Source organism: Dermacentor silvarum, unplaced genomic scaffold (genome assembly GCF_013339745.2).
Source record: "Dermacentor silvarum isolate Dsil-2018 unplaced genomic scaffold, BIME_Dsil_1.4 Seq303, whole genome shotgun sequence".
NCBI lineage: Eukaryota > Metazoa > Arthropoda > Arachnida > Ixodida > Ixodidae > Dermacentor > Dermacentor silvarum.
The window spans coordinates 1-60001 of NW_023606018.1; the positions used below are offsets into that span (position 1 = coordinate 1).

The following is a 60001-nucleotide window of genomic DNA, read 5'->3' on the forward strand; positions in this document are numbered from 1 at the left end:
TCCGGGATTGCAAGAGACGCCACTGTGCAGGGTCACGTGGCTCAAGTTTGGAGCGGCCGCCGCAGCTAGCGCTCGCAGCCGACCCCGGTGGAGGAGAGGAAAGAGGAGAGGGGCAGGAACCAGCTTCTCGGCTCACGTGGCAGGCATCTTCTAAAGGAGGCATTGAACAAAGGCTTGGTGCCATGCCAGCTAATGAGAGAGGGCAAAAATTATATAAAATGAGAATAATCGCTACATAATACAGCCCCTGAATTAATACAGCCCCTGTATTATGTATTAGCATCCGACACAGGGTTGAAGGGCATAACTATTCGCTGCACGTGCACAGACGAGTTTTTTTTCTCAACTGGTCAAGTGTTTATGTGCACACATAGGCTATTATTTAATGAGTGTTAGTTGTTTACCTCACACTTTTTTAATACCCAGAATATGAGAAGCTATCCTTGCTTCATGTAGTGTCATCCTGTCTGCTTTCCATCTGTGCCTCAGTGACCTTCCCATTGCATTATTTGCTGAAGGCAGAAAAGTGCAGTACAGCCTTTGCAACACTTCTTCACCAGAGAATCTAAAATCGTATATGTGGCCTCAACTAGAGCCGCATCAATCAAAGAGGCCAAAGAAGTGGCCTTCGCCGCTTCACAGTCCTTAGTGACTCTAAGAGCGCTATTCTCAGCTTTATGAGGGGCAGTGCGGGACTAAATACAGCCAAGATCCTGAGAAAGTTCAATAGAGAAGACAGAACCAAAATCAATGTTGTCTGGGTCCCTGCTCATTCGGGAAATCCCGGCAACGAGGAAGCGCATAAAGTGGCCCAAGGGTTAACCGGACCCCCGATAGGAGAGGTATTGACTTCCTACAACGAACTTACTAACCTATATAAAGAGGACAGGAGAATGTACCCTATACCACACAGCAACTTAACGAGAGCGCAGGCCACTATCCTCCGCCAAATTCAAACTAACACCCTTACCACTCCTCATCGTTTAGCGATCTTCACTGATGGGGAGGTTGACCCAATATGCAAAAACTGCGATAAAAATGCCATAGCAAACAAAAGCCACATCCTCTGGGAATGCGAGGGCCTTCCCCCACCCAGAGAGCTTCTGCCAGCTCCCTCAGAAACGACATGGGAGACCCTAGTGCAGTCCCCTGAAGAAAAACTACAAAAAGCAATCATTGCCTGGGCAGAAGCGGTCGCCGCAGACAAGCGGCCACCTACAAAGTCCTGAAATTTCTCTTTAATAAAGTTGTTTCCTCCTCCTTCACTTCACCACTGTGCACAAGGCAATTGTAAACCAGCAGCAAGGTGAAAGGTGCTTGATAGTGGCAGCTGGCTGCTGTCTGTAACTCAGCTGCTGAAAGTTGCACAGATATCCCTGGATATTTATGGCAGCTCCCGTGTGCTGAAAAGGCAAGATGGGAGTGAAACTAAATTGTGACATTTCTCTTTTGTTGTCACTTAAAAATAAATGCGGTAGTGCTTCAATACTGGCTGCTGAACACGCTTTAGCAAGAAAATTCAGTGTCTGATTGACAAACACGCTAGCGTGAAAACACGGACATGCATTTTAATTACCTACCACCCATTTGTACTTCACCATGGTGTAGTAGTTACCTCTACATAATTGCTATTGCATATTTCAAGCACCAGCTCATATTGTTTAAAAAATCAACAGACTTGTGCAACCTAGGAGAATCACAACACAATATCCAGCAAAGCTGTTATGGTGCCATCTTGAATGGAAATCCTATGTTATGAAATTCTTTAAATACCTGGTCCTTGCACCATTAAACCGCTTACATCATTATCATGAAATTCCTAAACTCTCTCTGACTTTCAGGTTTTACTGGATACTAGGAGTCTCCAGAAGGAAATTAACCAACTGACTGGGAAGCTGGACAGAACCTTTACAGTCACAGATGAGCTAATATTTAAGGTTGGTCCTATCATGAAGCCCTGCGTCAATGTATTTGTGTGTGCATACCTGCATTGCTCCGATTATACACATGCATTGTCTTACAGGATGCCAAGAAGGACGAGGCTGTGCGAAGGGCCTATAAATACCTTGCTTCAGTGCATGAGGTATGTAATCAGCTTTGTTTTCTCCTGTTCTTGTTCTGCTTTTTTAAGCTATGGGGCAGAATTTACACAAAGTAACGGCCAATCACAGATTATCTTTCGGACAAATATGGGCTCTGTTGACAGAGTTTCATCGTGCCCTTGCGTAGTAGTGTATACTGAAGTACTACTCTCTTTTTGAAATTGACGCGAGATTGTATCTGCTGCTGCTGTCAGAACAGGCGACTACAGATTTATCAAGCTGTCTAAGCAGCTATTTTCTGTGACTCCCTCGTTTGTAGAAATTGATGGAAATAAAATGATTTTATTGGGAAAGGTTGCATTATCATTAAGCTATAAATGAAGCTAACAATAATTGTGAAGCCCCCACCACACTAAAGGAAAAGCAAGCACGGCATGCTGCCGCCGGCAAAACACACCTCGCAGAAGCTGCCGCACAGCAGCTTTTTCTTGCCGCAGGAGGGATCGGTCCTGGAGGAATTTGTAGCGGCTTGCCACGAGCCGTGGACAGAGAAGACCAATGAGAGCGTGCCCGCCCGACCGCTCGATTCGCACTCACATCTGGTGTCACTCGGACGCTTATTTCGCACACGTGCCTGTTTTGGTAGGCTTGGTTTGTGATTGTTTTTACAATGATGAGGCAAACCAAGATGTCCTGATGGAAAGGCTTTCGGAGACGGTGCGCCAATATCCAATTCAGTACAACAAAACGAAGCCTGAATACAAGGACACGGAGGCTACACCTAGTACCTTTTTCTTTTTGAACACGGCAACGCCGCAACAGAAGGGAGCACACCAGCATGATTATGCTCGCAGTGGCAAAAATGTCATCATCATCACCTGTCATAACTTGCGTTAAGAATGAGTGCTGAAGAACGTAAGCACAGCACCAAGCTGTCGGCACACAAAGGAAAAAGGGTGCAACATCTTGCACCTACATGCAGAGTAAAAGAGAGGAAGTGAGATTTTCATGCTATCATGTGACTACCGCAGCGGCGCACCGCCTGCAGCAGCAGCATTTTACCACTGGGGGCATGCCGCATGCGTTTTTTCCTCCAATGTGGATTTGCCTTTATAAGCTTCCCCAAAGCAAGGTACACTGATTGTGCAATGCTCAAAGCATTTGCACATATTTTTGTTTCTAGAGTAATAGTATCAGTAAAGGTCCAGTATCATAGGATGCGACGATGAAACTATGACATACATCTAGTTATACTAAGTACCACAGTGGCAGTGACCTTTGCACAAGCACCAAAAAGCTAATGAACATGGTTTTGCCACTTGTGTGGAGGGCCTTTGCTCTTGTGTCTGATGAAAAAGAAGGTAGCTAACAAAATACTAGGTATATGTTGCTTTTAAGGTCAAGGCAACTTGGGCTGCACATGCCACCGGTGGCAAAATTACTGATAAAGGACATATGCATTAGAGTACAGCATGCCCAGATACCATGAATACACCACACTTGTCAGTGAACAGCTTTAAAAAAATGCAGCAAACTCTTCATAAAATGACATATCCACAATTTTGCCACAAGCATTTCAGAAGGCAATGACGCTATGGGGGTTTGACAATGTAAATGCATCGCACTGGTTTCACAAGACAATTTCGTGCTTCACGCTATGGAACAGACATTTCGACACATGCATGTCTCCTTAGATGTGTGAAATTTGCATAATTACTTCATTAAAGTCAGTAACAAAGTAGCTTTTATGTGAACCACAATGCACACTAACCCTAAGTTCTTCAATGTGTCTTTCCTTTACAGAATTCAAACCAGCTTTTGCAAGCAGTGGAAGAAACAGGGTCGATCACGCGGGAAATGCGTGACCTGGAAGATCAAATAGAACAGGAGAGTCAGAAGAAAGTCACAGCTAACTTGGAGAGGATTACGGCCGACTACAAGCAGATGAAGCAAGAAAATGCATCGCTATTAGCGCAGCTTAAAGGTCAATAACTGTCGCAGAAGTATAAAATATGTGCAGACATTATTTTTGTAGTTAATTTATATATTTCCGCAAAATAAAGAGTACTATAATACATGCATCAAGGAACTTTGTACAATATTTCACCGTCGTCGTCATAGTAGCACTTTCCAACCCTATGCACAGCTGAGCCTTGATTCTTCAAGTGAGATGGTATTGTGATGCGCCTTTGCAGCACTTCTTCATTGTCTGCTGAATACTTGTAGTCCTTTGCAATCTCATTGCTTGCTCGCTGTGACCTTGTGTCATCTCTTTTATACTTAAAAGCTTCAAGAATATCAAAAGTTTCATCATGTTTAGTAGCGCCCTCTACTGTCAAGCTGCTGTCTTTGCCCTGGAGCGATGCTGATACTGTGTCTGAGGCGTGTTCACTTGCGCTTACATGCTTTGCAGTGCTGAAATCCATGCAGTGCCTTGCATCTTGCTCGGGCTTCTTAATGGTTGCAGCCTTGTATTCATCTATTCGAACATGCATTCCTTGGCTGCCCTTTCTCTTGAGTGTCGTTGCAGCTGCTACATCGTCTGTGTAAATATCCTCATACTGTTGTTCAAAGCTTGCCTGTTCATATTTTTTGTCAGGCACTCTCTTCTCGGGGTTCTTCAGCTTTAAGTAGGGGGCAATAAGCTTGCTGTATTCGCCAGGCTTTGTAGAGTGACGTGAAAGCTCCAGTGCCTTTATGTCGCTTTGTTGGTCCGGCATGGGAAGTGTCTTGTTCCCATATGCCTGGTCTTCCTGAAGCTTTCCCTCCAAATACAACTTCTTCGTGGTTGGCGAAATTTTTTCATCTGCCTTGCCTGTTTTCAATGCCTTCCACTTGAGCTGTACGTGTTTGTCATGTTCCGCTATCCTTTCAGCAGTCGCTGTTGTAAATCGGGATTTCAGCAGCTTCTGCAAGTAAATTGCAAAGAATTGGTGCTCAGTAACACTACAAAATGTGAAGGCAACAGAAAGTGTCAGCAACAGAGTTGTGGAATTGCATGATAATAAAAAAAAAAGTTACAAGTAGTGTTCGTCTTAAGACTGCGTGTGCACGCATGTACGTGTGTGTGAGAAGGTCACAAGAGCTGTGCCCCTGTACCATTTATCAAAGCTTGCAAAACTGCCGCCGGCCAACTGTAAACATGCATGTATGCCAAGATTCTCTGTCCACTTCAGGCAACAAACTGGCAAAACTTTTGCATGCCTAATTTGCAATTTTATTGCCTGTGACTATCCAGGCTTGTTTGGATTTTTTATCACTGCCCCAGTGCACTACAGTACGTAATGATATGGACTCCCTAGTAAGGATCATCACCAGTGTGTGCTACTTTCCACACTTTTGAGTTGTGGCTTCTCGCCTTTGTTGCCAACAAGATTGAACATCAGCCTCATGGCAGGTGAGTATTGGCAAGCACAGTGCCAGCCCAGAGGCTGTGCTTGCATTTTACAAATTATTGTACATCTAGCTGTAACTATTAAGTGCAAGTTCAATTCACCAGATCTGAACTATATTCATTTTGACTCATTAACGTATCCCAGGGCTAAATACTGTTACATGGAAGAGTCAAGATCATCTTCGAATGGCACATAGCAGAATTTTTAATACTATTTCACAGTAGTTCAGGTCGACCGTTCAGCTTCTCTCTCATAAATCTATCTAGTCAGAAATCATGCTTCTGTGGGTATACGATGCAACATGCCTCACATACTATGCAAGACAGTTGCAACACACGCATAGCAGTGTTGCCAACCACAGGGCATTTTCGCTGCTTGGTGGGGCTGTAGGGCCATCAGACAATTTTTCTATGAAACGTGGAGTATTTTGCCCTGCCCTGGCATTTTTAAGTGCTCTCAAAAGTAAACCCTTGGAAACTTGGGAAAACTCACAAAAACTGGCAAATTGTACCCACTGAAAGTAAGAATGTGACGTTCAACCAATATGTTTTTGGTTGACCTACTCGGGAATTTTCAGGATGATAGGGGAAGATGACTGTCATGTATAACTTTGTCCAACGACGAGTGACATCTATCCTACAGACACAATCTTTGTGGTTACTGGAAGATGTTTACTTATGAGTGAGGACTGCAAGTGCTGCAGACACGCTGCGTTATTGGGAAATTTTTGCTCGAGGCCAACTCAAATTTCACTATTCAAATACATGTAAAACGCAGGTCTCTCATTAGCCAATTGCTGGACCAATTTGAACAGACCTTGTTGCATTTGAAAGAAAAAGCTAAATTTACCGACTGTAGGAAGCAGAATCTTGATATATCCATGGTCTCATAGCTTTAAAAAAAAATGCCGGAGATAGGCAAGTTAAAACAACTGAAGCAGAAAGTTTACAAATTTACAACACTGCACTGAGAATGGATATCGTACTTCTATAAACTGCATCCATTAGAGCATCTTAGGCAGTCAAATGTGATGTGGTAATTTTAAGCATATGTAAGATTATTAAAATGTTCACGGAGGTTTTGCAACAGTCCCTCTGACAAAGTAGTGGTGTACTTTTTTTTTTGCATATTTTCAACAATTTTTGCCAAAAACATTTATGGTCAATAAAAAATGTGCCTACAGTCGGTAGATTTCAACATTATCTTTTACATACAACAGACCTGTTTATCCGAGAAGCTGTTAGCCAATGGTATCGGATGGAAGATAACGCAGTGCCAAGAACGTCTTCCACAATGTTCATCGCGCGCATAAACTGCTCGATAGCTATACTCAGTCTATGTTACTTTGCGCTTTGTTATCTGCGTCGCTTCGAAAGTATGATCTTGCACACAGCTAAAAGCCTTGTGGAACTTCAGTACGTATAAATAATAATAACTAAAAAAAAAACTAATCAAAGGTATCGACGCGCTTACCTTTGCTCCCCGAACGCTCACTGGGAAACATTCGGCGATCCTTTCGGCCGTCCACTCCGACGGATCAAGGATGTGCAGGTAATGGATTTGCTGTTTTGCAGCCCATGTCAATAGGTTCGTTTCCGGTGGAAATATTTCCTTGAAGTATTTCCGCCTTACGACCGCTCTTCTTACTTTCTTTCGTTCAAAGCGGAGTTCACTGGAAAATAAAAAGAATGTCGTCAGCATGCGCTACTACGTGCCTGTGCAGAGCTGCGAACACGCGCATTAATAAGCAAGCACTTACTCCATATGGCGGTCGTAGTAATGTTCAACGTGTTCCAGGACAGTTTCTGGATCTTCCTCTATATCATCAAACTCGTAACTGCCTGAGAAGTCGCTTCCCAATGGCCCGCTTCGTTCCGGTTCCTCCAACTTAACCGCGAGCGGCTCAACTTTCTTGAACGGGTTTCGCGTTTTAGCGTGCCGATGCCGCACAGATTGTGACATAAAGTTGGCTATGCCACCTCGCACAGCGCAAGAACATATCCGTATCATCGTCGATAACTAATAATTTCGGCTAGTTTTACGATTTAACTGAACGAAAGCAACAACAAACGCGCACAAGCGCGCACACACGTTCTGCTGCACTCGCCTAGCTAGTTATGAGGATGATGATGCTAAGCGATTGCCGCAGCCACAATATACAGTTTCGGTTTCGGTATTGCGTCCAAAGGGTGCACAGGTTGGCTTTCCTCTAAGGAGCTAATAGTGCTTGCTCGGCTATAAATCAAATGGCTACACTTTCGAGTGAAAAAAGAAAATCGGCCAGTGAAGCTTTTATTTTGCAACAGAGCCTGCTGTGCTGCGCACGCCGTATTTATTTTGAAACTTGCAATAATTTCGGCTCAAGTTGTGCATTAAGATCGCATTTTGTGTAACAATTGTCAGATTTGGCACCTTCACATTCGCCATTACTTCGGTACAAATAAAGATGGTGTTATCGTCTGCAAAAAAAAAAAAAAAAAAGCAAAAAAGAAGCGATAAGAAACTTCTCCCCAGAATTATATGAACGTGACAGGCGAAGGCCTCAGTTGTAAGCAGATGTAAGCATACAAAAATGACTGCATTCCGCCCTCATGACTGAGGCCGCGGCCAACGTTACTAGCCGCGGCAGCCGTAAATAGAACCTGCGACCTCGTATTCAGCAGCAGAACGCCATAGCAATGCCGGCGGTTGCCTACAAGGATTTACGCACCACTCTGCTGACGCGAAAGTAAATGTATTCTTTGTCCGAGCAGTTTAATTGTTGCATTTTCACGGCGTTATGCATGTCGTTATATAACTTTCCGTTCACTTTAATGCAACGCACATGCACACGCGCGCTCGGCACACCGCAATCCTAGGTCTTCACCTTATATTTGCCAAATCGTGGTGTGCTCGATATGTGTACTTGTTGCCATTTGTGAAGCAGCCTGGCGTTTACTTTCTCGCGATAGGCCTAACTGAGTCTAGAACGTCAAAGAAACGCCGGAAGAAGGAATAAAGTACAAACTACAACGCCGTGGATCTTATACCCCCTTCCCTTTCCTAAGGTGCTGATTCATGCTCCCTAAAAGCCTGCAGAAAATAGTTACCCTTCCCCTCCAGTCCACATTCACTATTTCCATCTCTCTCTGCTTTCTTTCTATACAAGTACGATTGTATGACTGTCGACCAGTTTGCTCTTATTCCCACCTTTGAATAATTTGTTCCACTGAGAGATGGAGGCGTTCAGGGGGTAAAGATCGTGCATTGTGAACGTTGCGCTGAGAAAAAGAAAAGAAAAAAAAAGAAAAAGGAAGGAAAGAAAGAAATTGCAGGAAAAGAAGAGATGCGAGGCAGACAGGACAGGTTGTGCCGAACGCATCAGATCATTTACCTTCGACTCCGAGCCAGATAGATAGGGCCCGTGCATGGGCCCGGAGAGAGAGACATAATTCCAGGGAGTTTATATGGGTATGGTTTGCTACCAGGCATGGGAATAAAGAAATGGAGATGTGTAGAAAACGTATAAATCATGTATTTAAAGAAATTCGTGTCCCGTTTACATGTACGAATTAAGGGGCGTTAATTGTGATAATGATGTCTGAATTTGGCGCCGATAAATCGTGTTTCACATTTCGCCGCCTAGAAATTTGTTGTCGAGTGACACGGTGTGAATTTTTTTTTTCTTTTTATGCATTTGTCACTCGAAAATGTTGTGTGACAATCTACTGTCGCTTGTGCAAAGTTTTTTTAATAGTGTGCATACGCTTACTTGTGGGCAATATGCATTATTCAAGCCGCTCCTTATGTAATAGTGTCATATTAGTTAGACCTGCTTATCAATGTGAATGCAGCTTTAACGCTCTTACCCCTTGAAGCACTGCCTGAGCGCTCCGAATCCTTAAACCAGTCGAGTATGGCGTTTAATTTATCGGAAAAGTTTATGCATACACGATGATACAGGTAGCACGATGACTGTCTTCGATGATCGCTATACTAAGCGCAAGACCAACGAAGTTCTTTGGTTAGGTTTTCAGGAACTGATACAACCACCTGATCATGTGACGTATGTCGTTCCCTACCGTTACAATTGCATATATATGCTAAGGCTCTCGCGCGCATGGCAGCTAGGCTGTCACTAACGTTCTTGCTGTCACCTGCAACGTTGCGCACATATCCTGCGGTCAGAATATCACCTGCAGCAATCGGAGGCGCTACTCCCGTCTTGAGTATTATGGTATTTCTCAGAGCAACCCAAAGGCTATGAGATTGAGGCCTAGTGGAGGGCTCCGAATTAGCTTGGACCACCTGGGGTTATAGCATGCAACCAAAGCACATATACGGACACGAGCGCCTTTGCACTTCGCAGCCGGTGATCGAGCCTGCGTCTTCAGTACTTCCAGTGACCATATCTATACAAAGATATTCAAAAGAAATTATTCAATTCATAAATGGCCCAATCAGACAGATTACTCAGTCGGAATCTTTAGTTTCTGTAGCCTTAACACACGTGCAGTACGGAAATGCAGTATACTACTGTATCATTCGTTTGTGACTTGTAGCAAGAATACCACCGTATGCAGCATTATATAACTCGATGGCAAAACGCTGGCACGAGGTTCTGTACTGCAGGTATATTTCGTAGTACGTCAATCGATTTTTTAAGGACCGCGTTGGAGCGTTAACCTAGCACGCAAATTTTGACCACACATGCCTCCTGGCGGTACATATATGCAGCAGGCGGCCGCCGAAGCCGTCGGAACCTGCAGTGATCGCGCACTGTTACATTGAAGGCTGGTAAGTAAAACCACCGTTACTAGATGAATAAAACTGCGCATAGCAAGCAAAAAAAAAAAAAGAAAAAAAAAAACCTCAAACCGAGACTGCACGAATCTTTCTTTTCTTTCTCCCTGTCTGATACGAGAGGAATGCCCGCGTGAATGAAGACGACAAAGAAAGGAATCGCATCAGGCGCGAGAGCTGAACAAGCGGCCACGCGCGCCGGTGTCGCCCACCCCGCAGAACCAACGGCGTCGTGATGCCCTGCCGGCCGACGACGACGCCTACATCCCAGCTCGGTCGTTGAGGCGGGCATCGAGGCAGGCCAGCGAGGAGAAGGTGGTTCGGGGTGCTGCGCTGCTGTCACCGGATCGCCACCCTAGCGCCTTTTCTCGTTGAGCAGCAGCCATGAACCGGGTCGGGACATTCACCAGCTCCGCGCACCATCGCAGCGGGAGCAGCGCCTACTTGCAGCAGCAGTCCCACGTCTTCGGCACCAGTGGCCGACCCCCGGTAGTGCAGGCAAGCGGCTCGACGCACATCCTCGTGGGACTGCTAGTCCTCATGAGCTGGGTGGCCCTGGTGAGGGTGCGCCGGCGGCTGCTGAGGTTCGTGTACCGCTACCTTGGCCTGTACCTGCCGCCCACCGCCGGAGACGACAGCACATCCCAGGAATCCCACCCAGTCGCGAAGAAGGCGCCCAAGAAGGCGCCCAAGAAGTCGCTGCCCAGGGCGCTTAGGAAGAAGGCGTCCGCGTCGAAAAGACACCTCGAGATGCAGCCGGACGCGGCGTCTGAAACGCAGACGCAGCTCGACGCTGAAGGCAGGGCAGCAGCAGCTCCTGCGGCCACTGGTTGCATTTTGGGAGGTCCAGACGACGACGACGATCTGCAAGACTACGAGATCATCCACACAGGTGACGCCTTCGGGGATGACAAGGAGCATTCGAACTGACGCCTGCCCCGCGTGACAAATTTGGCGCCGCGCTCATCGCTGAAGCGAAACAAGAACGTGAAATCTCTTGGAGATGCTTGCGGGTGGAAGACGACCCGACTGAAATTAATAAAATGTTTACTGCACAAAGATGTCGCTGAATAGGCTTTGACGACACTTTTGTGCTTTCTTCTAAAATTCGTGTGTGTGTGTGTTTTAAAGATTAAAGGCAAGCCAATCGGATTCCTGTAACGGTCACTTTCTTTACTTTCGTTTTAGAGCATACGACTGCATGACAGCGCCATCGCATCGAACTCCCGGCATTTTTCTTTTTATTTTCTCTTCCGACCGCGTGTGCGGAAAAAAGGCGAATCTGCAGAGACGCGTTGTCATCGCCATTAGCTGATAACGTTTTTCGGTAGCTGCAACTTGCTTCCCTCGCCCACTTGGTTCATTACCGCTGTCGACTCGCTGTCGGACGGTTTGCGCGCCGCCGATTTTCCAGATAAGTATCATTCTCGGCTCGCCATTTGTGCGTTTCCATCTTCGGCGTCTCCGCTGTCTCGCTGATGCCATCTCGCAGGCAGGCCACGGCGCACGACGTTAAAGCGTTCGAACAGTGCGCTGGGGCGCCGCGGCGAACGACGACGGACTTTCGTCATGAACAGATGCGACCGCAGGAGTGCGTCTTCTGCCGACTGCACGATGGCGACTGAGAAAGGTGCGCAGGAAAAGATGGCGTCTAGTGGAGGCGGAGCGCGACCGAGAGCTAGACAGCAACCGGCGCCGAAGACTGTCAACGGAAAAACTTGGACGAGCAGTGCTAAACGCAGCGGCGAAGGCAAGTTCGCAAAATGCTCCGTCGCGTCTGCTGCTGCTGCTCCGAGCCCGGCAAAGAACGACAAGTCTGGTGCGTTCGACTCTCTGCTTAAGCGCGCCCAGCGAAGGCGGAGCAGTAACTCGAGCGAAAAAGCGGCCAGCAAGCAGGGCACGCGTAGCGACGTCGGCGACGACACCAGCCGCCAGGAAGACTTGAACGATGTCAGCGACAAGTCTAGGAAGCCGAAAGAGCCCGTCGAAAAGCAGGCGGCTCACGAGGACGACGTCCAGCCGGATTCACCGTATTACGACAGTGGGGAAAGCAAGAACCCAGCTGCTGACCCTGTCGAGTATACGATACTTGCCAGGCCCGAAAGACAGCGCGCTGCTGCTGAAGTCCAAGTTCCTCCCCCACCACAAGGGACTAGCTGTGAGGAGGAAAACGTCTCGCTGCCCCCACGGGACGTGCAGACGCCTTCGAGAGACTTGCGCTTCAAGGAGAGGATTCGGCGCTTCCCAATGGGTTCTTACGCGGACACCGCCGGCGCATACGCTCCCCACTGGTTGGGGCCGTCTCAGGAAAGAGGTTTTTACGTGCCCGACTGTCGCCGCCCCACGTTCGCGCCGGTTTCCCGAAGTGCGCCCGGCTGCATCGCCGACGAGCTGAACTGCCTGAAGCTTGCCGAAGTAGCGGTACACCCAGGACTGCACTATCCGGAAGCGTACCCTGTGCCACCGCCGCCTTCGCCTTTGGTTCCGCCCCCCGTCGCGCCGCCGTTCCCAGGTCTCGGATACTTCGCCGACAGGTTCGGTGTCGGCAGACGGCGAACCCGAAGCTTCCCTCGCAGACTGCCCGAGAGAAGGCTGTACGACGCACACGGCAGGTGGGTGGGCCAGGAACGGCGGTCGCAGCAAGACTTCGACGAAGAGGGCTGGTCGCTAAGCCTGCAGCATCAACCGTGCAGGGACGGCTTCTGCTCCTACGTCGGCACCAGGGAACCGAGATCTCGTTTCGACTTGCCCAGAGGCTACGGTCGCCGCCACTCTTGGTCCCACACGGCCGTTCCCGACGACGACATCGAGGACCTCCTTCCGCTGATAGACAAGCTTGCGGTGGACTACGCCAACTCGGACTCATCGATTGAGGGCACACCCGAAGCCGTACACATTCCCGACGAAGGGTCGTGGTTTTCGGTGCTTCCTGAAACGACCAGGCCGGAAGACCGCTTCATATGGTCGCCGCGACGTGACTTGCATCGACCCCGGTCGGTCTGGTCTCCGATAAAGCCGAGACTCGGCGGGTCTCCTCAGGATGGCCTCCGAGAATCATTGACGAGAGCGAAGTACCGCTTCAGAACCTACACCGAGAACGCGTTCCATGGGAGCGTGGATGCCATTGTCGAAGGAAGACGTTCAGTGTCCTGCGAGTTCCCGTACTTCGACGACGACGCCTCGACCTCCTCGGTTGCGAGTAGTGGTGAGGCACACTGCACTGGCTGGTCACCCTGGAGTTCCCAGCTGCCCACAGCCGACCTGCTGAACGTGTCGTAGGCTCTGAAACGCCGTGCCTAATATGCGAGTACCGACTGACACCGAGCCAGTTCTCAGAACGTGTCGATGAGCTCGGGCTATTTCTAAACCCTTCTGGTACCATGATGCAGTACATGCCTTTTTTGGCGTCGACGCTTCCTTTTCCTTTTTTCACTCTTATACTGCGGCAGAACGCATATTCCAGCACGAATTTAGTGCCATAATGTAATTTTTGAAATAAACGTTGCTGAAAAAAATGTGCGCGTGTTCGTAACTGTCGTACTATACACAGCTATAGTTTAGCTGCGTCATCTTGAACAAAACCTACGCCATCACACGTGGGCAGCTAAATATGAAGAGTGCCTAGGTTTGGCATATTTGAAATCGCCGTTTCATATATGAAGTTAGAAAAATCTCGCGAATAATTTTACTGGTGACAATGCGCTTGCAAAATATATACGAGGGACTCGGCTAACGGACGTATCAAATGGGACGAAAGGACATTTATCAGGACTTTTGCGCTTGGGTGCCAAGCGCATGCGTTGCCGGTCTCCCGAGTGCTTTTGAGCAGGTGCCGTATCGTAAGGATTGTTTCCGGCGAGTGGCCGATACCGGCGATAAAGGGGGCACACTTTTGCTTTGATCGGTGGTCTTGATCGGTGGTCTTGATCGGCGGCCTTGATCGGCGGCATTCATTTGCGTGGAAGACTACAGTCACCTCGGAGAGCCTTGGTAAACTAGACACGCTGGACGGTGCTGCCACGCCGTGAAAACAGAAGGAAACTAGGCACACAAGCGCTTGGAACTATAACAAAGAGAGCGGTGCGAACGTACACATGGCCGACGCGGGTCGCACAGCGGCAAATCTTTGAGAAACACTTATCTACCTGAGAGTCTACTGATCTTGAAAATGGTGCCTATTGATATATAATCTACTGAAAATGCATATCCAAGTGATGAGATGTATAAGCTTTTGCATAGAATGAAGCGATTTTGCATCAAATTCGGGAGCTGAGTTTTTGCACACGCATATCTGTTGACGGACACGAAATATGCATATTACCCTAGCGACAGCTTCGCTGTAAAAACATCGTCACCAGATGCACGTATGAGTGTTCAGTTATTCGTTCAAGGAGCGAAGTCTGATACTATGTACAGTAGCGCGCATTGTTTTAAAAGAATGGATACAGGGGTGAATGGCCAAATAATAAATTGCTTTGCCTAAATCGAGACGACAAGTGCGCACATAGGCTGCCTAAAAATTTACTATTATGAATTATTGACTGAAAAGTGTTCAGTGGAAGTTATCTTCCCCGTGCGTATGCCCATGAACTGGTGTCACCTGCACATGAAACGCAGCCCCTTCGCAGTAGAGTCATTCGGAACACACCTCACTCCCATCGTTCTCTCTCTTTTGAGACAACACTCTCCTTTGAGTGCTGTTGTCCACTACATATTCGAAAGAAACGAATATTTGACAATGTCTACTACCGAATTCTCCAATCAAATACAACTCTAGTAGCAAATCTCGAATACTCGCACACCTGCAAATAATCGCAAACAGCAGCCGCGCGAAGCGAAAGGTGTGCGCGTTGCGAAAACCGCGCTAATTTTCGAGCCGCGCCCATGGAATGATAGGCCCGTCGATCTCGTTTGTGCGACTCGTGACGTTCAAATTCCCCTGCGTGGTCGTCCACGGTCGATACAATCAAACGGCCAAGGCCTGTCAGCCAACCAAACAGCCTTGTCAGCCGGCGAGTGCTTGTTTGGTATGCGTTTGCCCCTAGGCGTGCCGGTATGGCGGAGTGAGGTCGCGCGTTGGTCATGCCGTCTCGTAGCCGAATCGGGCTGAGTCACTTGCGCTTCACGAGATAGCGATAACGCGGCCTAGAACGTGCGCTCATCACCGCAGGTTGGTGGCATGTGCTGACTCAAGGTAGAAAACAAGCGCGTTTGCGCCAATATACGATGACTCATTCCATTTCTCCGGACTACGTATCCCGGCTAATGAAGCAGACGATGGAAGCTAGAAGCGTTCTCGACCGAATAATCGTACACTTTGAGCTAGCTGCTTTATTTCTACTGGGGTGGAAAACTGTTTTGCTTGAAAAACGTGAAAAACGTTTTTCTACGTGAAAAAAAAGTTAGGTTCAGTGCCTCTATTTCATGGTGAATTCCATTGGCAGATTCGGAGCACTTCCGGTAGCAGTTTTTCTGCTCCACGCGGAGCAAGTCTGTTCCATTGGCAGATTGAGAGTGCTCCCTCTATGTTTCATTGGCAGATCTGGAGCAGCTCCGCCGCGAAATCCGCTCCACGGAGCAGCTCTCTTTACTCCGCGAAACGCGGCGGATTCGACCGGAAGTCGCAAGCGCCCGGCGCGTGCGCAGAACGTGGCGCACCGCGTGACCGACGCTACGCGCTGCGCGGGCAAGCCCGGGCGTAAAACCCCTATATAAAAAAGTAGCGACACTCTCCTCCTCCACCTTCCCTCCTCCTCGATTCTCCTCTCTTTCGCGCTCGCTCCTCGACCGTGGCGCCGCCTACACCGCTCGAGCGTAGCAGACGACCTTTCGCAGAGTGAATGCGCGCTTAGCAAGGCGGTGCGTTTGAGCGTTTGCGTTGGCTTTCTAGCTTCGAGTAACTTCGTGTACAGCATAGAATTTCTGTAAGGAGGGTTATATAAATTCAGTGACGGCAGGTTTTCGTTTATTCCTGTTTTGAAAACTTCTTTTAAGTACCTAAACGAGCGCCAACGCCGTACCATGACGACTCTGAATGTATCGCGTGCGCTACAATTAGGTACGTAACATTTGTCAAGCGCGTGTCGCAAGATCTTGTTGCGAATTGGTGTAAATAATAAGTTTGTGATCGAATGTCAACATCTTGGCCTCCAGCAAGCCCTCGGTAACCTAAATAATCCGCACCGTCCATACCATGTGAATTCGCGACGCGTATCAGATGACGTAAAAAGGCTGATAGAGGACACAAACAATCGCTGCTCTGAAGGTTCGATGGGGCATTACAAGCTACAAAGCTGCCTACATGCGTGCTTGCCAATCTTATAAGCACGCGCCAAGGCTCGGGGTGGGCGCTGGTCCTATTATGTTTCTAGTGCCTCATACTCGACAGAATTTTGCGCGGCCGGTCATCCAGTTGGGACTCTGCGTACATAGAAAATGAAATCACTTTTTCAGCATTCACTCGCGAAGCGGGAAGGCGGTAACAGCGCTTCACTCAGTCTCAAACTAGAGCATAGTGAGCTTACATTCAGTAAATTATTTTTGTGACTTGTCACGTTAGCTCGTCCGTTCACGAAGTGACGTACTTGTCGCGAACAGAGTTGCATTAAGGTGCATGCTTTGGGAACGGTTGCGAGCGGGTGACCGCTCGTTTTCTTTGCGAGTGCTTCACCGCCGCTTCTTAAAATTCACACACTTTAAAGCTCACGCGAATTAGCATGTATGTACGTCTCAAAGACCTTTGATGCTGTCATTTGGCGACTAACGCACCCTGTAACTCGATTTTGGTAGAGTACGCACGTTTTTCATCGGTGCCTTTGTATCGCTTATCAACCGCGCTACCGCCAACGACAAACAGGAATGAAAGAGGCAAACAAAGCTGTTCGCTGTAAAGAGGGCTATTAAGTAACCACAAACGATAAAGAGTTGCTTTCCTAAGATGACTTTTTACACTCGACCCTTTAATTTTATCAAAAAGACTGCGCAGAATCTTTTTAAAAAAAGTTCCGGAATCACGTTTCGGAATGACGTTCTCGCACGCAGCCTCGCGTGCCCGCGAATGCAAGTCTGTAGGCGTACAAAATGATTAAGCGCGCCGAATACACGTCCAAATACACCAAAGTACACGTACTCGCAACTTGCCTCGCATAGTCGTGTGGAGGGTGTTGGTCTGAAGTTCTTCCTGCCAATTCGATGAATCCACGTCTTTCTTCTTAACCCGTCGCGCTTACCGGACGGTATCGAGAAGAGTCGCTTGCCTTTGCTAGAAGTATTTTGGCATCCAAAGGCGCAGCAAGCCATGGTTATGGAAAATGCCTTGAAGCGACGTCGCACTTGCCACAAAACTTAGTTTAACGCATTCTCAAACTTAAACAACAAGGAAGAGCAACGGCACCAACGTGCGCTCCTCGCCAGTCGGTAGACGCTTATCAAGCGAAAATGGCGACGGAGCGTGATCGTAAACAAACGCAGCCAGCGTCCGGTGGCTCGGCGGTCCACGTGATGCCATTAGGCCAATACCAACGCGGCGTCGGCCTCGGACAGGGTGTGCGAGGAGGCGGCGGCATTCTTCAAAGCGTGACGCTACTTTTTTATATAGGGACTTTAATGGCGCGCCGCCGTGAGCGCCATCTCGTTTCTCTAAAAGAAACTGCTCCGCGAAAAGGGTCAATCGGGTGGCACCTTCTGTATTTACAATGCGGGTCTTAAATGCTATGTTATTGCTGGTTGAACGCAGCGGAAGCAATATTAGAAGCCGAAAACACGTCACAGAGGTCGTAGTTTACGTACCACCTATTTGTTCCGGCCCAGTTTCAAAGGAGATGCCAATACACATATATAATCTCTTAAAGTAACAGAAGTATAGCTCGGAGGCCATGCTTTTGTGTTCTGCAAGTCATAAAGTTTTGCGTACATTACTCAGAATAAACTTTCTGCTGTAAGCGCTCAAAGCAAATAATAATAATAATAATAATAATAATAATAATAATAATAATAATAATAATAATAATAATAATAATAATAATAACCAGCCAAACCCACGGCATGACAACCGTGTTATAATACGTGGTGTCCAAATTCACGTCCCATGGAGTGACGCCCTCTGAATTTAAAATGCAGACCTTAAAGGCTGTGCTTTTTTTATTGTTGAATGCGGGATGCTTTAAAATTTGATGGCTTCTGTGTGACTTCTAAAATCTGGAGCATGGGATTAGCTTTTGAGATTAGCTTCCAATTTCTGAGGTCAATGTGGCATAAGTGACGCAATGAAGTCAACACTTAGCCCGTATCGTACTGGCCATCAATGGATCCCATAAATTTATTTATTCACCAGCCTCACAGGCTCCAGCAGGAGTATATGAGGGGGGGGGGGGGGGGGGTACACAGCATATTAGATGCGAAGCAGCTTATGGTCGGGGCTATGTCACTCCCTCCCTCCCTCTCTCCGCCGTGCGGCGTCCACACCCGCACTGCGCATCCTCCTCCCCCTCCTCTCCTTGTCTCATCTCCTCTCGGCATTCCTCCTCTCCTCTACGATGCTCCTCTCCTCTCCGGATTGCGCAACGAATGGCAACACCTGCGGCTCCACGCGCGATAATGCGAAGCAGCTTAGGTTAGAGCAACGCCTCCTTTATTAGTAAAGGAGGCATTGGTTAGAGGCGCGACGGTAGGCGCTGCATACTCCGCTGGGGGGCGCCACGTAGAACTGTTGTCGACGCCGTCGGCGCTTTATCCGCGTTCGCACCGAACGCGCGTGGCGTTGGTGACTGTTGCCGGTGCCTCTGGGGGCGGCTCGGAGGTTTTCGACGAGATCAGCCATTACTCGTCGAGCAGCGTCGGAAATCTTACCTACGCAACGCCGCGATGAGTGCCACGGACAGCGTCAACGCCAGTGTCAGCGCCGTGGTCGACCCCATGGCTGCTTCGCATACTACTCAGGGTTCCCATACGGGAATATGGTGTAATTTTATTTACAAGTGGAAGCGTTGTAGAGTTAGAAGTAACAAGACCGCGTGGATATAAGCAGGATGTTAAAAGGTGACGTTACATAATAGTTAGCGAGTCAAAAAACAACTAATGGAACGGATGGAGACACGCATTAAAAGGGCACATCTCGTGACACCATGAAGTTATACAATAGTTATCGAGAAGCTATAATAGAAAATAACGATTAAAACAAAAGTTAATGAAAAATGCCGGTCACTTCATGTCGAAACTTTACTGGGTCATCAATGTTCACGATGTCACCAGGAACACCATTCCATAATCCAAGGGCTAATAGTAAGGCTGATGAGTTGAAAGCATTGGTCCATCCCAAAATGCGTTTGAAACTGCAGTTATTGTGCAAATGACGAGATATTCATGGCGGTTGGGAGAGGGTTAGGGTGGTCTGGTGCAGTAAACGAAAAAAAAAGCAATTGAGCCATAGCAATTTCATCAGATTACACAGAAGTTTGCGAACAATTTCATAACTGGATACAAAAAATGAATATGTAAGTAACCATCCGACTAAAGGTAAATAATGCATAAAACACAATAATCAAAATCATAAAAAATACATCAGTATCATTCAAGTACACAGGAAAATTAGGAAAGTGTTCAAAATTTTAACACAGTCATGAGAATAAATACATGAGCTAAAAAGAAAAGTGCAGATACGTTGCTTGATAACAGCGTACAGCGAATGTAGTGGGCATACATTTTGCTTCTTTTCACGTGACTTTAAATGTCCAAATGCATCACGAACAATCTTATGAATTTCACAAATCGCTTAACTGAATTGGTAAAAAAACTAGTTTGCGAATTATTGAAGCAAAATTGAATATAGGAAGCACGCGTTCTCCTTGCATATTTTGTGAACTCCTGCAGGAATTTGTGATTTTCTATACGTCTGAGTTACCTTCTGTTTAATATTTTCTATTTTGAAGGTAGTACAGTAGCAGTATTTAGTTACAGCATCGAATGCAAATCGTCTATGCACATCAAGCAGGCCGAAGTAGTGCCTAATGTAATTCATCTTCTCCACAACGTGTTCCATATGCCAGGAGAACCGATAGTTTACGTAGAATATAATTTAATGAGTTGAACTTGTAAGAAGATGCAGAGCCGTAAACTGTTAAGCAGTATACGTGCTCCAGTTGAAGTTTATTAGTATGCGTTTATCTGCCTTTTTGGAATTTATTGACAACCGCTATTCAAATGATGGATGTAAATTAACTATATCGATTTCGCTAATACTGTCGAGCCAATAAAATAATAGTCCGCGACCTTCTTTTTAATAATGCATCATAGAATGTGTCGTTTGGACATTGATGTAATAATATGGCCAATTGATGATTGTACTAATTTGGCGCCAAGAAAGTATTCCTTAGTTGTACCTTATGTCATCATCATCATCATCATCATCAGCAGCAGCAGCAGCATATATTTATGTCCACTGCAGGAAGAATGCCTCGCCCTGCGATCTCCAATTACCCCTGTCTTCCGTTAGCTGATTCCAACATGCGCCTGCGAATTTCCTAACTTCATCACCCCACCTAATTTTCTGCCATCCTCGACTGCGCTTCCCTTCTCTTGGTATTCATTCTGTAACTCTAATGGTCCACGAGTTATCTACCCTACACATTAGATGGCCTGCCCAGCTCCATTTTTTCCCTCTTAATGTCAACTAGAATATCGGCTAGCCCCGTTTGCTCTCTGATCCGCACCGCTCTCTTCCGGCCTCTTAACGTTCCTGTCTCTCTAACATTTTTCGTTCCATCGCTCTTTGTGCGGTCCTTAACTTGTTCTCGAGCTTCTTTGTTAACCTCCAAGTTTCTGCCCCATATGTTAGCACCGGTAGAATTCAATGATTGCACACTTTCTTTGTCAACGATAGTGGTAAGCTCCCAGTCAGGATTTGGTAATGCCTGCCGTATGCACTCCAACGCAATTTTATTCTTCTATGAATTTCTTTCTCGTGATCAGGGTCCCCTGTGAATAATTTACCTAGATAAACATACTCCTTTACAGACTCTAGAGGCTGACTGGCGATCCTGAATTCCTGTTCCCTTGCCGGGCAACAACATTATCTTTGTCTTCTGCATATTAATCTTCCACCCCACTCTTACACTTTCTCGGTTAAGGTCCTCAATCATTTGTTGTAATTCGTCCCCATTGTTGCTGAATAGGACAACGTCATCTGCAAACCGGAATTTGCTGAGATATTCACCGTTGATCCTCACTCCTAAGCCTTCCCAGTCTAAGAGCTTGAATATACTTCTAAGCGTCCAGTGAATAGCATTGGATAGATTCTGTCTCCTTGCCTTACCGCTTTCTTGATAGGTAACTTTCTACTTTTCTTGCGGAGAACCAAATCCTTGTAGATATTTGCCAAGATATTCGCGCATTCCTCCTGTGCACCTTGATTACGCAATGTCTGTATGACTGCTGGTATTTCTACTGTATGGATCTGCGACCCATGACTTGCCAGCAGGGTTAAATAGTTTGTCGTTACTGATGCGTCGTTACCAGCAATGCCAATAGTTATATCTCCGGCTAAAATTATTTGTTTACAAGTACCGTGCTTTATAAGGAAGCTGGACGTTTCACAAAAAAAAAAAAAAAAAAAAACTGACCGCTTTCACTTGGTGGCCTGTAAATTGCACAGACTAAACACTCTTCATCAGCCTTGTTAACGGACAGGGCTTGTACTCCCGCTTTATTTAATGTCAATTGAACTCGGTCACATAAACAGACACTTCTTTACAAATACAGAGCTACCGCCATCCTTCTTAACTGTCCCACAATGCGAAAATGCATTAAAACCGATAATTTGGAATAGCGAACACTCGCCCTCGTTCACGTTGATCTCCGTTAAGACAAGAACATCCAAGTGCGATAACACCGACTTAAGGTACATCTGCAATGTGTGTGTCCCGATGTTATTCAGACTTCTAATGATGACATCCAGCACTTCAAATGCAACATTAACCGAATGTTCAAATGCTCACGCTTGTTTCCTTTCTATCCAATCCGCAAGAGTATCAAAAATTTCAAACATGGTCAGCTAGTTTGTGGAAGGCTTCTTCGTTGACGTATTGCTGGGTCACCTTCGAATTTACTTACTAGTATGTGCACATTTCGCATCCATACGAAGTGATAGTGCATGTCTCTAGCTCGTTTCTAAGTTCTTTGCCAACCAGAGCAGTGGCTTCATGTTTCTTCTTAAATTATTATTAATGCATATATTCCGATCCTTTAAGGACTTCCCTTTTTGTAGCCATTCGTCTCGAAGTTCCCGGCTAATAAAACGCCAGTATAGGGGGAGTTGCGGATTGCTTGCCTTTAATCCTGTGAATAGCCTCAATTAGTTAATGACCGTTTGTGGAAAGTTCAAGTTTCGCGCCAAGTGACCCAACAACTGCCTTTAGAGCTTCACCCTCTCTCACTTCAATGCCGTGAATCTATGTTATTTCTCCGCCAATATATTTCCAATTTTCAACTTCGAGCTACAATTGAAAGATTCCAGAGTCTCCAGCCTGAACCTGGGGCTCTAGTTGATTAGATTTCTTTTTCAGGTGTTTGACCTCTTCTTTGTGTGCTTCAAATGACTTCAAAAGCTCGTCGTAGCTCTCGGACAGTACACTGAAACTAATTTCTATAGCCTGAATTCGTCACAGTTTGTTCTTTGATTTTGAAATCTGTAGCATCGGGCTTTGCTAGTTGCACGTTATGACGTTTCTCTAGTATACCCAAACGACTGCGTACTGTATCAAGCTTAGCCATGACCTGTATCAAGGTTGGCTCTGTCAGGGGTCCACTACAGCCAATTCCCCACGTGCTCCCGCGTCAGTCGTGATCTACTCGTACTACATGTCTGACATGACCATGAGTTTATATCATATTTGACATGCTTTTAAGACTATTATTCGTGACACCGGAGCATTTCCCAAAATGGTAACGATTGAAACAGCCCGAGCAGACAAGTTACTCACCGTCAGGCACGATGGCCTTCATGGAAGCAAGACAATCTCGAGAACTTGGCATCTTTGCGCAAATTAAAAAAAAAAAAGAAAGAAAAACTTCAGCGCAACAGTGAATAAATACTGAAGAGAATTTAGGAAAACTTGAGGAAAAGATAAACCAAAACTAAGGGCCGTCAGTCCTGGGGAGGAGCGTTAAAACCACCGCAATTCAAAGGCAAATGTTCTTTCTTGACATGAAGTACACGGCGACTATGTCAGGCTTACGCGCTCCGCCGGACTGCGCCCGATTCTTGTGGAACGCTCCTTTTATGCAAGCACTTTGCATAATATGCAATTTCCTTTCTTTAGCCAGAGGAATCCAACACCAAATAATATGTACAATAATTATAATAATATAATGACACCAAGGATGATGACGACGTGTATTTCTTCAGCGTTTTGCTCAAAGTAATTTACAAGACAGTGATAGAGTGTTTTTGTTAATGCGGAAGATTCGAACTCAAGCCACCTCCTGAATTGTAATGGCAATGTGAACAGAGTATTGAAGCTACACGTTGGACTAGTGGGGCTGGACGCGTGGAGGGATGGGGGAGATGGGGGGGGGGGGGGGGGGGGGGGGGGAGCGTAGTAACTGATGAGGGACAAGTTGTTGTCGAACCACAAACGCTTGCGTTCGAAGTCTCGAGTTCGCTCAGCGGCGTGGTTAGCAGCATCCGCCCGCCCCCCATTGCCACTTGCGATTCTTCAAAATTAAATTGCTTCAAAATTAAATCTGTCCGTCACGTAAGACAATGGTTTATACCCCCTTAAGCAATGGCTAATTCCCCCGTAAACACGGCCTCTCCATTACGACGACAGGAGAGAAGTGAAATTCCACGCTGGAATGATGAGCGGCAACGGAGCAGCTGTGGAAGAAGACAATTAACGACGCTCGAGCCATTGGTGATGATATAGTTTTTTGTGTACACGGACGCCGCCGAAGTAAGTGCCTTATAAGAAGCATCGCTTGAAAAATTCAGTGCCATTCCACTCAGTGAAGGTGGATGACCAGCGAAGCTGTTTATGCGGTGATTGACCGTTGCTCCGGTGACACGTTCCAAGTCTGCGTCAGCACGCTTACGCTTGGCATCCGCGGTCCGCTCATCGTCGGGGTCTCCGTCCACCGCCGCCGCACCCATTCCCTTTTCTGCTCACGCCGTCGTTCTTGGTAGGCACGCTGTTCTTCTTCAGACCGTACAACACGCAGCCTACCCATTTCACAGTCATGGCAGAACCGAAGAAAGGAACCTATGTAGAGCATGACGTCAGGAGACAGAAGACACTCAGATTGGTAGGCACTAGTTTGAATACGCGGGATGGCGTACACGTGTATGGTGCGAACGTAAACATGGCCGACGCGGGTCAAAGTGTAGTAGCTGTTCTTATCAGCTTAATATCTGATATGGGTTGTATTTGGACCCAATATATTTACCTTATTTGTGCAAGTTGGCGGAGTGCTTGACGCCTGCTTGACCTCCACCGCGGGTCGGCCAGGTAATGCACTATCTTCGGGATTTTTGGTCGACGGACATCGATCCGCTGGAAACTATAGCCATATACAGCTTAGCTGTAAAAAACAATACTATTTATTTATTATTTATTTGTTCATTATCTGAAGTGTGAGTGTCAGCAATATGTTAGCTCACTGAATAATTTGTCGCGCCGCAGATAAAATGGATCTTCCTGACATTTCACAAGTATCCTTACCCGCCGCGGTGGCTCAGTCAGCTAAGGCGTTGCGCTGCTGAGCACGAGATCGCGGGATCAAATCCCGGCCGCGGCGGCCTCATTTCGATGGAGGCGAAATGCAAAAACGCGCGTTAAAGAACCCCAGGTGGTCAAAATTAATCCGGAGTCCCTCCACTACGGCCGTGCCTCATAATCAGAACTGGTTTTGGCACGTAAAGCCCCAGAAAGAGAGACAAATATCCGCGCGTCGCATCACGCTGAGATTAGTCCTCTGTGCTGTGTCATTGTATATCCTGCTCACTAATGCATATCAGGTGCCCTGGGTGGCAGAAAAATAGTCTTCAAATAATATGTGGCCGTATTTCACACCATTTCACTTCAATAAAGATATTCAAACTAGAAGGGTCGGAAGTGGTGGTGCTAAATTGTTACAAAATAACGAATTACGCCTTTAATTTAGTGTTATAGATTGTACGTGTACCATAATTGTAGAAACAAATAATGAATGCAGTTACAAGTCGCGTAGCTTCGCGCTGCCGACCATAGTCGGCAGTACGTCTTTGCGCTTTAGATCATATTCTTCAATAAGCTTTCATTCAAGTTTAATATAAAGATTAATGAATTTATTCATCATTCACGAACTCGCCTCCCGATAAGCGGGAAATTAAAGCACTATAGACTAAATTTCCCACGTTGAAACTGCAAGCGAACAAACCGAGACTCCGGAGTCTAAAAAAAGAAAAAAAGAATGAAACGAGAGACATAAAAAAAAACACAAGATTAACCCGTACTCTTTTTCTTTTATTACAAAAAACTTCCGTTTCGCGACCCGTGCCCTGCAGTATGATTTACAGTCTTACAATTTAACAACGGTGTAAATAGGTCAATAACTCACGCACTTACACCTTTTTTGGGTGTGGTGTAAGGGTGTGAGTTGTACACCTCTTTACACCGTTTTTTTTTTTTTTTTTTGCTATTTTAGGGGTGTAAACTAGTTTACAGTGTGGCATGCGCATCGCACGCTTTCTGGCTCATTACGTGTTGCATCTAGACAGCATTATCTGGGCGCCGTTGTTCACTGTCGTAATGAGAGGTATTACGGTTCTTTTCTTGTACCTGAAAAAAAGAAGAAAAGGGAACAATTAACGCTGGTAAGACGCGAAACCATTTCAGTAAGCCCAAGTTCTAAAGCTACCAGGGCGAGTATAAAGTTAACATGAAGGAGAGACTGCGGAATAAAAGGCGCAGCAGAACAAACGCAGGGCAGTTTTAAAGGCGCTCACTAAGGCATGCATTTGTAGTTCATTCACACGATAGGCGCTAGCGAGCCTCTAAACTTCTTGCTCACCTCATAATATTGTAAATAAAGTAAGTTGGCTGTTAGGAGGCTGTCCCGTCATCCTCTTGGCTAGCGGCGTTTACATAATGTGACGCATTCCTAGCGAATCGCATTCCGTGTAAACGGCTACAGGAAGGCGAATCGCATTGATGCGACAGGAGAGGGTAGTTCGAGACGGGATAAGTCAATTAAGGCGGTACACGTAGTCGTAAACGCTGGCGTGTCGCATCGAGGGAGAGAACAAAAGTTAGACGGCTGCTGCCGTGTGCTTGCCCCCGCTCACCGGCAGAACGCAAATCGCCGGAAGCTACTGTCGCATTCGTTTAAACGAGGTTCTTGTCTTCTCTGCGATAGCTTTTCAATTTGGCAGGTCCTGTTTCTCCGCCGAACGAGCGCAACATAGAGAGTTTAACAATAAATTACCAGCCTAAGTTTGCCTACCGCAGTCCGTCATTCTCCAGCATCCCCAACTTCGACGAGACAAACAGAATGCCACATCGACACCTCTCACCTGGCCACGGCGATGTTGTTCATCAGGGACACGTCCACTCTCTGGATCGCGAGCTCGCCGCTGTAACCTTTGCCGGCAGAAAGCACATTTATCGCACCTTCCAGTATGCCACCGACTCTCGTACGAGTTGTGGACAGGTACGTGAGCCGGGAGCCTGAAGAGAAGTATTCCTGCCTGCGCGCACACAAGTCGCATTTTACAGGACGCGAGTATCGGCGGCAAAACCAAAATACAGGGTTGTACTCGAATTCAATCAAACTGAATACGAATATCCGAGAGAAACGATCTTCGAACATCGAATTTCTAAACGAAGCGAAATAAAATGTTTGTGTGGGGTCCATTTGCCAAAAGAGATTAGGTTTAATATTTACAGTGTTTGATACGTGCATGTAATGCCGTTCGCAACAGGACACCCGGTAAATTGAAAAGCATGTAGATGAAGAAAAAAAAAAAAGTCTGTTTTCCGTAGTCTGATTTCCGTTATAGGCTCTCTTGCAGCACCATCATTTGGAACAATCTTGATTTGCATCGATCATTCATAGTGCTGCACGCCGCCTCACCATCTTAGGCCACGTTGTTTGCAAGGATGGCGTTCTTCCCGACCCTACGAAGCTTCGAGCCGTCGCCGAGTTTCCTCGGCCGACTACAATGAAACAGCTTCGCAGTTTTATTGGCTTTTGTTCATATTTTCGCCGGTTCGTCCGCAACCTTGCGTCCATCATCGCCCCTTTGACACAGCTTTTTTGCCGACAACCAAGACGTATCGGCTTGGTCTCTCGCTTGCCACGACGCATGTTCCACTTTACGCCGTCTCCTAACTTCCCCTCCTATTTTGTGCCATTTTGATCCGGACGCTCCCACAGAAATCCACACGGACGCAAGCGGTATCGGCCTCGGTGCTATTCTGGCCCAACGCAAGTCTGGATTTGACGAGTACGTCGTCTCTTACGCCAGCCGCACTCTCACCAGAGCAGAAGCAAACTATTCTGTTACTGAGAAAGAATGTCTAGCCATCGTTTGGTCGATCACAAAATTTCGACCTTATGTCTACGGTCGACCTTTCGACGTCGTGACTGATCATCATGCCCTGTGCTGGCTGTCTTCCCTCAAATATCCATCTGGTCGCCTGGCTCGTTGGGCACTGCGTCTGCAAGACTATGACATTCGTCTACAGGTCTGGCCGTAAACATGCAGATGCTGACGCCCTTTCCAGCTCTCCACTTGCCCAGTGAGCCTGGAGCTGCGTCTGTCCTCAGCTACGATTCTTCGTCCCTTACATATGCCGACATGCCATCCGAGCAGCGCCAGGATCCTTGTATATATAGCCTCACTCCTAGAGTTCCTGTCTGAACCATCGACGCGTACCACCAACCGCACGCTTCGACGAACTGCTCGTCACTTTACCATCCGCGATGGGCTTCTGTACCGCCGCAATTACCTATCTGAGGGCCGTAAATGGTTGCTCGTGATTCCTCGCCGTCTACGTTCTGACGTCTGTACCTCTTTTCATGCGGACCCGCAATGCGCCCTTCTCCCCCTCTTCCATGTTACTAATGTTCAGGTGTCAGCCGCACTCTCCACAGCTACAATGCGGTCAGGGCGCTTTCGTCTTTGTTAATCAATCTCTCTCGCGCTCTTCCGAGACTCAAATAAATGCGTTTACTTCTTATGTATATTGGAACAAAAACGCTTATATGACAATTTCGTATAGCGAATGCTCGAATCGAATGCGAATCGAATAGCAAGGACTATTCGATTCGTATTTGATATGTCGAACATACACACACTCCTACCATGACGTCAACTCTGTTACCAACAAGCTAGACTCATGATTCTAACACAATGAAGAAATTCCCGAACAAGGTAAAATTTGCAACTGGTAATCTTATCAATATGGAGGGCATAAACTGATACGTGAGCAGCGCGTCAGACGACCAAGGAAAGTTAACCACAAGATTGTCTTCGCATAGAAACTTTTTTTTTTTCGTTCGTCTAAATTCTTCAGTATTGCCTCAAATTATCGAAATAATTTCTTTCGTATGGCCATTGTGTAAGGGAAGCAAGAACGGTCACCACGCCAGCGATGTATTTGAAGCTCAATGTGGGTGTTTCGGGTCAGAATACCTTTTATACTGAAATGACTAACTAAACAAATTTATTCGCCCTTTTTTTTTTTTTTTACTATTCCCACGTTACTCGTAGAGTTCAGACGAGTGAGTAATCATGACATGCAAAAATACTTTCCTAACATTCTCGTTACGTCAGCGCATATATCCTAAGTATATCTATACAGCCACATTTGAGGTGTCACTTCATTACCTGCACTTCTCAATAGAAGCACCCCGTGAAATATGCCGGGTCTGTCGGCGATGAAATACACAGTTGTACAAATATTCATAAGACCGTATGCATCCCTAAAGTGACAATAACATTTATATTGTCCGTATTGACAATCATTGTCCGTCTTGACGATTAGTACAGCTGCAAGAACAGAGCTGTCGCAGCGTGGATAACTCGGTCCAACGAACCAACAAGAATGAACAGTGAAACTCAGCACATCAGGTGCACGTAAACGTAAACGTTCCTGCGTTCAGCCACAAGTAGGCTGCTTGTATGAGGGCGGTATTGAACACGTTTACATACGTTTTACTCAACGTCAAGCTTGCTTGTCCTTCTTGTCCAGTCAGTTGAAGGCGCAATTTCCCAGATACCGGAGAAGGTAGTCGACCCACATATACAACTATGTGATAGTGGTACACTGAAATAAAAATGAAAAAAAATTAATGAAACGTGGCATCAGTTCACTTGACCTCTTTCGTAATGCAAACCATGTTGCCGTCCACTGTTCTAACAAAAAAAAAAAAAAAAAATTGCCGTGCATACCGTAAGTGGAAGTCCGCAAGAAATGTTCTTTTAACTTGGCCAACTTACAGAAACTATTTTGTATGTGCTTTAGGATCAGGCTCATCAGCGTGCCCCGTCGGTTGAAGGCAATGGTTCTCCAATTTTGAACCTTTACGAACACTTTGACCTGCTCACAGGTAATTCAGAGACTGCCTTCAGTGCGTATCTTTAACAGCGTGCACAGAATAACCTTCACTAACTACTATCATGTCAGCAGCTACTAGAATTACGCCTAAGCTGATTATTTGGCACTCGATAACCAATTAAAGATAGTGCTCATCTGCATCCAACAAACTCACTCGCTCGCTAAGTCAGTCAATCAATCAATCAATCAATCAATCAATCAATCAAAGTCAACCAGTCAGTGAAGGCAGGGACGTACTATCTGCATGCACTCACGGCAGAAAGGGGCCTCCTGGTTCGTCTGGATGTACATCTTGACCGTCCCCTGCCGAGGCCGTGACGTGATGGACGAGAGGCCCATCACGGCGCACCCGGTCCCATCAGGACCGCAGTCTGCGCACTTTCCCGACAGGAACAGCTCGTAGCTGGCGCAGGCATAGGCGACGAACGCGCACTGTCCCAAGTCACGACTCGCCTCAGTCACCAGTGCCTCGGCCACGAACTGGTTGGCTCGCTCGTGGCGGCACGTCAGAGATTCCCGAAAGCCTGTCTGGGGGACAACGCGCGGTCTGCGCATTCTTCGCATGCGTTGCCAGTTCGCCACAGAGGGTGTTTCGACATTGCTATCTTCTCAATCATCAGTATCAGTATCAGCAGCAGGAGCAGCACCTTCACCACCACCACCACAACACCATCCATTACCGCTACACCACCAACCACCATCAGCTAGACGAAGGCCTCTCCCAGCGAATCGCAAAAGGTCGCGCGACCATGTTGGTCACGCAGCTATGGTCACAAGTGGCCGCTTTGCTGCTCGATTTTCAGACCCGCGACTGGAGTCTGTAAATTTACTGAACGAATCAGTGGCGCAAGAACAAGACCTCACTTAATTTACGTGGCAATTTAGACATTCCGGTGTGACGAAGGGCACGCCGTACTCGCCGGTGTGAACCTGAGTTGCTCTTTGGCCGCCAGTCGCGGTCGGTAGCGCGACCTTAGTCAGTTGCCGGTGTGGACGCCGCTTCACCTATGTTATGGTGGCTACCTATGTCCTGCGTCTGCCGACTTCATCCTGTGCCTGCAAGTTTCTCGATCGTATCACTGCATCTAGTAATCATCTAAAGCCCTAGACTGCGTTTCACTTCCCTTGACACCCGTTCTGTAGGTCTAATTGACCACCGGTTATCTATTTGTTCTGCGAGATCATACAACCTGCTCAACTCTAGCTTTTCCTCTTATCGTCGACTAAAATATCAGCCCATGTTCACCCTCTAATCAACACTGTTGATTCCTTTCAAGTTACCGTGTTATCAAGGTCACTGCCCGACAGGATAATGATGTTCTTTCTTTATTACGCATGTAGAACCTGGCACTGCGCCGTCTCAGCATGTGAAGGTCATAAACTGGCAAGAAGAGTTATATCAGGCACTTCTGAAGGTTGGATAAGTTCCTCAAATAGTCGAGCAGAGATCAAGAAACAAACGTTTTCGGTAACATATTTTGACAGCAGAGGACATTTAAAGATCATGGAATAATCACTGAACAGCTAAGTAGTTAACGATAGGCACCCACTTGGCTTTGCATTTAATATCTTTTCGCACGTGTTGCATATTCGAAATTGAAGACAGCCATTGGTCAAGCGATCTCCATTTACCGAAGCTCCTGACTAACAGCTCTAGCAGCTGCTTAAACAAATATGTCCCAAGACTGTTCATTGTATCATTGCCAAACAGCTTTCCTATATGGTCCGCTTGGGTCGAGCTCTACGTGGAACAACCATGAAGCATCCTGCCACAAAATCTTTTGACATGTGTCTTGAAACGTGTCTTGAGAGAATTTGGGCATTGGCCGCACTACTGCACCTTTTTTAAGTTCAATAAATAAAGAAAAAAGATCTCGTTTGACTGATCGCCGATTATTACATAACTCTTTGACCTATACTATTCGTAAGCGTAACTCAATTTAACCAAATGGATAACCTTTTTTCTAGCCTCTGACCGTAGCGATATCGGAGGTCACGATTTTCCTAGCGCCGACCTCGTGCCAAGTTTCTTCACTATACGCACAGCTGTAGTCAGCCTTTCGGTAGCCAATGTGATCATGATAGGTTCGCTTAACAGGCGAAGTATATAAATTGTACAAATGTTTTCGTTTCAGAAACAAATAACCACGGTGTTAGGTGGAGTGTTTTTACTGGCATAAATTTAGAGCAAGATAAGTCCGAAGTCTCCGGCTAATGGCGGTTAAAGTAAAGAAAAAAAATATATGACAGATGTATACTGTCATGACACTGAGACGGTATGGTCCCCATGTAGCGCATGTGTAGGGCACGAGGAAAACGCGAGTATCGTATCGACACAGCTGTCATGGGAGTGAAGTTTTTGACGACGTATCATGTGGGATAGAACTGACGGAACTACAAAGGCCCCTCTTGGAGATTATCTGGAGACGCCAGAGAAAGAAGATTATTTAGCGCCAATAAAAATTAGAAAGCAGCGACAGCCGCGATATGAACATAAGTTATTAGCTGATGCCTTGAATGACGCACTCCCATGTCCACATCTTCGAAATAACAAATATTGGAAGTTGCCCATTATAAAAGTTCTACAACCGGCACCTTACGGCTTTCTCATGCTAACTGTTAGACGAAAGTATACGGTAAGGTCAGACGGCGACGTCATAAGGCATACACGAAAACTACCTTGCCAGGCTCCCTTCTTGAGTGAAAAGTTCTTGACGATCTTTTCGCACCCGGGCTGTGTGACGCCGCCATTGGGGTAGAAGTCGATGTGCGCCACTGGATCGATCATGCCAAGGCCAACTGAAAATAAGAGGAGACTAGGAGTACTATACTAAACGAATTCTGGTGAGATGAAGTAAATTCAAGAAAGAGGACGTCGTCATCATGAGAGCTTCTGCAGAGTTTCCTTTATTATCCCTGTTTATCTTGTAGTACCTTCCTGGGTAGTTTCAGTTGGTAAAGCGACCCAGGCGCGGATCCAGGGGGGATGTCCGGATGTCCTGACCCCCCCCTCAGATTTCTGCATCGCCCCCCCCCCCCCCCCTGCTGACACGGGGACGGCCCTGTCGCAAAAAAATATGGCCACCAGCATTTTTCAAAAGTATTTTTCGCGAATACCAGTGGTAGCAGCCATGTAGAAGTAAAGCTAGCTCGCTCACAAGCTTAGTTATATTCCGTAGGGGTGTGGTGTCGCGAAGTTGCCGTAGTTATTGTTTCTCATGAACACATTGGACCTCCTGGCGCCGGCCGTGCCTTACTCGTCCCGTCGGTGGCGTCGAATGAACGAGGGGACGTCCCTTTTGCCAAGCACGCCGATGTCCGCGCGAGCGCCTTCGCGCCTGATCAACTTAGTTCCCCATTGGGGTGTCATCGGTTGCCTCATTTGCTGTCATCGGTTCCGCGACCAACCTGCTTAATGAAAGAGATCTCTCGCTGAAGTGTTCATATATATATATAACAACTAACAGCCTAACTAAGAACTACGCATAGACAACTTTTTTTTTAACTGTAGCACTCATTGTGATCACAGTTACACGTTGACAATATCCAGTACGAGCACAGTACCGTTCGTACGCTACAAGTTTTTCATTGTAACTTCGCAGTTTTATTGTCGTACATTAAGCATAGGAGGCTCAAGCCCACCGGATCCGTTTATCTGAGTGGGCGTTCTCGCGGAGCGGGGCGAAGCCTCGAGCATGGGCTGCGAAATGGGGGAGCGTGACGTCAGCGGCCAACGCCAGCGCGCGGGCCTAGGATGGCGTCGCGTGGTTAGAGAAATGGGAGCAGATGCGCGCCTTGTGTAAAAGGATGACGTCGCGTGGGAAACAAAACATGAAGACGCTGGCTCGCGCTCACGGCTACTACGCTACATCGTTCTTCTTGTAGGTGGCGTCGTGAGTCTTCACACGCGGTGATTCGCATATCGTAAACAACTAGCGTAGTGGTTGCCGCGTTGAAACGAAGGTGTCTCAGCCGAACACAAAGAATCTTCTTAAGGAAATCAAGGTGTCCCAACAGAACTCCAAAGCCGGACCCGTGCTTACGCATTTATAACGAACCTGCGACAGACCATCCCAAATTTTATTTTAAGAAACAATACAGGCTGATATACCGGGTGTTCAAAATTAAGCTTTATGGTTTTCTTAAAATTAGGCACTGGGAGGCACGTGAAGACCACCTGCGCAAATAAGCTGTGTGGCCAGGGGGACACAAAGTGAGATAATTATCGCTGTCAACAACCGAATTAACTAAAATTGAATAATTAACTTTTTATTGACTGCAGTAAGTGTGTATGTTTGTATTCAAAAGTTAGAGGCAGTCGTGTTTCTGCACAGTTTCACTTGGAAGAATTCGTCTAGCATGTCTATGCTCCGATATATCCAACTCCAAATTTTAATTGTCGTTCGCATGATTACGCATGCAAGAGAGTGAGGATCAGCGCAAAGCTCCTCCCTGATGTGACGCGGCTGTTGGGTGCAGCGTTTAGTCTGACAACGCGGCGGAGGCATTGGCAAAGATAATAACTGCCCCCCTTCCCCTCACGGCTGGCGAAAAAAAAAAATCGAAGAACCCGTAACCGCTGTCGTAACACGCGACCGCGCAGCCTGTAAAGATGGCGGCAGCTGCCATGCCGAGATAATGGCGCGAGCGGAGAAGCCGGAGGCCAGTGCGCGTGCGTAATGGTGACTAGACGACCGGGCATGGTCCTTGTTTGGGCTACGCAAATAAAGTGACTGCTGATTTACAAGTATTGTAAGCTTTATTGAAATCAAAAGCAACAACTGCACCATCAACAGCAGAAACCTTTTTAGCTATGCTAACGAATATTTCATACTGCCGCTTTAACTTTGGTGTTGTCATGCACAAATCTCATGACAACACTTCACCCATCAAGATGTCAATGCCCTAAAAATGTCCAAAATGCCTCCCTTCCACAGCAACGCAAAGCATAAACCGCTCTCGCGTCGAGTCGATAACTCTGCGCAGTGCAATTGAAATTTGGAGTCGGATATCTCGGAGCACGAACACGCTAGAATAATTCTTCCGACTGATACTGTGTAGAAACACGACAGCCTCTAGGTTTTCAATACTGTGAGCGCATTTTGCGCATATCGTCGTCGTCATCTGTACAAACGACTCATCATCTTGTGTGAGCGCTATTTGTGCATATCGTCGTCGTCATCTGTACATACGACACATCATCATCTTTTGTCTCGTGCGGTGCTTCGTCTCTGACTCGGGCGACTGCTCGGAAATAAAGGCATCGCATCGGTCAACGTCTCACAAGTGGTGGAGGTGCTGGGTAGGTGAAGGAGAGCGACCAGAGGAGGTTGTGTACGGTCCGGGAACGGAGGAATCTGGTCCAGGTGTCCTGTCTCGCTCAAAGTTGGCGTAGCCGCGCCTGTCACCTGGGTGACGCCCGGGAACGTAGTAATCCAACCTAGGTGCGCTGTCTCGCTCAAAGGTAGCATAGCCCCGTCGTTCATCCTGCTGACGCCGACGGCAGTAGCGAGAAATGTGGCCGCGAATACCGCAGTAGAAACAAACCGGGCGCGACGACCGCCACGGAGAGTAGTACGGCTGCGCCGGTATGTGTCGTCAGTGTTTCGCCTGCCACATCTTCCGCGTATTGTACGCCCGCAGAAGGCCACACTGGTGCTATTAAGGCCACCTTGAGTGCAGATCTCAATCCGGCCCAGACCAAGGCACTCCTCACCATTTTAATGAAGCATGAAGCTTGTTTTGACGTTTCTTCGCGAGGCCTGGGTCAGACCACTGTAACTACTCATCGAATTGAAACAGACGGCTCTCGCATCATTCGCCGTCGCCCGTACCGTGTGTCACCTTCGGAGCGAAAAGTTATAGAAGAACAAGTGAACGACATGCTGACACGCAACATTATAAGGCCTTCAGCAAGCCCTTGGTCTTCTCCTGTTGTGCTTGTTAAAAAAAAAAGGATGGTTCTGTGCGCTTTTGCATCGATTATAGGGCGCTCAACAAAATTACCCGTAAGGATGTTTATCCAATGCCTCGTATTGACGATGCTTTGGATACCTTACAAGGTGCCGAGTATTTCTCGAGCCTCGACTTGCGCTCCGGATATTGGCAGATTCCCATGCATGAGCCAGATAAAGAAAAGACTGCGTTTGCTACACCTGATGGCCTTTTTGAATTTAACGTGATGCCTTTTGGATTGTGCAATGCACCAGCTACGTTTGAACGTATGATAGATACAGTACTCCGTGGCTTAAAATGGAAGACCTGCCTTTGTTACTTGGACGACATTGTCATCTTTTCGTCGAGTTTCTCCCAGCACCTACAACGTCTAGACCAAGTTCTCGCGTGTCTAGCAAAAGCTGGTCTCCAACTCAATACTAAAAAGTGTCGCTTTGCAAGCCGAAGCATTAAAGTATTGGGCCACGTCGTCAGTAAGCATGGCATCCAGCCTGATCCCGATAAAATCGCTGCAGTACTGCAATTTCCGCCACCAACCGCTCTTAAAGAACTCCGCAGCTTTCTAGGACTGGCGTCCTACTTCCGCCGCTTTGTCCGTGACTTCGCCACCATCGCCGCTCCTCTACACAAACTTCTGACTTCGAGCGCGTCCTTTGTGTGGTCGAACGACTGTGAAGCCGCCTTCCAGACCCTCAAACGAGTTCTCACGTCAGGGCCCGTGCTCCGTCATTTCGATGCAACGGCCCCGACTATTCTACACACTGATGCCAGTGGGCATGGAATTGGCGCTGTCCTGCTGCAGCGGAATCAGAAGTCCGAAGAGCAAGTCGTGGCTTATGCAAGTCGTGCTCTTTCTCCTGCTGAGCGCAACTACACGATTACAGAACAGGAATGCCTCGCCATCGTGTGGTCAATACAAAATTTCGTCCCTATCTCTACGGCCGCCATTTCACAGTTGTGACCGACCATCATGCTCTCTGTTGGTTGTCGTCCCTGAAAAACTTGTCTGGACGCCTCGGCCGTTGGGTACTGCGCTTACAGGAATATGACTTCACTGTCACGTATAAGTCCGGCAAACAACATCAAGATGCCGACGCTTTGTCGCGCTGCCCGCTGTCCCCAAACGCCCATGCTTTACCTTCGGTATGCACGTCACCATCTAGCCACACGTCTCAGCGCACGCCCAGTAGCCCGGGACAGTCAGTTGCCTCAGTTGACTTTCTCCCGTCTACTGACCTCGTCTCACTCCAACGTACTGACCCATACTGCCGTACGCTGATCGACCGACTTACTGGCTTGGCACGACCCCCCAACAGTCGCTTAAGACGACAAATTTCGCGTTTTAAGCTTCAAGGTGGAGCGTTATTTCGATCAATCTACCATCCTTCCGGTAACCGGTGGGTGCCAGTAATACCTCGCTCACTTCGACTCCAAGTATTGGAAGCATTTCGCGACGACGCGACGGCTGGCCACTTGGGCTTTCATAAGACCTACGACCGCATCAAAACGCGTTGTTTCTGGCCGGGCCTTTCCACCTCAGTCGACAAATACGTTGGCTCCTGCGCATCATGCCAACACAGAAAACGCTCGACATCCCTTCCAGCCGGTCCTTTGCAGCCTCTACCATGCCCGTACACCCCCTTCGAAATTGTGGGCATAGACTTGTATAGACCCCTCCCACTCACGCCCGCTGGTCACCGCTGGATCGTTACCGCAGTGGATCATCTAACGCGCTACGCTGAGACAGCGGCTCTTCGCTCTGGTACTGCCTCCGAAGTCGCCGAGTTTTTCGTGCACGGAATCGTTTTGCGCCACGGCGCACCTCGTGTCCTCCTGAGTGACCGTGGCAAGACGTTCCTATCGCATGTCCTCCGTGAAGTCCTTCAGGCCTCGGACACCATCCATAAGACCACATCATCGTACCATCCGCAAACAAATGGTCTTACGGAGCGTTTTCATCGAACTTTGTCTGACATGATGTCAATGTATGTTCGACCCGATCACACCAACTGGAACACCATCCTACCTTTTGTGACGTTTGCGTATAATACTGCCGTCCAACGTACAACCAATTACAGTCCCTTCTTCCTGGTGTACGGTCGTGCGCCGTCTTTCGTCTTGGACACTACACTCCTTTCAGCACCTGCTGCTCCATCCGCGTCTCTTCCTGAGGAATTTGCCGCTCGCCTCTCCCGGTGCCGTGAACTTGCCCGCGCCAACACCGCTATACCATTCAGGACAAAAGGAAAATTCGTTATGATGCGACGCGTCGCGTTGCTTCGTTCCGCCCAGGCGACGAAGTTCTTTTGTGGAGACCTGTTCGCGCACCGGGGCTCTGTGAAAAATTTCTCCACAGATATCTCGGCCCCTACACCGTTTTGCAACGAACTTCGGCCGTTAACTACAGCGTCACTCCTGTCAGCTCAGCTACTGACCGCCGCCGCCGCACTACGGAAATCGTTCACGTATCTCGCCTGAAACCCTACATTCGCCGTACCTACCCTTTCTAGTTTGCGGTCTTGCTGACCGCTTTCCTGAAGGGGGGAAGTTAGTGTGAGCGCATTTTGCGCATATCGTCGTCGTCATCTCCACAAACGACTCATCATCTTGTGTGAGCGCTATTTGTGCAAATCGTCGTCGTCATCTGTACATACGACTCATCATCATCTTTTGTCTCGTGCGGTGCTTCGTCTCTGACTCGGGCGACTGCTCGGAAATAAAGGCATCGCATTGGTCAACGTCTCACAATACAAACATACCCACTTACTGCAGTCGACAAAAATAATTGTTCAATTTTAGTTAATTGGGCTGCTCACAGCGATAATTATCATCTCACTTTGTGCCCCCCTGGCCACATAACTTATTTGCACAGGTGATCTTCGCGTGCCTCCCAGTGCCTAATTTTAAGAAAACCATAAAGCTTAGTTTTGAACAACCTGCATGATCAGGCACAGCCGCCAAGCACATGGCTGTATTGGGTAACGTCCTTTTCCTATAAGCACGGAGAAACCGTACCTGGCTTCGCTACAGGTCTTCTTCCTCTTTCTGGGGTTTTACGTGCCAAAACCAGTTCTGATTATGAGACACGCCGTAGTGGAGGGCCCCGGATTAATTTTGACCACCTGGGGTTCTTTAACGCGCACTACAACGCAAGCACACGGGCATTTTTGCATTTCGCCTACATAGAAATGCGGCCGCCGCGGCCAGGATGCGATCGCGCGATCTCGTGCTCAGCAGCGCAATGCCTGAACTGACTGAGCCACCACGGCGGGCTAGATGGCGCGAGGTAACACTCGTTTTCATGATGACAGTGGCGGCCGGGGAATAAAAACAGCGCGAACTTCTTGGCAATAAATACAAAAAAAGAAGAAAAAAAAAGTGATTTGCCCTCTCAAGCCTTGTAGGTTACAGGTGCTGCTCTAGCCGTATAAAACGCGGGTTTATCGTGAGCAGAAACGGTGAATTTCGGTAAATGATAAAGGCTACTATCATCATCATCATCATCATCATCATCGACAGAAGCTGACCCCCCCCTCAGAAAAAACCTGGATCCGCCCCTGAAGCGACCAACATGATCATGCGGTTCTTTGTGGTTTGATTACCCGATTAGATATAATTCTTTAACTCAAATGTCGATTTTTCGGTGAGCTCTTACCGGTTCTTGTTGTCGCATTTCACTTCTTATTAAGTGGATGAAAAGGGTTGTCTTCCATGGTAGCCAATTGTGCCTCGTACAGCATAGGACCCCAAGCTATTCAATGTTATTTTGGTAATACGCACTTGCCGTACTGATTTATTTTCGACACAAATCGCGGGTTTGCACGTCTGGAAAATATCGAATGTTGAAACGCGGCTCTGGGGCATCAGAGTATGTTTTTGGTTGATGCAGATTTTGTTCGAAGCTGGAAGGTCATTATGCAGTGATCACTCACTGCATAACATACATAAACACATAATAAAGTTTAGCTGTCTTCAGTAGTGTCAGCATCTCCGCTGAATCGTCGCTTCACTAGAAGGTACATTCAGGTCTTTCAGTTTGAATTTGCCCGTTCGGCAAACTGAACAACTACAAAAGAAAAATGCTACAAAAGAAAATAAATGAAATAATCTTGGTGCAATGTTTATACATCTTACCATACATTCTTACTACGCGATGTCATCAAGCTATTTCTACACCAGATCAAACGAATCCTGTAAAAGTGTGAAAATTCCACACAACTCTTCGCAGCCTCCAATCAACTGCAGTCTGCACATATGTATATTATTCGCTGGAATCGACTCAAAGTCTTCGATTTACATAGTGAAATTTCATCTAAATGTGACAGCGGATGATAGAACAAAACGCAATGAATCCATTACCCGCAGGCAGAGGAATCATAAAACGTTTTCCGTCGGTGTGAATGGCGTCAACAAAAATGGCGTCGCTCGGGTCCAGCCGTACTAAGGGAGACATGCCCTCGAAGAATGGCTCGGCCGGATCTAGACCTGCGTCATACAAACGAAATTACATCGCAAACAATAAACGCCGACAGTTGTATGGTATTTAGTTATCGTACAAGTTGTTCGTTGTTGCTGTGTTGTCGGGTTGACATTGCTAAGTGCCTGCCATATAAAGCCATAAGTCAAAGTTGGTCCTCACTTTATCCCGCAGCGAAGCCGACGGCGGAAACCATACTGTTGAGCTCACTTCCGTGGATTTTGCGAGCGCATTGGTTCATGAGCTTGCGCTTCGTTCAGCGCCACTGCTAGTGCACTGATCACACGCGTAACGAAGGTAAGTTCCATTGTCGAAACACCGATTCCGCACTGAACCTTCTTTTGTTCACTGATCTAAAAACTCTGGGGTTTTACGTCCCAAAACCACGATCTGATTATGAGACACGCAGTAGTAGGGCACACCGGTTGAATTTCGACGACCTGGAGTTCTTTAACGTCTACCAAAATCTAAGTACACCAACGGTTTTACATTTAGCCTCCATCGAAATGTGGCCGCTGCGGCCGGGGTCGAACCGGCGACGTCGAGTTCAATAGCACAACGGCATAGCTACTGGGAAACTGCGACGGGTTGATCGCTGAACTGCTGATCGCTTATAAGGGGTGTCACACAGCATTTTGTATAAATTGAGCGTTCATCTTTCGATGCTGCGGACCCCACATCGTTTAGCTTGCTTCACGCCCTCTGGTTTCTTAATACCGTCGTGGTGTCGACTCATTCTTCAAGATCGGCGTACTTGTGGTTATCCCAGAAGCAATACTTTTCCGACTTTTTCAGCAGACTTCTTCGAGGTTCCTTCTTGTGCTACGCCTTCATTCGACCATGCGCAACAGCTGCGGACTCTGTTCAAAGCCTTACGACGAAAACCGACGCATCCGGCGCGTTCCCGACATGTGTGTGTGTGAGCCCCAACCTAAAGTCCCGCACTCACGTGTTCGTCAAATACGGTCCTGTTCGTCCTCCCCACCATCCCCACTACCTTGAACCCTTTGCCGTCTTATAAGAGCGTCGCGAATAACCTTTGCGCTTCAATGCATAAAACAGGGTTTTCTTAAAAGAAGTAACTGGAACGCCAATGCATTAGAAATGCAGCACGCAAGGCAACTATACTGTTCGGCAGAAGGAACAGAGCACAGGCGTTTCACAAAGCTGGGGTATATATAGGAGCGCCGCCAGTGGCGTTGAAGGCGTCGCACCTGAATGGCGCACGAGAGAAGATCGACGGGAAATCGCAACTGCTCAGTGAACTATCAGATAATTGACGTTTACTGCATGCCCGTTACGCTCAGGCCACTGCATACACACATCAGCTCGGCAGGAACGCTACTGTACTTATAGCAGTACGCCAGCGAACAGCAGCGGAATGCATAACGCTGGTCTGGCTTCACCGTCGAGTCCGCTTAGTTTCGTCGTCGCTGTAGCCAAACGCGCTCCGCGTTGCTGGAGACCCTAGAATCCTCTGTGCGCGATCAGCGCATGCGCCGTCGATAGCGGTATAGCACGCCGACGCTGACAGTGCGAACATGCCTTGAGCCTTCTTATAATTGCTATATCAATCAAATTTAAAAAGAATCAGAAGAAAGACGCACACCTCGACTCCACACCGCCACAATGGTGGTAACTACAGATCGGATTGGCTCGACGTTTGTAATAGCGCCAACCTTGCAGCAAGGTCTCCCGAACAAACGTGTTGAGCTTTAAGAAAATTTATGCTCAAGGGCTAAGTAACTCGTAAAATTTAAATGTTTCTAGGGATTAAAAATGGCATTTTGATTCGCAAGGGTTTTCAAGGGCTTCAGGGACCCTTAGAAATCCCGATCGGTACATTGAAAGATAGATATTGTGGTTGTGAAGAGGAAGAGGCGCTATTTTCTGCGATACATTGATTCATTGATTCACAACAATCACATAGGCTAGCCGCAGACATCAATACAAAAAGAACAGCGTAAGTAAAAAAAAATCGCAGTTTCGCCCGAAAGGCGCAGCATCGAATGCGATAGCAAATTAGCGGACAGCTATACAAAGTAAGGATAGTAGTTCTATCGGGCGTGTAAACTTGTAAACATAGCCACACTAACTAAATTAGCAAGCATGGTGATAGGCGCGAGGCGCGCGCGCGCGTGCCTGACACCATACTTACATCTCACTCGATCGATTACCGCGGTAACTCTGTCAAAACGCTGGAGTGAGTCATCGCAGCAGCAGCGAGTGAATTGAGCTTCGTGCCGGCACTCGCATCAACGCGATCTTAGCCGCGAAAACACAAGGAGGGCGGATTCTGCCCCGACGCAGATGGCTTTCAAGATACAGCCGCGCGGGCGGGCGCTCGAGGCGCAGAACGCCCCCCCCCCCCCCCCCCCCCCTCCGGAGCCTCCCGGCCCGGCGGGAGCGCGCGGCCGCAGTAAAACGTTTAGTAAAACGAGGCCCCTCCACTTGCCCACCCTCCCCGGAGCCTTTCGGCCTGGCGGGAGCGCGCGGCTGCAGTAAATAGCGGCCCCTGAATATCCCTACCCTCCCTCTGGAGCGTTGTACGCGACTGGAAGACTGCGCAGTTCCTTCCCACTTCCAGCCATTTCGTAGCGAGCCGCAATTGCCGGCTCACCGTCGCATGCTTTCACTTGTGCGTGCAGCGTACGGCTCGCGGCGACGATTTTATCGCCCGTGGACTTTATACGGAACCTCACGGCGACGACGACGGCAGAAATGCGCCTGGAGTGTCCATATAATTTCTATCGCAATAAAATGCATTAGTTCAAACATGCCACAACGTGAAAACAACGGAGACAGAGTTAGCCGTGACTCACCTGTAATTCTCCCGAGCCTTCGCAGCTTTTGTCCGGCGTAGCCAGCTATATGAGAGCCCAGGCTGTGACCGAACACGTGAAACCTGTTCGGGGTGACTCCGAACGCTTCCTTCGAAAAAAATTAAACATCAAAGGCATTGAACTATCCATGAATTAACAACCAGACTTATAGGGCCATTTACACATAATTACATGGGAGGGTGACCTTGAATTGCTCTGTGTATCGTATTTTAAGCATATGGTATAGTGTCAAATGTACATTTTGGAGCTTGAGTCATTAAGCCACTCTTACAAATGTAGATGACCTCAGAAACCCAAGAGCACAAACTATAGTCATTCTCGGCTTACTCGCATTTGAATTTATGTTGGTAGTACGTGCGCTGCCAATGTCCAATAACTGCACTTCGTCTTGATTTCACTGCAGTGAGAAGGTAAAAAAAAAAAAGCGCAGCACTTCACCAATCTAAATGTACACATGGCACAGATAGCTTAGGGCGACACATTTTTCTCGAAGCTGCATTCACGAGTTTTGTTTTTTAACGCGTTAGCATTAGGAGTGTCAAAGCGGAAAAATGTGTATGTGTTAAGTGTGGGCAGCCGGTCACATGGTAGAGGTAAAGAAGGGATGGGAGAGCTTAGAAGAATATTATTAGAAGAAATCGTTCGTTATACTGGGGCCGTATTCTGTAACGCTTCGGTTTTCGAAGGATTCGGTTTGCGTGCAGCGATTGGTCGCCGCCTGGGTGACGCCATCGCCTCAGGGCGCGAAAGCATTTTTTGATGACGTCACGCACATGTCAATCACGCGGAAACCGAATTTGTCGTCTGCTACGAAGCGAAGCCGCGCGCGCTGCTTCGGTCTGATCCGAAGCGCGGTGTGCCGTGTGTAGAGCCTGTGCGTGCCGTGTGCACGGGCGAGATCGCGGCACTCGGAGCAAAATGACGGCGTGTGCGGTGCCTGTGGCGCCTGTTATCGTGCTTTTAGCGAGCCTCCGTGATAGACAGCGACAGCCTCGACGTCGACAAGACGCCTTTGAGATGACAGACGAGGGATTCCGGCGACAATTCAGATTCTCAAAAGAGACAGCGCTCCGACTGTGCGAGGAACTTGAGTGTGTATTTTGGCCGCAACGCGAAGTTAGCGTACGACGTCCCACCTAGCGGCATAAATGGGTCAACCGAAGTAAACAAAATTCGTCAAGTCACTCACCGCCAGTACAACTCACACACGTTTCATGATGAAAAACGTAAACCTCATCAATACCATGAACAAATTATTTTTATTTACCAAGAAGCACTCGTAAATTGCTATATTTTTACTCGGTTTGTGACGTTCACTGCCACAAAAAGAAACCTTCGCGCCGATTGGTCTCTGTCCTTTCACTTGTTTTCATTACGTCAACGGACCGCCCCAATGTGACGCCACCGCCAAACCGAATCCTTCGAAAACCGAAGCGTTACAGAATACGGCCCCTGGTCACTCGTTATAAGATCGCGCACCGCACAGCTCACAATAGAACCGGGACAGGATTACTACTTCTTTATACAGGTAATTTAGTTGTGGAGGCGTTTGACTGTCTCGGCATGTCTATACACACACACACACACACACACACACACACACACACACACACACACACACACACACACACACACACACACACACACACACACACACACACACACTTCACCCACTTTGTTATCTCGCCTAATTCAAACTGATCGTGGGAGCGAGACACTGGTCTCTTTACGCAATTCTTCAATGGAAAAACAAAACAAATTATTTAAACCTTTTTCCAGTACTGCGCGGCATGAACTCGCGTCACACGGCTTCCTCAAATGCAGCAATCAGCCCGACGCTTTAGCACTGTGCCAGGAATGCGTGCGGCTAGCGAGCACGCGCTGGCGTGCCACTTATATCGGAGGCCACGCACGAACTTTCAGGGTGCGCCGTTAGGTGGCGCAGCGCGTCCAGAGGCACGAACAGGCGCTATATTATAGCATAGCTGCATAGCATGCCCGATTAAATCGAGCAGGCCATGTGACTGTTTGTCACCGCCCCGTTTCAAAGGGGATGCCATTCAATCATCATCATCATCAAAGGGAGGCGGAGGAGCTCGGCTGAAGCACACGGCTCGTGCGCACCGGCGTGCCACCGGGTCAATCTCGGAGGCCACGCATAAGAAGGGGGACTTAGCGGCGCCGCCGCAAGATGGCGCAACGTGTCCACGGAGAAGCGTGAGAGAGAAGCCCGGCTGCAGTAACACAACGCGTTTCGGCGGCGGCAATATGGCGTGTTTCTACATTGCTCGAATTCTAATCGCATTAACCTCGACAGTCATCGTAAGTTGGCTTCTGCCGGAATTTGAATTTTTTTTGTCCCGGTACCTGGAGTAGGCTGATAAACCGAGCGATCTCGAGCCCGACCACGCGAGTGTTGGCCGTCGCCTGGGCGTATTCGTACTTGCTTCCGCTCGCCCAGTCTACCAGGACCACGTTGAAGTCCCCCAGTTGCAGGAGAGCATCTTTCACGGCCTGAAATAAGAAAAAGATCCGTGGATATTGGTTTCATCCAAACGTCTGGTCACCGACGATTACGATTGCGGCAGGGGCACACGCGATAATTCGGAATCACACAACGGTTAAACAATGAAGGCCTCATATTTTGTTGCTGTGATCTAGGAAACCCAAGCTACACCGACCTGGCTCGTGAACAAACGTTCGTGTCAGGGGTGGCGAACAAGAAAATATGTCTTACGCACTCATCTCTTTGCGACGCGTGTTTACGGAATGCCGCGTCACGTCCTGGAGCTGGCCGTCAAATGCTGTTGTACTAAATGTATAAACCACCGCTCAATACAAATTCACAGAAATAAGATGTCGCAGTCGCTAGTCAAATAAAAGACTGCGAAAAGTGTGATGCTCCATTATTAATCCTCAGGGTTCAGCATTTTTGGTTTTTATTTCCACCCGGGTATGCCGTTTTTTAATGTATTTTATTATTTGTTTTTTTTTCGGTGAATATATTTTTCACATAAACTTTCACCGCCCCCCCCCCCTTTTTTTTTTCGGTGGATAAATTTTCTCGTCGGGATTACCATTTTATTATTTTTTCTGTGAAATCTGGTTCATTAATTCTCTTGACGCTGAAATTTGCTGCATAACTGAAGATCCTGCTCTTAAACATTGTAGTTGCATCCAATACAAACAACAACGTTTTGGAGAATCAGTCTAGCAGGGGCACGACGTCATATGGCTACGTGACTATGCATGAATTAACAGTGAGTGCATTTGATATTCGGAAACAAATAGAATGAGGCTTTATTTGTAACATTCAGACTTGTACATAACGAATTACATCAAAATAATTACTTGTATTCTATTACAATTTTTGTACTTTCGTAATCTAGCGATAACATTTTTTACTCGGCAATGCTCACTGTAATTCAATTACTTTTCTGACTAACCAATTACTTGTAATTTGTTACTTTATTGACAAGGCAAGCCGTAACAGGTGACGCACTTTTGAGAACCTGAATTTAGCTGGAACTACAGAAGGCCCGAGATTGTGCCCCGAAGCAACCAGTTCAGACCTGTCCGAACTGGCTGCTCCTGGGTTTCGTCATCATCAACCTATTTTTATGTCCACTGGGGGACGAAGGCCTCTCCCTGCGATCTCCAATTACCCCTGTCTTGCGCTAGCTGATTCCAACTTGCGCCTGCAAATTTCCCAATTTCATCACACCACCTATAGCTCAGGAGGCTCAATATTTGTTTCCTCATGTTAACGCTCCACCAGATGTTGGACGACAAATTAAACCAGTTCTAGTATGTCTCGATAGCGACGACCACTTAGGACGTTAGTGCCAGGATTTCACCTACTGACGATTTTTAGAGGTTTTCATTGCCCCCAACGGGAGCGTCTTCTTCAAGTCCCAGCAACAATGAAGCGATGCGCTTCACAGAGGACCCGAATGCCGGGTAACGACAATCTTGTGCACAAGATGTCCCTACATTACTACGCGACCGATAGTCCCCAACGCGAATTTCGAGTTAGTGTTCAGTGTCCCTGCTGATGTCTTCACAATAAAAACGAGGAAAGATGAACGAAGAAGTTTTTGAAAAGCAATTGTTAGAAAGCTAAGCAATGCATGAAGAGATGCAGAGGAACCACTGAGTGTGCCAGGCCAGCTCGTTCTGTTTACGGTGTCGGTGCAATGTTATTAAAAGTTCGGAGGAAAGTATCGTAGAAGTAATCGATAATTTTGGAGTAGTTCCACAATTACTTTCCTGGGGAAGTGGTTGGTAAACGTAATCAATGACATTTTTGGTGAAATAATTGTCAGTGTAATCGGTTACTTATTTCTGTGTACAAATCTGGTAATATTATGCGCGCACGAACCTCCAACGAAATTGTACAGAAAAAAGATTATCGAGACTCAACGCAGATTTTGGAATCTATATGTGAAGCGGAGCTTTTGTGAAGCGGCTGAATAGATGCTATAAAACTGTTCATCTTCTCAACCACGTCTTGACGCGTAACGATCACGTGCCTACCCGGCAAGACGCGGGAACGCCCACCCCGTGGACCACGTCATCAACGCGACCGCGGATTGCACTGTCTCTGGGGTCAACTCACCTTTAATCATAGCTTATCTGTAATCAGCCCAGTTTACTACTGTACTGTCTCCAGGATCGGGCCGCCTTATTTGGCAGGAAGCCGACCTATGAGACACACCGAACACCGGAAAAGAAGGCACAGAAGGCTTCGCTGTAATAAAGGAAATATGCGCTTGAATGCGTGTATTGGTTGCAGTAAGGATCTGTAGTATCAGTAGTAGTACAGCTGGGGCTACATATGTAATTCGATTCCTTGTATGAGTGTTTTCATGTGTGAGACCTGTTCGGAAAGGTGGCGGCGGCGACGGTGGCGGAAGAAGAAGAAGAAGTAGGAGGAGGAGAAGGAGGAGGAGAAGAAGGAGGAGGAGAAGGATACCATCAGTGAATTTGGCAGTTCATCAACCACAGTGGCCGCAGCGCGAAGACCGCAAGAACTCCGGTCAGGGCTCCCACGGCACTTCAGCGCAGTGCCACTTTCTCCCCGCTTCACATTTTCGTCACAGCGGCAGTCAAAACGACGCAATAAGAAAATCCGAGGAAAGCTAAGCCCTTCTTACGAGTTGTGAATGCGAAAGCATTAATGTCCAATTGAACGTCGCTGAGCGGTCCTTCGAATTTCGCGCTGCGATTAATGTACTATAGCGGTACGTGCTGCCCGAGCCAGCAAGCAACAGCAGCCTGCGATGTCAACGCCGCATGTTTTTGAAGTCCTGCGCGACGAGAGACCAACTTAGCAGCAGCGGCCACCTAGGCCGGCAAACGCGCGCAGCAGCTAAGCCGAGTCGGGGTGACGTGGCGTCGCAGCCAATGGGATTTTAGGCGCCGATTCGCTGCTACAGACGCCGGCTATTTCGCTCAATTGGCCATTTGGTGGTTTCGCATTAAAAAAAAACGTAAAGCTTGTGCAGCAGGCTGACCCGGCACCTTGATCTCGCCAGGCTCCTGGCATGGGCGCGCATGCAGCATTACAGCATAGCACTTTTTCGCCGATCGCCGTCCTTAACTCGCTGTAAATTTGCTCTTGTTGTTTAAAGTAGAATTCCGGGGTGAGAAATCCGGCCTTTCACTTGAAACCGAGAACGCAGAACCGCACTGGTGAGGTTTGCTTCATAGAAACATAAGCATAACAGCATACCCTCATCGGAAAATCGGGAACTTTCGCGACTTGCAGAAAACCGTGGGCGAACAGTTTCGTCTCGATGCGCGGGTCGAAGGCCGAGGCGCGCAGCTGGTCAGCGGTGACGTTCCACGCGAAGATGTCCGGCATGTCGGGCTTGCGGCGTGTGTACAGCTGAAAGTGAGTGCCAATCTTCGCTCGCGGCCACGGCATAGCGTTCACGAAGCGCACTTTTGGGTCGTAGAAGCCCGTCAAGTTGAGGCAGCCGAGGTCCCCGTAGCAGGCAGACATCGGCCCTGCGGGAAATGGCGCGCAAGGCCACAAGTGGGATAACAAATAAGGAGGAAGTCGGCAAGCAGAACACGGAAACAGCTAGTCATTAATAATGCGTTAGCATTAGGAGTGTGAAATTGGGAAAAAAAAGTGTATGTGTGGGAAGCCGGTCAAGTGGGTGAGATAGATATACAGTGAAACTGACGGTGGTCTGTTCTGGACCACTGTCTGTTGCAGCTAGCTCCTCGAAGAGGCAGGACGTGTGTCGAGTAAGTGAGCTCCTGAACAACACTTTGTGTGGTGAATGTGGTTTAATGCATGCGTCCAGGACCTCAAAGAAGTGTGGCGTAATACTAACGCACTTTTTACAGCGTAAGCTGTTATGGGCTCATTCCAATATCCGTTTCGGTTCGCGATGGTGCCTGCCGCCGATGGTGTCCGCCACCGTAACCGCTATCGCAGGAATTGCGAAAAAAGTACCCGTTTCCCGCCGAGATCGAGCCCGCGCCCGCTGCGTGGGAGCCGGATATTCTACCACTGAGCCACGCAAGCACTTGCTATCGCGCCGCGGAAAATAGCCTTAATGCAAGCACGCAGGGGGAGACGACTCGAGCCTCCGCCTATATGGTGGCGCCATCTAGTCAAGGTGCCTGCAAACGCGGCGCGCCCGACATGTAAGTTGCAGTTGTAAGGCTTGATCGAGCTCCGCTGACTGTTGTGCAGAGAGCATTACAAGCCACAGCTCACCGTCGACGCCGGGCGGACAGTTCAGATCGTTCTCGTGAAAACTAGGCGAACAGACTGCCGCGAAGACCCTGTTGTGCGTGGTGCCCAAATTGGAGCTACTCTTGAGCCGCTCCTGCAGCTTACGCTGTGACTGTGCTGCGTGTGCCGCGCAGGCCTGTGACTTTTTTTATCGTACTTACAGCTAAATCGTCACTAAGTTATTTGGTTCTCATACACAAAAATAATAACGAAGGAGGGGTAATAAAAAAGTTGTCGCAGTTTCACCTGAAAGGCGAAGCATCAATTGCGATAGCAAATTTGTAGAGAGCTATACGGAGTAATGATAGTAGCTTTATCAGCTGTATAAACTTGGACGTGCAGCAGCACCGGCAACACGCTGAACTGTTGTCGACGCCGTCAGCGTTTTGCTCGCGTTCGCACAAAATGTGTGCGGCGTTGGTGACTGTTGCCGGAGCCTCTGATATAAATAGGCACTTGGTGCCGCAGCTAAACGTCCCCTCCCTTCCCTCCCCCTCCCCCCACGGCCTTTCGTGCGTCAGAAGAAGGCGCGTTTGCTCTACATATATGGTGATTGTAAAGGAGGAAAGAGACGCCTACTTCTGCAGCCCTTAAGGGAGCACGGCACAGAACGCGCGTTTGTTCTCCGCCGTGCGTTCACTCCCCGTGAAAGCGCGCGTCCCTCGCCCCCTTTCACTCGCACGTACAGCGTTCGGCGGCGCGCGGCGACGATTTCATCTCCATTGACGTCATACGGAACCTCACGGCGACGGCGACGCCGACGGCAGAAATCTGCTTTGGAGTGTCCATATAATTGCTATCGCAATAAAAAGACGACATTGAAGGGCACACGAATTCCTCTGATAGCACGGTATTCGCCATTTGGTCGGTAAACATATCGTTTCACAGCGAAATTCAGCACTCGTTTGCAAATAGATTTGGCATGGCAGTAAATCAGGTATATTAGTCAGGTTTAGTTTTAGATATTAATGTACACAAAGGTGTAGCAGTGGCAGCGAGGAGTCAAAGCCTTCCCTGCAAGCACATAATGTTGATTGGTTCGTGGAGCTTAACAACCCAAAGCGACACTGAGGCTGTGAGAAGTGCGAAGCGTAAGGCACCGGGTTAATTTTGACCACCTGATGTTTTCTGACGTGTTGCTAAACCTAAGTACTAAATCAATTAAAAAATTATGGGGGGCAGGACGCTTGTGTCGTACGTTAACGGTTAACGATCTGACAAAGAAGCGCACTACATGTTCGAAAATTAACCTCCCGGTAACTAAATATTCTTGCATTCTTGCAAGGAATGTTCTCGCATTCCTCGCACATTTCCTGGAATCGTTCTTGCATATTTCATGCAATCTGCTGACATAAATTTGAATCTGACTCCTCGGTTACTAAAATTGTGCTCATTCTTTAGGTGCACATTAATGGACATTTCTAAATATTGCTACACGCGTGTGGTATTTGATTGTTTGACCGAGGCGCGCGGGCGCCATCACTCGAGAAAAGAAGAGGAAGAACGAGGGACCCCAGCTGGTCAACATCAATCCGGATCCCTCCACTACGGCGTCCCTCAAACATACGTTTCAGAACGTTAACCCTTACAATTACTTTTAAAAAACGTGCTTACGGTCTCCGAAGATCAGACAGCGGGCTGCGTCCAACAGCGCGAGTAGCGTCATGGAGAGCGTCAGGCACCTCGGCACTTTAGATGTCAGAAACCAGAAATTTGGAAACATTATTGTCCAATTTTCTCAGCAGGACCCAGGAGTCTTCGCTCGGCACCGAGCACAGTCGAACCATGCTTTGAACGTCGACGCTCTGGCAATGTCACTGTTTTTCAGCGCCGTGCAACGCTCGGTCACGGTGACATCGCATCGATCACGATGCCGGCAAACTCACGACGACGAGCCTGGCATGTATCGTCAACGGGCGCAGACTTCTTCCTGCAAACGAAAGGGCACCGTTCAGTTTGCCCAGGCATTTATCAAACGAAAATATTGAAAGCACGAATGGAAGTCCACGTTCAAGGCGAAGCCGCCCGTTTTTTTTTTTTTTTTTTTTTTTTTTTTTGCCGTTATGCACCGAAGGTTGTTGTTGTTGCCTTAAAACATGGCTCGTACCCACGAGGGAGATTGACCGCACTGGATGGATTGAAACGTACACCTTACAACATACCACAAGGGGCAAAGGCGAACATTCAGAACAATGCATTTGGCAACTAACCTATAACGCTGATTTTGCGAAGGCCTATACATAAACTGAATATAAAAAAAAGCAAATGAAACTACAAAACTAATGAAAAATCAAATAAAATGTCCCACGGTCGGTATCCTAGCAACGTAACCTTCCGGATGCTTCAATGAATGATGTCAATGACTTGTGCCTAATTGACAGGCCCCGAAAGACAAAATGTTTGGTGTTGTTAGTGCTAAACCCAGATTACCAGTTGGAAATATAAGGAACATTCTGCGGCGGGAGGAGAAGCAGCGGCAAGAAAGAAAGAAATGGTCATTAGTTTCTGGTTCATTACAAAAGGAGCAGAGGTCAGTTATCGATAAACCAGATCTATGAAGGTCAAAATTTAGGCGGGTAACTCTACAGCGGATGCTTGATAATGTCACCTCACAGCGGAGTGAAAGGCATTTGCTCTTGTTCCACCGAAATGTTAGCTATCGAAAATCACTTACTGAAAGTATGGATGATCCATTGCAATTCTACAATAAAAGGCATTTAAATCTAGCTCCTGTTATAAAAAAGAAATCAGGAAGAACATGTAAGACCAGACCATTTAGTGATGACGATGCAAGCGAGTCAGCTGATTGATATAAAAAGATTCCACTATGTCCGGGGACCCAGACAAAGCGGCCTTCAGACGAATTGTCCGGGGCAATAGTCAAAAATATATTAAGCAGGTGCGACCGATAGAAGTTAAATGTGTACAGACCAAATGCGCATCTGTAACAACTATTACTTTAGATTTCCATGGACCTCATTTTCGGATGGCCAGAAAAATTGCCAGAAATTCTGCAAGGAAATATTGGAGTGTAATCAGCGAGACGGAGAGCAAAAGACCAGTTTAGCTGATTTGAAAAGATGCAAACACCGGCCTTCTCTAAATTTTGTGATGCGTCCGTAGAAATAACCAAGTGAGACGGAAATTGATTAAGATGATTTCGAAGGAGACCGTCAAGCATAGGCGCAGGAAGAAGTTTTGCATGTTTTGGAAAAAATATAATCAAAAACCAATTTTTCCTTGAACGAATTAGATTTTGGAGAAATCAGGCTCGGTAGACGAACTTCGAGTTTTGATAAGAGCGCCTGAACAAAAACTACTTGTGGCTGTAGGTAACGCCGTGAACCAGTTCTGAAAAAAAAAATGATTTGGGAGAATCGATAAAGACGGGTTGCAAAATGGAGAGGGATGCATCGTAAAGCTTTAGGAAAGTTGCTTAAATCTGGATTCAAGCAAAACAATTCCAAATTCCAGATAGAGTACATCGTTAGCCACAATTCTTGGCAGCCCAAGGCATAGACGCAGCGTTAGCATTTCTAGTCGTATTAAAGGTCTTAGCTTGTATGCTGCACATCCTGAAAAAAGAACACAGCCAAATTCGAGAATGGGGCGGACGTAAAGTTTATAAATCATCAGCAACGTAGCCCTACACATCTCTGTGCTTTTATTACTGAACCGGCGCAGCAATGCCATTGCACGTTCTCCTTTACTAGCATTTGCTTCGATCTGCTGCCAGTTTACCTTACCATCGTAAGTTATCCCTAAGTACTTCAAAGCTGCAACTTGAGGTATCGGCTCATTTCGATAATGAAGAGAAATAAAAACAGAATTTGACAATGGAAACACAAGTAATGAGCATTTCTTGACATTAAGCGAAAAAGACAGTCCGTCCAGCCAGGACTCGAGTTCAGACATATATGATCGCAAAATTTGGTATAACGTATTGATATCCCGTGATGAGGAGAGAAAAAACGCAGTTTCGCTCGAAAGGCGCGAAGCATCGATTGCGATAGCAAATCAGTAGACAGCTATACGAAGTAAGGATAGTAGCTTTATCGGCCGTATCAAGCTGTAAATGTTCGCTTACTAGCTAAATAAACAAGCACGGTGTCACGCACGCACAGGTAAACATGACCACATCTCGCTCGATGACCGCGAAAACTCGTCAAAACACTGGAATGAGAAAGCGCGCCAGGCGGCAGCGAGCAAACTGACATTCGCGCTGTCTCTCGTCTCGCTTCAACGCGAACTAAACGTCGAAAGCACAGCGCCTACGAAGCTGCCGGCACTCGGCGCATGCACTTTGTACCCATCGCAGATCGCTTTGAAGATGAGGCGCCTGCGGGCGCACACTTCGGCCACATCGCAGATCGCTTTCAAGATACGATGCCCGCGCGGCAGCTCCCTGAGCAGCAGCCGCAAGAGCAGAAGGCATCCCCCCCCACTTCCCCCGCCGTCTCCATCGCCTCCTCCCTGTGTCTCGCGCGCGAACGAAGACCGCGCGCGCTTCCGGCCGCCTTCCTCTCTCTCGCGCGCGAGATTAAGCTGCGGTTGCCGTCTCACCCTTGCTGGCTTTCAGTCGCACACACAGCGTACGGCGCGTGGCGACGGTTTTATCGCCGTTGGACTTTATACGGAACCTCACGGCGACGACGACGGCTAAAATGCGCTCGGAGTGTCCATATAATTGCTATCGTAATAAAATGCAATGTAATCAGCATGAAGATAGAGTTGCATTTCCTGATGAACTGGGACAGAAGATAACAAAATATTAAACGAACGTGGTGAAAGAACTGATACCTGTGGTACACGGCCCTCACCTGTTTATGTGTACCCGATGTCACCCCATCCGTCAAACAAAAGAATTCTCTACTAGAAAGGAACTCTTGTATCCAGGTCATTAAATAGTCTGGAACAGCACAGCTTGCTAATCTGGAAATTAAAATTCCATGTGTGACACTGTCATATGCTTTTGCAATATCTAAAGTTACCAACGCTGATACATCTCACGATAGTCCAGCGAGTCGAATGCGGCTTTCTAAATCAACGTGAGCTGACCATATGGAACATTGAGGCCTAAATCCTATTTGTCCCCAGCACATAATACCCTTAGAAGAAGTAAATTCATTGAGCCGGACATGGATTACTTATTCTACAGTTCTGACTAGACTCGATGTAAGAGCAATTGGCCGAATGCTGCCCAAGGCATAACTAAGGAATTGATGTTTAAGTAAAAGCACAATTTTTGCAATTTTCCAAGAGGTCGGAATCCATGTATATTGCAGTGAACAGTTAACTATATTCAAGAGCTCATTTGGGAAAGAGCTAATCAATAATTTAATCATAGGAATTGTGGTACGGCTTGGTCGAGTAGCCGATTGGCGTGCAGTTAAAATGACACTGGATAATTCTGTCATGGTAACTTCAACAAACTCAGATGTCGAACTTTTAAACCTCCTAGGTCGGGACACTGCGAAGAAAAGCGTGCTTCAAGCCCTTTTGCGATGTCATTTGGTGAATCCACCGCTTCATTGCGGTTAGAACAGCAGAATGTGATCATACGGAGTGTAGAATAGCTTTTTGTTGTTTGTTTTTGATCCGTGCCGATCTTCTTTCTGGTATTGACAAAGATGTATGCAGTCCATTTTTTTGTTCATCTTTAGCTATTGCCACAGTTCTTTTAAACACAGCTGCATAGAATTTATAGTCCATCATATATGTCGGTGAATGATTATGTTTGAGACTCTTACACGCTGCTTTTCTTCGCCTATAATCCCCTGTGCATGGTTGTTTCCACCAAGATGAGTTTGACGGCGAGCTGGTAGGCATAACCGTAAACTCAGCGGCCTGAATAGCACAATTTAAAAGTGATACCATTGAGTCAGCCCTCCGTTGTTCATCAAAAGTGGTCAACGCTGATAAACCTGAATTTATAGTTGATTTATAAGTTTTATAATTAATGAGCCGTCTTTGTCGTATAATAGGAGCCAGACGTGAAAGCATAATTTCAAAAGTAATGGGTAAGTGATCACTACTTGTTCCATTGTCAAAGGTATCCCACGATGAAATAGCCATCTGAGAAGAGAAAGTGAGGTCTAATGCAGATGAGAATTGCCCATATAGAAAAGTAATTTCACCTGAATTGTGACATTGAAAATAGTTATCATTGACCCAATTCCACAAACTCTCCGCAATCATCCGTTTTCATTCCCCAAGATGTGTGTTGGGAATTAAAATCTCCTGCAAGGAGCATTGCATTCTAATAATTTCGGCACAACGAGTCCAGGTGATCAGTGCACTTGACTCCGTTCGGGAAGTACGCGTTAACCACTGTAAACGCAGCGGAACCAGGCAATAAAAAATCTAATTCCAAAATTTCGCAGTCTCAACAGACGTGTTCAGAAGTGACATTTACTTTACAATACATTTTTGGTGAAACTAATGCTAGCAGCCCACCACCCCTACCCAGGCGATCTAAACGAAATGTTCGAAAATTATTAATAGTAAATCTTTGATGTGACGAAAGCCATGATTCTTGAAGTAAAATAACATCTGGAATTAGTTTGTGTACCAAATAAAGAAGGTCAGCGTAACCGTAGGATATAGAGCGGCAATTCCATTGAAGAACTTCTACTGATGCTATGGCGATCCTAGAATTAATGACTCCACAGCAGAACGCCACGCATCCGGCACCCTGTTTTTAAAGCGAATATTTATATCTCTAGGCGAAATCGTACACGGCTAGGCGAAATCGCCCGTTTACAGAAAACTATCATCATCAGCATTGACTCGAGCGTCGTCGTCTTCTTCCGCAGCTGGCTCGTTGGCGCCTCTCGGGTTGCACTCGTGCTCGTGCTCGGCACGCGCTCGTGCCACTGCTCCCGCCTTCGTCATCGTCTTCTTCCACAACTGGCTCCATTGCCGCTAATGTGGAGGCCGCGTTTACGGGGGTATGAGCCATTTATTGTCTTACGTAACGGACATATTTAATTTTGGAGCAATTTAATTTCGAAGAATCGCAAGCGGCAAGGGGCGGGCGAATGCTGCTAACCACGCCGCCGAGCAAACTCGAGTCATCGAACGCAAGCGACAACGGCGGACTGCGGGCATACCGTCAGTGACGTCGTTCTCTCCGTCGCAGCCAAACGTGTGTGTAACCTCATATTTGAGAAATGCTTTAATGAACCCTCGGAATTAACTCAGCGATAAACTCTGGGGCCGCACATTTCAGCTTCGCTGATGAACCATCTTTACGGAGTGGAAGGGCCGGCGATTTTTTTCCTCCTTTTTTCGGCCTAGATATATGAGAATCAGAAAGTGGGGAAGTCTTACGGTTAATACTGATGGTCCCAAGCCTCATGTGTACAAATGAGTGGCTAGGTACCGCAGTTGCTGATAGCAGAGAACACACCGAGGTATCAGACTCAACTTCTGCCTTACTGTCAAAGTTTTATTCGTTTGAATGTTTCGACGGAGTACTAGTTGAAGTGGGGGCAGCAGCGGCAGAGTGCGATTGGAGGAGGCTGATGAATTTGGCAGTTAGCATCTCGGTTATACCTTCGGAAAAGGTGTTAAAACGTCGCTCCATAAATATTGGGATTTCCCTGTCAATAGCTGCAGCTATACTGCGGCCGAAACTATGGCTTCTAGAGATGTGGACTGACGGGAAGCAGCGGCTGCGTAACCGACTTCACGCTCTTATTGCTCCCATTGCTTTCTCACGGGAACAATGACGTTTCTCCGCGATCTCAAGGACCTGCATCTCATGGCCTCCCGCGGGGGGCAATTATAATCCGTAGCACTATGAGATCCATCGCACAATTAAGCAACACCTTGGTGCATCTACGTCGAAGGCTGATGTGGAGTGAGAGCCGCCACAATTACACCATCTCACTGAAGATCTGCAGGCATTAGCAATGTGCCCAAATCTCCAGCAGTTTCGGCACTGCAATGGTCTAGGTGTCAAGGTCTCCACGCGGAACAAATACAGCCATGCCGTCACTTCAGACGGGCGCGTTAAACCGGACAATAACGATTTCAGTTGGAACTCGGTTGTCACTTACCGACCTATTGCAGCTGTAAACAAAAAAAAAAAAAGAAAAAAGAAAACGGGCAAGCTTGCACTCGGTCGTGCAAAGCTTAGGCACAACAAAACTGTCGATACTAAAGTCTTACTGGCTGCTACTGCTAGGTATTAACTTGGTTGCTGCTAGGTCTTAACTTGGTTTAACTTAACTACGCACGTAGGGGACGGTATTCTCGAGTGATCATTTTCGGAGGTACCTTCCCTTTCGCGACATTTCGCGTGGCTCGCGCTGGACGCGTCGGCGCCTACGAGCGGCAGCATTCCTGGCATGCCACAAACGCAGGCAGGCTAACCAAGTATGGCACAGTGCCAAGAACGCTATTGCTTGCCGACGCCGAACGCGTTGGAGGCTAGCCGCTCGATATCTAGCGAAAGTTGACGCGACTAAGCGCAGCCTCTTTTATGGCAACCTCCGAGGCCAAGCACATGCGCACAGGACGAAAGCTATGCACAGTGTACGGGCTGCGCGCAGCAGACGACACGCCGGGATGACGTCACGGCGCATTCGCAGTAGCCCGCAGCTGGCGGGTGCTCGGCGGAGCCGTGTCTAGCCACTGTACCGCGTCTGTGTCGGGCGAAGCGAGCGCGCACATGTGCCGGCGGTTACTAGGCAACACGAGGTGAGGTCATCGCTACGCTACTGTCGTCGCTAATCGCACCTCGATGAAGCACGAAATGAGGCCGAAGTATAAACTGTCGGCGTTCGTATACGTGGAAGTGTATGCTGCCCGTCCCGCTCAGACCACTGAATGCGTCGCGATGACACGTGGTTGTTCCACGGGAACGTAAGTGTTTGTGCCTACAGCACGCCCCTTTACAAAATTTCTTACTTGACTTGACTCAAGAAGGAAAGCCAGACAGGACAAGCGCTACAAGCGCTGTGACTGCTTCTTGTGTCCTCGTCTTTTGCGCTTCAAGTATGAATTCTTACAAACTCGGCCAAATTTCAGTTCTTCTATTATTTAGACAGTCTATAAAAATTTAATTGACATTCTTCTAGATGGCTGATATGGACTGTCTATAAACAAAATGTATGGTTTCTATAGACAAATTCTAGACACTGTGTATAGGCTAGTCTGTGGACATGCTATGACCTACAGTTTTCATCGAGTATTGTTTATAGAATCTCTACAGGCAATCAAGTAACTTAATGTATCGTAATTTTATCGACTATCGTCTACTGAATATTTATATACAAATATTAATGAAATTAAATTGTGGGGTTTTACATGCCAAAACCACGATTTGATTATGAGGCACGCCGTAGTGCCTGCGGAATAATTTGGACTACGTGGGGTTCTTTAACGTGCACCTAAATCTAAGTACACGGGTGTTTTCGCATTTCGCCCCCATCAAAATGCGGCCGCCATGGCCGTATATACAAATGTCTATAGAATCCCTTCTACTCCTTATAGAAATCATCTCATACTTTTTTTATTGACTATTATTACAGAATATCTACACAGAATATCTTCAGACAAACATTACAGTATTGTTTATAGATGGTCTACAATCGGCCTAAGTCCATTTTTGTAAGGGTTAATTGTACCAGCAGCGGAAGGCAGGGGATGCATTTTGTAAGTGTCCTCCTAAGTGCACTGTCCATTTCTGCTGCTGCCGAAGTGCTGATCGGACACTTACAGACACGGCCGGACTATAGACTCGGTCAAGAGACAATCTATAAACTGCGATATTACATTTGCATTAGGCTTGCGTCTTCCTTTACAAGGGCCCAGACTTGGCCAACGTGTCATGTCTCATAAATACTTTGTTTTTATTTGATTTGGTTTCTCCTATATAGGAGCGGGCCCACATTTACAAGGACAGTTGACTGGTGCTTGTGGTGGTGGTGATGATGATGGATGATGCTGATCATCTTGACAGATATATTTTGAGTTCAGAAAAGGCATAGATATTTTCCTGAGATGGTGCGCTCTAATTCAAACGAATTAACATGGTAATATATGTATATACATATAGATATATATAAATAATTAATTCTCCTCTTCTTCACTGGCAGCCGTTGCCACAAGCTGGCTCCTGCCTTCCTCGCGATCAGGCTGCGAACAGAAGAA

At 47.3% G+C, this 60001-nt stretch overlaps 2 protein-coding genes, 1 long non-coding RNA gene and 1 other non-coding gene across 4 annotated transcripts; 2 read left to right on the forward strand and 2 right to left on the reverse strand.

Moving 5' to 3' along the window:
* The first annotated feature begins 1784 nt into the window (after positions 1–1784).
* On the forward strand, positions 1785–4123 carry LOC119434881 (uncharacterized). The gene is made up of 3 exons (XR_005188672.2): positions 1785–1937; positions 2024–2083; positions 3846–4123. It is a non-coding gene; the product is annotated as an uncharacterized LOC119434881 (long non-coding RNA).
* Positions 3775–7568, reverse strand: LOC119434880 (uncharacterized). Its single transcript, XM_037701922.2, has 3 exons — positions 7197–7568; positions 6911–7109; positions 3775–4951 (listed from the first exon to the last, which is right to left on the reverse strand). Exons 1-3 carry the CDS (start codon positions 7445–7447, stop codon positions 4124–4126), a joined length of 1278 nt encoding a protein of 425 aa, XP_037557850.1. The 5' UTR covers positions 7448–7568; the 3' UTR covers positions 3775–4123.
* A 17003-nt stretch (positions 7569–24571) lies between these two features.
* On the forward strand, positions 24572–24754 carry LOC119434882 (U2 spliceosomal RNA). Its single transcript, XR_005188673.1, has one exon. It is a non-coding gene; the product is annotated as a U2 spliceosomal RNA (small nuclear RNA).
* A 1132-nt stretch (positions 24755–25886) lies between these two features.
* LOC119434879 (pancreatic triacylglycerol lipase) lies at positions 25887–51843 on the reverse strand. Its single transcript, XM_049659630.1, has 10 exons — positions 51455–51843; positions 48821–49098; positions 45454–45600; positions 43066–43174; positions 40126–40251; positions 32491–32610; positions 30066–30335; positions 29406–29520; positions 26763–26936; positions 25887–26028 (listed from the first exon to the last, which is right to left on the reverse strand). The coding sequence occupies exons 1-10, from the start codon at positions 51561–51563 to the stop codon at positions 25947–25949; spliced, it is 1530 nt and encodes a 509-aa protein (XP_049515587.1). The 5' UTR covers positions 51564–51843; the 3' UTR covers positions 25887–25946.
* Positions 51844–60001: the final 8158 nt, after the last annotated feature.

Excerpts from the sequence above, each read along its gene's own strand:
- LOC119434880 (XM_037701922.2), bottom strand. The coding sequence starts at position 7,447 with ATGATACGGATATGTTCTTGCGCTGTGCGAGGTGGCATAGCCAACTTT. Across the intron at positions 7,110-7,196 it reads TACTACGACCGCCATATGGA|TGAACTCCGCTTTGAACGAA; the intron begins GTAAGTGCTTGC and ends TTTATTTTCCAG. Across the intron at positions 4,952-6,910 it reads TGAGCGTTCGGGGAGCAAAG|AAGCTGCTGAAATCCCGATT; the intron begins GTAAGCGCGTCG and ends ATTTACTTGCAG.
- LOC119434879 (XM_049659630.1), bottom strand. The coding sequence starts at position 51,563 with ATGTTTCCAAATTTCTGGTTTCTGACATCTAAAGTGCCGAGGTGCCTG. Across the intron at positions 45,601-48,820 it reads TTCCCGATTTTCCGATGAGG|GCCGTGAAAGATGCTCTCCT; the intron begins GTATGCTGTTAT and ends TTCTTATTTCAG. Across the intron at positions 40,252-43,065 it reads AAGGCTCGGGAGAATTACAG|GTCTAGATCCGGCCGAGCCA; the intron begins GTGAGTCACGGC and ends TGTATGACGCAG.